The sequence below is a fragment of the Panthera leo genome, chromosome B2 (assembly GCF_018350215.1).
Source record: "Panthera leo isolate Ple1 chromosome B2, P.leo_Ple1_pat1.1, whole genome shotgun sequence".
Classification (NCBI taxonomy): domain Eukaryota; kingdom Metazoa; phylum Chordata; class Mammalia; order Carnivora; family Felidae; genus Panthera; species Panthera leo.
Window position 1 is genome coordinate 9,712,627 of NC_056683.1, and position 72,089 is coordinate 9,784,715.

Here is a 72,089-nt window from a genome sequence, read left to right on the forward strand (position 1 = left end):
TGTCATCAACAAAAGACTTTTACTCAGCATGTGTGAGGACCTGTCAATATGTAGTACGTTTTTATAGGATGGGGTGGGGGTGGGATGGAGGTGACGCATGTCTCTCTCACGCTTATCCTCTATTCCTTTAGCTTCTCTCCAGTGTACGAATAAAGATGCCCATTAGTTAGTGGTGCTAGAATTTGCCAGATAGTTCTGAAACTATTTAGATAAATGACTACATGTTTGACGTGCAATCCTAGCTCCTGAAAGCCATGGAGAAGTGTCAGGCCATGAAGCAATCCCATGAAAAGTAGGCTGAACCTTTTTCAACAGAAGCAAGATCCAGATTCTGATAATCATTGCTACAACCAGAAGTCAAAGGATTCTTTCTTGCTCATGAGTAGAAAGCACCTCCGTTCTTGCGGTCACAGCTCCGACATTCTTACACGCTCGTTATCAGCCTTGAATATGTATGGCAGTGGTACAGTGTCCCGGCCTTTATGGCAGCAGCTGTGATCACTGTCTTCCTTAAACTGACCCCTTTGTTCCTCATTACAGTCATGTCTTGCCAGAACTTAGACCTATTTTGTTTTAGTCCGTCTTCCTCTGTGCTCTCTTGTTGGATTTTTTTCTCCGGCAGGTAGAAGCTATCAGTTTATTGAGATTTTATCCTGTGCGCTGTTTAGAATGCCTGTTTTCTAGCGTATGTCATACTTGCGGATCAGACATTGACATTCGAAGAAAGCACTTAAGTTATTATATTCTGATTCTCAAAATTCAAGCCCTTGAAGTAGGATAGCTGAGCTAATGCGTTCCACATTCTGGCATCTCATTTGGTACCCATGTATTAATCAGAATCAGGGATAAGAGCGTGCTGTATCTAGCCTTGTCAAAATAAACATTAAAATACATTTGTTCTAAATAAAATCTTGTGTTGATTTGTCAATTTGTTTTATTAATAGAAAACTTTACACCTCCTGTCAAATCTTCTACTCAAAAAAAATACCTGTTTCTGAGACAGACTGAAGCTCGATGATTAGTACAATCCCTCTGGGTGTTGGGGGAGAAGATACCACCTTATCATTATGCACCACTGGCCTGCCTTCACTTTCGGAAAAACAAAGGGGAAAACAGCTATGGAAAGCAATTGATATTCCTGCACAGGTTGGGGGTGATATGCAAATGGATAAACACAGTATTTCCATTCTGAGTAAGCTATATAGGATCACACCAGCAGGGGTTTGCTACTGTATTCCCTTCTGTTTTTAGCTCTGTTGTCCTTTCAGAAGCTGTGAAACTAAGAATTTCTAAGGGATGCATTAAGGGATTCAAAGCCCCGGCAGAGAACTATGTAACAATTAGCAATCACACAAAAAGTAAACAATACAGCCTGCAACAATACAAGGAGGGCATTACGAAATGGGTTTTCAAATTTGGGGTGATACTGGTATAGTATGACTTTGTTACTCGCTATTATTCACATCGTGCGTATGGATCTTTTTTGATGGTGTATAAAATGAACTGGTCTAGAGCTAATTAAGTAATTGTTTTTGTTCTTTAATTAAACTCTGTTTGACTCAGTGTCTCCCCAGGGGTCTGATACATGTTGGAATCTACTTTTTGGTGGGGGGGGGGGGTGGTGGTAAGGCTACTTCTAAGGGTCCCTCATTAAATTTAAATACAGAAAATCCCTATTTTGTGTAGCTCTGCATTTCGGTAAATCTCTGCATTGGATCTTAGACTAGTTGAAGGACAATCAAGAAAGAGTAAACTGAGAGATCCAAGGTCTTCATTTTACCAAATAAAACAGGCCTATTGGGTCCTGTCTGCTTCCTGGTGAGAGGCCATCCTTTCCACACAGCTGTACCACCTGTCCCCCAGGAGGAGGCACTCAGCCCCTCTGCCTTTAAGGCCAATCTCAGCTTTAGGAAAGCAGGGTTCCATTACTTTAGATTTAACAAACTCAAACGTCACACTTCCTGTTAGCATTACTCTGACTGGAACCCAGTTGTGGCAAGTATTTCTGGTTAGCTCTTGGTGCCCAGGTACTGCCTTGCTGATAATCCTTACTGTCCCTGGCTGTTAAAGAGATGGGTGATGGTGGCTCTGTGACCTAGAAGCAGAAGGCTACCATCTAGAAAGGAGGGCATAAAATACAGCAGGACAGTCTCTTACGGTTTTATCTTATTTTTCCTTCCCTTCCCCAATGTTCATCTGTTGTGTTTCTTAAATTCCATAAGAGACTCTTAAATACAGAGAACAAACTGGGGGTTGCTAGAGGGGAGGTGGGTGGGGGATGGGCTAAATGGGGGATGGGCACTAAGGAGGACACTTGTTGGGATGAGCACTGGGTGTTGTATGTAAGTGATGAATCACTGGGTTCTACTCCTGAAATCAATACTACACTGTATGTTAATTAACTTGAATTTAAATAAATACATCATATAACTAAAAAATAATATAAAATAAAGCAGGAGAAGAACACAGTAGTTGTTCTAAACTTCTCCTGGACACTTATTCATGGGTTTCTTTGTGCCCACACCCTGGGTTGTGTCTTCAACCCCAGGGAATGAATCTGGTTCCAGGTCATGACTTCCAATTGGTGTCCTCATTTCGTGGTTAATCTAACTGCCTCATCTAATTAAAGACAAAGCATGTACCAGAATCTGCCTTTCTGCCTGGTGCTCATGCCATTAGATGATATTGTATGGCCATCTGAAGGCAAACCCATCAGGGTTTCACTCTAGCCACCGTGTATCTGCCTTTCAGCTGTTTGGGTTTTCTAACTTGGTTGAACCTGATGATGTAGGAAAATGAAATTTTGTTTACTTACCTTAGGAAATAAATTGTAATCAAATGGCCAGTGATGGTCTGCTCACTGAAAGAGACACTTCAAGCGGGAATGATTTATTTGATGAGATTGATCTCGGTTTAGGAAACAGTGCCCTGTCCTTTCTGCCACGGTCTTAAATTGGCTCTTGAAGATTCACAAGGTTGCGAGGCCCTTTCAAAGGCAGAGAACAGGTAGTGGTAGGAGAGTGAGGGGAAGCTTGGTTGGTTAGTCTTTCTTTTAATTAGGGGTGAAAAATCTTTGAATAAGTAGCTAGCACAATTTGCTGGTGTGTGTGTATCTAGAGAAGCCCCAGGAGACATTGACTTAAGCTCATTGGCCTGAGCATTATCACCAGTCACGTGACCAGACCTCTGAAGGGAGGCCAGTCTCCTGATTTTTGTCTTTGTGGTTGGAGGCAAGCAAGCTAAGGGGAGTTACGAATGGTTGTTTTGTCTGCCATGGTGGTCTTGTCAGTTCTCTGGTTATCTGGCCTGCAAGATGGGTCCTCTGAAGGTTTAGCTTCTAACCGTTATTCATGTTCATTTACTCCTTTATGCTCTTGGTTATATTTTTCTGCACATGCATTTTGTTCAAGTTCCAGATCACAGCATCCGGGACCCTTTATGCCCACCCTCTCTCCTTTCTAGCTGGCCTCAACTTCCATTTCCTTAAAGACTTCACTATTCCACCATGTGGATTCTTTTACTGTTTGCTAGAAGTGGCATAATGTCTCATGCACAGGTTGCCTCAAATATGTAGCTTTTACTCATTAATGAAGAGCTTGTCAATCAAGATCCCTTCTGGGAAGCCTTCCCAAAGGCCATCCTTCTGGTTTGTAAAGCTGATGATGCAGCATCATATTGGTTTTCTTACATGGTCATCTGTTCCTACACTCAAAGATTCCTTGGTCTAGTGGGACAGAGACTTGGGAACAATGGCTCGCACATGGTAGGCATTCAGCAAATGTGCAGTGAAGGAGACTGTAGGAAACTGAAGGAAAAGAACTAGTTTTTAATATTTCCTGGTTTCCCTCCATAAGAGCCTAACACTGGTAATAATTAATAATCTACAGTCATTTATTAGAACAAACTAGTTTGATTAGTTGATTAATCAAACCAGCAAAAAAAAAAAAAAATTAGTCTTATAACATCTATTGAGACTGATACTGCTGTTGGCCCATCATTTTGGTGGCCATTGTCACCAACTGCCCTGTGCAATCTAGGGAACAGAACATCTGTTTTCCTTTCTTTTCCTGTTCTCTCCTAAGTGTGTGCCGTATGTTTATGTGACTTTCTTGTCTTTCTTTTTCTTTCTTTCTTTCTTTCTTTCTTTCTTTCTTTCTTACTTCATCACCATCAATAATGGAAATTTCATATCCCTCATTGTTCATCTGTTCATGTCTGATTAACATTATTGCCATGACTTGTCTCTGACTCAGTGGACCAGGGGCCTTCTTTGTATCCAAAAGCTGGGATAAATCTAAATATTCGAGCACAGAAATCATTTGCTATTCACAGCACTGACCTCTGGCAAGCAGATTTTGTGCACAATACCATGAAATATGATTCATCGAGGAATGAAGAGTTATTTCTTCCCCACAGAAAATAACCTGAAGACAACTCAGTCTCTTGCAGACTTTTAATTCTATTAAAAAATGATAATACTGAATTCGCATTGCTTAATACATACTAATGCAGATCTTTGTTTTGTTTTATCCCTTCTCAAAGGATTTGAGGATCCACGGAATATCTATAGAAGTTGACAGAGAGGCTGATCATCTTGGAGTAGTAGTGAATCAGCTGGCTTGCCGAGAGGTAGGAGTATCCTTGGTAGAAGGACCACCTAGGCCATGGCAGAGATAAAAATAAAAAGTCCGATCTTCAGATACATGGTCTTTTTTACTGAGATGTAACTGACACATAACACTGTACTCATTTTTATAACATAATGTTTTGACATAGGTATATATGGTGGAATGATCACCACAATGTTTAGTTAACATGCATCACCACACATAGCTACAATTTTTGTGTGTTGTGATGAGAACTTTTAAGATCTGTTCTCCCAGAAACTCTCAAATACACAAGACAGTATTGTTAACTATGGTCACTATGCTGTGCGTTACATCCCCAGGACTTATTTCTAGAACTAGGAGTTTATACCTTGTGACCACACTTACCGGGTCTTATCTTCTTATCTCTGTTTTTGTATTCTTAACATGCATACGTTTTTATGAACTACTGATGCCTCTTGGAAATAAAAGTCTGAAATTGGGCGGCTTACTTAGGCAGGATCTAATGGGGTCTTAAAAACAAGGGGGTCTCAATAACTTTGTTATTACAAAACTGTGTGCCTGTTTGATTTATTTTGGGTCATTTATAGACCAAAATTAAGAAACAGGTGACGTTTTACTATCCTCATTCTTTCAGTAAACACTTATTTAGTGGTCACTGGGAAAAAAAAAATGTATCCTCTGGGAATTAGTCAGATGTGGGATTGAAGCCATATATTGGTGTGAGACTTTGGGGAAGTTGTTTAACTGTTTAAAACATGGGTTCCTACATCTACCAAAAAAAAAAAAAAAAAGACTAATATTCTTTATCTCCAGGGTTGTGTGGATGGGAGACTCAAAGATAAGTGCTCAAAGGAATACTGGTTGTTGCTATTAATACGATTACTACTGTTACCGGTTCTAATAACTGTTCTCAATAACCGCATGAAATAAGGCACTTTCACTTTTCTTGGGGCGGAGGGCTGTCATCGACTAATTATGCCACAAGACAGCATAATCTCAGAGGCAATAATAGAGGTAGAAACAAAACGTTATGAGATTAGAAAATGGGTAAATTTGGACTACCCGGAGACCTCAGAAAAATCCCCAGGAGCGAGCTGTGGTGAGCCTTCAGAAATGAGCAGGGTCTTAATAGAAATCCTCATTCCTCCTCCTCTCTGCACTTAGTGCCTTCCTCAGAAAAGAATGTGGTACTAACGTCTATAGAAGAAATACTCTCCATTACTGTATTTGTGTGTAACTCTTGTGTGGAAGATACATGCGAGATTATATGGTTATGAGGTTCTATGGTTTTGTGGGTCCGGAGACTTACTGGATTTGAGGGAGAACCAGTCGCCTGGAAAGGGGTGTCTCAGGCTAGACAGCCAGACACCAAAGAGTCAAATCCAGGTGCTGCTGGATGTTTCTCTTGGACTTACCCATGAAGTCGATTGTCTATTGGAGATGTGGTTTCCTTTGGAAGGTTCTGGCACTGTCCCTATAGAGATGGACTTGGTATGAGGAGTTAGGAAGTCCAGAGACTTAACAGAAAAGTTGTGGGGATCCTTCGGTACTCTAAAGGAGCAGGCCCTCCCTGGATGGGAGCCAGGTGGACTCCGGAAGGTCATGCGCATCGGGGTTAGGATTCCAGCTCTGTCGTCTACCAATGGGTGACATTGGGCAAGTTACTACATCTCTCTGGGTCTTGTACCCCTTACGACGTGTGAATAGTGAAATCTTCCTTGGATGACTGACGTGAGGGTTAAATAGCTCCTACGCATGGAAAGCTTCCAGACTGTAGTCACACAGTGCTAGTTCGCTGTCTTCCTTCCCTCCCTCGTCCTCTCCATTTCCTCTCTTTCTGCCACCATTGTATTTGAGTATTCCAGCCGGTATCTGCTTTGCTAAGAGATGCCAAGAGGCGTTAGTCAACGCATGACCCAGAGTATTAAAAGGAGAGCATGCCATCCCTGGGGGTGGCTGTGGTAACCAGCACCAAGCAAGAACCCCAAGAGGTAAAGCTCTGGTGATGGGGGGAGTGAGGGAGAACCAATACTCAAGCAGCCAACCTTCCTCCTAGGAGATCATCCTTCTAGTGCTAAATTTTAATGGTCTACATTTTACTAAAGGACACTTGCCCCCTGTAAGGATAGCCACACTTTCATGCAATACTAAGTAAACGTACGGCTTCTCCTACTGTCATATAATGTTCCTCCATGTGAAAGGAATTTTAAAAATTCTTAAGCAATTTGGGAAGATATTTTTGGGAGGATGAGGACCAGCTGGGTGGCAGGGACATTTACTCTTAGGTCACTCGACTCAGAAGTTAAACATTTACTTTACCTAATTATAAGTGGCTCTGCCATAGCGGGACGGGAGCCCAGAAATTCCGGTTTTTAAATTGCTCAGCCTCATTTGATGATCCATGATGAATGGATTTCTCTGACTTTGATAAGCCTGGCCCAATAATACCCTGGCTGACATCATTATCTATCAGTGTTCAATTCTTTACTTGGGTCAGTAAATGCAAAGCAAAAGAGAACTGAGAGGCAGAAATGCTATGGGGCACAAATCTTTGAAGCTAAAGTGTGTTTGGCTCAAATGATCCAGTGTTGTATCAGTCCCCAGTCTTTTTTAGCCCCGTGGAGAAAAGTTGTTTCCCTAATGAGCAACTGGGATTCGAGAAGGAGCAAATCCTAACTCTGAACTTGAAATGCGAAAATCATTTCGCATTTGATGGAGGGAGGGAGGGAGGGAGGTCGTGTTAAAATTCAACTTCTCCTTCACATGTGTATATCTGACAGTGTAACGTGGGAAAAGCACGTATGTTTGTGATGGTCATCTTGCAAGCAACGAGCAAGTAAGCATTCCTAAGTGACTAGACGGAGATGGTCTGCAAGTGTTTGTGAGTGAAACACGTCTAGCTCTGTAAGTGGTCCTCAGGGACATGTGACAAATCGAATGGGTTAGAGCTAAGAGGGCACCGACCTGCAGGTATGCATGCATCACTCTCAGTGTGAAAATAGTCAGGAGTGCTGAGCATACGTGAGTCTGAATGCTGTTTGTGACTCTGATGCTACCACGAGACAGATGAAAAGGATTGAGAGAGGAATGACAAGAAACACATATGTAGAAATGTTACTGCTTTTTAGCATTGATCGTGCTGTTCACAAAGCATGTATGTGACTCAACTCAGTAACAGTTTAGAATTCTAGTCTCTCAGAATTAACGTTCGGGATATTTGCCCCATGACTGAATGCTTGGGGTTAAAATTTAGGTAAGTTTTAAAAGCTGGAGATGCTGCTGAGATAGATTTTTAAAAATCTGTGGTTAAATGGCAGTCAGCGCACATCACATTCCAGGTTGGCTGAACTCAATCTTGTGAACAATGTCAACATCACCTCTGTATTCTGAGCCATGCTGATCACGTTCTGCCATGACGGGCTGGACATTTTTAATGTTCTCTCCTGAGTGCAGTATTCTCTCTGCTTCCTTTTCATTTTAGAATACACATGTATAAATTGTCAAAATCTTCCTCATTCTGTTATTTATTATATTTCATTGTTGAGTCTATTGGAGATAAAAACATGCCATTGTTATTCTGACCAAAAAAAGAAACAAAAATTCCTTGTTCCACATCTTGATAGTTACTTCCATCTCTCGTGCAGGAAGAAATGGAGGCTGAATGAGAGCCTAACCCCACGTAATGAGAAATGCGTATATGCATGCAATCTGATGCATATCTCACGACCAACAAACAAAAAAAAAATCACGTTTGAAAGAGGAAGAAATGACCCACATTTTGGTTACACTTGGAATATGGAACATCAACTATTACTCCTAACTGCATTGTTTAAACTCTCTGCAGGAGATGTCTGCCCCCAGGAAATTCTCGATCCCCAACATGGAGGAAATTGTAATGGAAAAACCCATTACACTGACCCCTGCCAAGGGGGGGTTGACTCTAGTAGCAAAAAAAAAAAAACAAAAAAAAAAAACAAAAAACAAAAAAAAAACCCAACAACAACAAAAATAAAACAAAAAAACGATAGTAAGATGTTTAATATCTACCCACCTTGTACTCATATAGTCCTTGCTTCCTATTCGGTAACAGGCAAGACAAATTTCTGGATATATCTATGAAGTTCTAGAGGGCTGTTGAGGATGTATGCAAGGTCAAAGGCAAACCCGGGGTTTGCAATAAGGAGAATGGAAAAATAAAAATGAGATGAATGAATAAACTCAACTGAGTGCTCTTTGTAGTCAAGAAAGGAGAAATCAATACAAGAGTTAACTTCATGCCAGGTTCCTTACAATCATGTCATATAATCCGCACTACAACAGGAAACTGAGGCAAGGAGGGGTTAAACAATTGTCCAAGGTCACGTAACTGCCAAGAAGCGAATCCTCCAGTCGTCTGACTTCTTCACTTAGATCAAACTGCCTCCCAGAGGTCGTTGACAGCATTTATTTACCTTATTTTATGCAACACCTAACAGTAACACAACAGGCAGATCTATATGTTCAGGTAATTTTATCTGATGGCAACAAAAAGGCAATGAAGTTTTCTGCTGCTTATATCTGCTAAAAGGTTAGCATTCAGTGACAGGGTTTACCCGTCAAAGATGTCAGTGAGCATGTAATGAGAAAATATCACCAGATGAGTAAAGCAACAAATGAAAATGATTAAGCAGCGCCTGGGTGGCTCAGTAGGTTAAGCGTCCGACTTTGGCTCGGGTCATGATCTTGCAGTTGGTGAGGTCGAGCCCCGCGTTGGGCTCTGTGCTGACAGCTCGGAGCCTGGAGCCTGTTTTGGATTCTGTGTCTCCCTCTCTCTCCCCCTCCCCCGCTCGCACTCTGTGTGTGTGTGTGTGTGTGTGTGTGTGTGTGTGTGTCTCTCTCTCAAAAATAAATAAACATGTAAAACAATTTTTAAAAAATGAAAATGGTCAAGTTGGGAAAAGCGGTTAATGTCGGAGATGTGCGATGTCAACACGCCCTTAGTGGGTTCTATCAGTGTGACCATCTTTCAGTGATATCTGTGGATCTTTGTATCTCAACTTCATTTCTTTCCGAGCCGTTAATGATGCAGTCGTTGGGACGCCCGCATTCATTCCAGGCTGGTGTACCCGTGTTTCAGAATTTTCCCTTGTCGTGTTTTGATATTTCCTTATTAAGAATATGCCATTTCTATATAGCTTTTCATATTTTCTCCCTAGAGTAGCTTAACGTGAAAACCGTATATTCAGTTAGATACTCCTCCGTGTCTACAAACACCATCAAAAAAGGAAAAATACGCCTGGCTCTGTGGCTATTTTCATCAGCCGTGGGTCTGAATGCTTCCGTGTGATTGAGATGCAGGCCCTTCTCATTTACTCCCAGGAAACAGTCCCAGTTGTCTGAAGAGTCAACACCTTCCGACAGGGACCATGCGGCCAGCCGTTCATTAACTCCCACAAGGCTCCTTGTGAATTTGCCTCTCTCCCCGTGACCAGTGACCCCGTCTCAAGAGCCGAGGTGGCTTAAAGCAATATTGTTTCCCTGTCTGGGTCCTCCAGGTATCACCAGGCGTCGGTACCCGGGTTGAAGGCCTGTGATGGAACTAAATTGAATGCTGGATGCCATTTTGGAAACTTAACATCGAGGATTACGAACAGCAAAAGAACAAAAGCGTGAAAGACTTTTGTTTGTTTGGTTGGTTGGGTCGAGACTGGAAAACAATGTAGAAAATCCTTCAGGAGCAGACTCTTTGAAAGGTGACTAACAAATACAGGGTGATGATCTAATTCGTTTACTGGTTTACATCCGCAGATCTTTGGCTTTTGCACCGTATTATTTATTTTTATCATCCAATCCGTTTCTGTTGCTTCACATCCCTATACTCAGAGGTCAGGTGGAAGAGAGAATGTGAAGGCAATGCAAGAATTTAAGAAACAACTTGTGTTATCTCTACTCACCTGGACCACCGCTTCTGAATATTTTTTAACATCGGTTTTGTCATTTGACAGCAAAGCTAAAAATCCCAAACTGGCTCCACCAGTCTCACGTAGTTTCCAAAAGGCAGTTTCTGGGAATATCAAATAAGATAAAATGCACGAAAAAAAGAGATACTTTTCCACTGAGCACCTATCTTGAGTTATGCCAAGTCACAGATGTGGGGGCACCAAAATACAAGACATTAAACTTGCCAGCCAGTGGAGAGACAGACACAGGAAACAGAAACTGTGACGAACCATTAAGATGCCTAAAACCAAGGTCTAAGGAGCCATGATAATACCAGGGAGCCCAAGAGAGGAGGACAGGGCACTCTGGGCAGAGGGGCCCGCGTGTGGAAAAACAGAGGGGAGAGATGATATTGTCACTGAAACCTTTAAGTAATTAAAACGGGGTAAACATTTTGGCAGAGAAAATGGCAAGGCCTGATGTATAGGAGCCTGGTTCATAAACAGTTTTGTTCGCCACGGAAAGCCATTGGCTCTTACCCCGTGGGCAACGGGAAAGCGCTGGTGAGTTTGCAACAGGGGAAGCGATGAGTGGAAGAGCCTTGCAAGGCTGTCAGGGGTGGTTGGAGGAAGGAGAGTAGGAGCCAAGTGCAGACGTCAGGAGCTCACCGACGACGAGGCAGGAGCTCGCACAGCAGCAGTGAGCTTTGAAGGTGAAGAGTGGAGACGCCAGAGACACCGAGGGCGAAACAGCAAGGTGTCTGGTCCTAGAATCACCTTAATCCAGAAGACCCCGTGCACGGTCAGCGGCCCATCCTGTCTCAGGCTCACCATCCCCGGGCTCATTTCTCCCCTTCTAGCTTTCCTGGAGGGGAGGTTTTCCTTTCCATTTCGTAAGAGTTACGGGGCCCGCCGTGAGTCTCGGAAGGATTCTTCTGCGATTTTCAGATGCCAAGAATGTTGCCAATGACATCACATTTCTAGGGTAATTCTTCTCCCCAACTTTGTGAGGACAGGAAGCAGACCTGTCTGACCCCCCTGCTGGGTCCCCCGCACAGTGTCCTCCAGAGACTGGATGCTCCGTAAGGACTTGTTGGATGTGCCCGTGATAAACGGTGCAGGGCCTTGCCAGCAAGATATCCTGAGAGGTCAGAGGGGCAGACGGAGCTACGCGATGAAGTCACAAAGTTGTAAGCAGGCTCCGTGATGGACTTGGTAATGATAGAAACCATGTGTTGAGGTCTCGTACGTCCATGCACCAACATAAACGTGTTTTGTGTGCAGTATCTGAATTCTCACAGCAACCCTTTGTGGGTGCTGTGTTTATCCCCACTTTGCAAACGAGGAAACCAAACCTAAGAAGTTACAGTCTCATGACTGGCAAAGCCTTGGCTCTCATCCTGGGTGAGTCAGGGGTGAAAACCTGCCTAAACCACGGTGCTGGATTTCACGGCGCCTTGAATGATGTGAATTCGGTCAAAAACGACTATTTAAATGGGTCAGTCCTTTCTTTCTGCCTTACATTTCCGTGTCTTTTCGTTTGTGGATTGTTTCACGTCATTTCTCAATACACATGCCTGGATTTGACAGACGTGGATGCTGTCTGCCTCCTCCCTTTCCATTCATCCTCTCTGTCCCCCCTAAATGAAGATACGCAGTCATTTGTTGGGGTGAATGTGCTGAGCAGTTAGATCCATAGGTCTCCACGCCGTGTTTTCCACTCCAGCCTCTCTCTTGTGGGGGCTTGAGTCTCCCTGGCTCTCTCCCTTTAATCTCCCCTCCCCCATCCCTACAAGTTGGGAGGTAAAGCTATGGGAGGAGTAGCACTTGGAGGTAAAGGTACTAGTAAAACAGCAGGTACTGCTAGTGAGAACAGCGTCCTTGCAGCCTTCAAGGAAGATCAGCCACTGGAGGGCAGGGACTGCGTGTTCTTTATCTCCCTGTGCATCACCTCATCCACCGGCTGGCACCGAGAGGCACCTGAGAATTGTTTGCTGATCTACCGAAGTATGGACGTGTGTGGGCCATTTGGGAGGAAGAAAACTCACCACTCCTTTTATTTTCTGTGCAACATACTCTTCTTTTTTTATATGTTTTGGACACATTCACACAGTACCTTCAACATAGACCTAGGAGCATCTTTTCCTTTCTCCCTCTGTGATTTATCTCATCGCTAATAACTGTATTCATTATATACGGGGTACCATTACAAGAACAGACCTCTTACTTACCACCATGCACATACACATGTCTGCTCGCCTTCTTGGTCTCAGATGAGTAGCTATCCGTATCACGAAGCTTCCACAGTAAACCGTCCTTGGCTTTCAATACGTCTCTTCCTTGAAAGGCTAATACTGCGATATGCATTAATTTAATGGCAGATTTGGGTAATGTGCTCCCATTTTACAAATACTGTGGCTAGTCTTAAAAAAAAAAAAGAAAAAAGAAAAACTTTTGACCATAAATTGTTCTCTGAATTCAAGAATGTCTCTTATTTGTGATATCAATTCCCCTTGTGCCTCGGACTTTGTTTTTTTCCCCACTTCACCTCCAAAATTCCATTGAAAACATCTGCTAAGGACTTATTTAAACAGCTAGTTAATGCTTTATAAAGCTCAGAGGCGCGCCCATCTGTTCCAGGAGCATTCTCTTTTCTCAAGAGCTGGATCATATCTTCTACCCGTCTGACAGCTGGGGTTGCATCAAAACTCTTAATTTCTCTATCAGTAGTATGGCACCTTGCATTAAAGTTTATACCTGATTTTTTTCTCTCTTGACTTGCTCTGAACAAATATAAGAACAATCAAGTTATTTCCTTCTTTTTTTTTGGTTTTACTTAGATCTTTCAATTTTGTTTTCATTTTTAGAGCCAAGAGGCCTTCTTTTTCTAATCTTTGTAACAAAATAGAAGTCAGGGTGTGGTTCCGATGGGTTACATTTCTGGCATCTTGCTCCTTGGACCCTGTCTGCAAACCCCTTGAGCTTACATGAGGTCCACAGGGATAATTTGCATACCCCTTACTAGAGAATGAAGACCAGTCCCAATATCCCCTCCATCCATTCTCCTTGGAATGTTTCTGCTTTCTCGCGGATGAGGCAGAAGCAAATCCTCCGTATCTCCCGACAGGGGAAAATTCTTTTCCAGCTCTTCAGATGGTCCCAAAGAAGCGCACTGAGATGACAGAGGAAGCTCCCTCTTCCCCTCCACTCCTTTCCGGGTGCTCAGACTCAAAGCACAATTATTACTGTTCTCCACACAATCTGTTTCTCCTTCCTGTGTCCATCATTTTATATTTTCAAGCTAAGCGAGAAGGTTCGGGAGTTACAGGACCAATTCTCAGAAATTTCTTTTGTTAGGGGCCCCTGGGTGGCTCAGTCGGTTAAGCGTCCGACTTCGGCTCAGGTCACGATCTTGCAGTTCGTGGGTTCTAGCCCCGTGTTGGGCTCTGTGCTGACAGCTCAGAGCCTGGAGCCTGCTTCCCATTCTGTGTCTCCCTCCCCCACTCACGCTCTGTCTCTCCTTCTAAGATAAATAAAGATTTAAAAACTTAAATAAAAAAAAGAAATTTCTTTTATGAAGTCTGCGTGTGGGGATCTGTTTCATCTTCTTTAGGGTATCTGGTACCTAATATATTAGCGCATCGGTTGACAGAGATTTAACTTCTGGCTCCACTTTGCTCACCGCATAATGTATTACAGGGACAGCAATTCAGAGGTCCTCATTTGCTCTGCTCCTCATTGCTTATCAGAGGAAATCGGATGGCCTCTTGCAGGCATTTATCCCCGACATACTCAAATGTTGATTCACCCCATTGGCTGCCTTTTTCTGATGTAAGAATCCCAGTTCCCTCAACCTTCGTCCTCGTCCATCTTCCTTTCTTCTCCTGATTTTCAGGAATACCCTCTGCGAGGCGGCTACACACTTAGTCTCCTTTCTTTTGCTCCATCAAGTACAGGGATGCCGGAAGGAAGAGGTACCTCACACATGTCATGCTGACTTAAAAACTTAGGGTTTATTTTTGGCTAAAATTGAGGATTTAAGAAAGGGCTTATCTGACTGAGGTTTGCCCGAGAACACTGTCATTCCCGTAGGTGTCTGATTCCTTCTCAAAACAGAGCTCCTGTGTCTCAGAGAGCAAGCATAGGTCTCCATTTGGTCCCCAACCAAGGAAAATACTGTCCGTTCCAGCGAGTCAAATACAAGGTCATCTGTGCCAGTCCATTAAAAAAAAAAATCACCCAACTGCCATTGGTAGATGACGGTGTCTAAGCACAAATCCACAGACTGGAAAAAATGTGTGCAGTTACTTTGTGTTGATGTAGGCATGCCTGTTTTTGTTTACCACGAAGAAAAAAAATAAAAAGACTACTTCCTGTACTTTTCTTTACACACGACGAGAGCCATGTTTCTCTGTAAAACCAGTGTGCCAAGAAGGCTAGTAACAGAGCTGGAAAGTTATCCCATACCCCGTCCCCCTTCCCATACTCTGGGGACTTGCTGGCTCATCGGGTTGGAATTGTGCGGCTGTTCTGGGATCTGAGGATCTCCACACTTTTGGGCAGGTGTTTCTCCGTGGCCAGTTTTTTCCTGCTGTGGAGAGAGTGGTAACAACAGGATTTGTGCATAGTTTGTTACCCAAACGGAGTCATTGTTGAACAAGATATCTTAAGGAAAGACTGGCAGGTAAGTCTATCTGCTAGAAGTGAAGCAAGTCTGTTTTTGTGTTTGTTCCTCCGTTTGTTTTTTTAAGAGGCGGTCCATGGACAGCCATCTCTAGGGAACATAGCCAAGAAGGAAATGCATGGTTATCTTGATCGTTCTCCCTTGTTTCCTTTGGGGCCTTTTGTTCATCTGGTTCTCAGTCAACTTTGAGACTCGTTTTAATTTATGCTCTCATTTGAAGAACGAGTGGAGTGCAAGCTCTTTGAATGTTCGCTGATACCAACATTAGATGGCCCTCTAAAGAGCATTAAAGTTTTATTGTGGGCTCTTACAGATTAAAACAAATCTAAATCCAAAGATCGGAGTTTCTAACGATAGAACTACAGGTGCAGGTGGTAGGGGAGACGTTTCCAGTACTCTCAGACTCATAGCTGGTCACTTCATCTATCTTTAAGGCCAGGACCTCTGGAAAGATGGTCATGTTTTACAGGCGATCATGGGCAAACTCTAAAATGTCCTTGTCGTCAAAAGTGAAACATAGAGATTCTAATTTGCATCATGGTTTTCTGGGTCTTTCTGGTTGGACTCTTTCCTGGAGATCTTTTAGATTTTCTTACATCTTGTTTCCCAGGCAAGGCATGATATACATTTCCTTACTGCCTTCTGAGGCTCTGGGGGCCTCTGGAAAGTTTTCCTCTCCCTTTCCCAAATTCTTTTGAAGAAGCTTCGTAGCAGTTCCAAGGGCATTTATTTTCCTGCAGAGCAGATGGAGGAAGACAAGAGCGGAGTGAACTTTCTCATGTTTTCCACCGAGAGTCAAGTGTTTTCATCCGACTTCCTCTTTGCACTTGAAGCCATCATCTCTAAGAAACTGTTGTAATCTCGAAAGCAAAGCATAGAACCAAAATTCATTGTCATAAAGAATATATATATTACGGGATTACTTTCAACTTTGCGAATCATTAAGACTTTTCCTGTGAGATAATTGTCTCTTGACTAGGCAATGGCTTCTTCTTTACCTGGCCAAATCCCAGCCTTCCCCTCCGAACGCTACCATCCAGAGTGATCATTCTCACGTCAGTTACTCCATCAAATAGCTGGCATTTAATCGTGTACTGGCTTAAGTTTGCGTTGTTACCGTCCTTAACACTTTACATTGTGTTCAGTATGTGTTATATCTTCGTGACATCCCTATAGGGCTTTATTCTTCTGATCAAACGGGAAGTATGACAAGTATGGGGCTTCAGAACCCTATTTAATTCTAAATCTTGGGCTGGACACAAAGACACACATGGGTTCTCGAGTAGTTACTTTAACATCCTGGCAATCATTAATGTGAAAAAAGCAAAAAACACAACTGCTGAAGGGGGGATCTGTGATGCACCCAGGACGCCAGCACAGAAGACATGCTTGCAGTTACCGAGTGTGGACATGGTCGTGAATGGACCACAACATAACCCCATGATGGCCATTGTTTGGTGATGTAATGGGGATAACTGTGAACAGCAGCATCAAAGCCACCTGAAGCACACCTTACAGTATGAAAATATGTAACTATTGGTTGCTAGGAAAAAAAAAAAATTAGAAACACCCAATTAGAAACAGAAGCAATATCTTTAAAAATAAGCTCATAGGGGTGCCTGGCTGGGTCAGTCGGTTGAGCGTCCGACTTCGGCTCAAGTCATGATCTCACAGCTCGCGAGTTCGAGCCCTGCGTCGGGCTCTGTGCTGACAGCTCAGAGCCTGGAGCCTGCTTGGGATTCTGTGTGTCCCTCTCTCTCTGCCCCTAACCCACTCGCATTCTGTCTCTGTCTCTCTCAAAAATAAATAAGCATTTACAAAAATAAGCTCATAAAAAAACTCCAAAAATAAATCTCTTCTACTTGCTCAAATCCGATCAAATTTACATGTGTGCGACGTTCAAATGAAAGCCAGTTATCCATTATCATTTAAGCCCACACATAAATGCAAAGTCATTAGTCTGATAAGGAAAACTGTGTTTATATATCAACCATTATTTGTTGTCCACGGGGGATAAGAAATCCGTCTTGGTCCTCTATCATTCCCAAGTTAATATTTGGTTCACTGACATATCTTCGAAAGAGATTTGTATATACTATCAAAAGTGAGGCAGAAAACTAATATTCATTGTGCATCAAGAATACGTGAGGCGCTGTGTTATAATTTCAACCTTTATTTTATCTTTGCATCTGTGATCTGAGACTAGATATTGTTACCTCCATTATTTACAGAAGAGAAAAGCAAAGCTCTGAGAGGTTAAATAATACATCTATAGCTACATTTGGGGAGTGCCAGGACCAGGATACAATGCCAGGTCTGTAAACTCCAGAATGCGTTATTTTCCAAACAAAAACACTTTGGGGAAATCACAAATGTTCACAGCGCCAGACTTAACAAAGACATTTTTAAAGTGCAAAATGTCATTTATGGGAAGCAATAACCTTCAATTAAATAAACCGATGTGTCATTTACAGTTACTTTTCCAAGCCCAGATGGACGTTAACTGGTCTGGTGTTTCATATCCCCTTCTGCCCAGTCTCCTACCTACCCCACTTTGCCCCACTCAGGCTACAGGAACTTGCCCAACTTTCTATTGGTGTTTGTGGCACTGAGACCTTCGTCAACGGGGACCGGCTTCCCACATGCCTCGCGGATCCGTTTGATGTCCCAGGTATAGTTCTTGACCACAGAAGAGCTTTGTTCTCTGAACAAACTGAACAGGAGAGGTTGCAGGCTCGGAGACACCAGGCACCATCATAGGCAAGGGGGAGGCCAGGAGTTGGGAAAAAACGGTTTTGAGTCAGAGTCTGAATGATGATGCATGGGACACGGGGCTGGCATCACAGGGCCCAGTGCTCAGAAGGGTCCTGTGCTTGGCTTGACAGTGCTTCCATTCTGGAAGTCTTCATCATTTTATCTTCGAGCCTGTGTTTTGCAAGTGAGGCCCGATGGGATGAGGAAGCATGAATGTGAGCAGAGGAGAAGCACATGAGGTGCACGTCCATTGTCTCCTGCAGTCCCGTTTGAGCACAGTGTTTGTGATGTCCATGGGCACAGAAGTTCAGTGGACCCAGACACGTGGAAGTATAGCAAGACTGAGAGTGAGCGCAGGGTGAGCACTGCTGGCCCCAAGGGACCGTGCTTTCTGCTCAAATCAGAACTTTCAATGCAGACAAAGGGGAGTCGCACTGTAAGAAACATGACTACCAAGGAACCTTACCATGTCCTTTCTTATCCCTGTGCCTTCCCGTATTTGTCAAACCACCTACAATGAAAACAGATCACTGAAGCAGAGAGACAGATAAGACGACCCAGAGTGCCTGTCTTTTCTGTCCTAACTTAGTCATCCTCAGGGTGGAGAATTTGGTAGAATATGAGCATATCAACAAGTGAAATGAAAACAATTTTTATTTTTATTTTTATTTTTTTGTGAAGCATTTCCATTGTTTTGGTTGAGAATGAAATCTATATATACACAGATGCAAATACAAGCGTAGGAAACAAAAATTGTGTAATTTCAGTGATTCTGCTTCAGAGCTAAATGCACTTATATTTGCATTTAAAACTGGCATTGCATGATATAAAGATGAGCAGTAAAAATACTAATAATTTAAAATTTTAATTTTTTTAAAATTTGGAGCAACTTTAAATAGCAACCGAAAACTGCCATGACAAATTGAGAGATTGCAGAAGGAAGCTTTATATTTTAGGAACTTTAATGGCATTTTTCCTGCTTTTGGAACAAGGGGGCTCACATTTTCATCTTGCACTGGGCCCCACAATTCATGAAGCTGGCCGTGGTAGGGTGCCTCGCTTCTTTTCCTGAAGGCCAGCAGCTGGGTTTATGCCCCAGTGAGGGAGATCGGTGGGGTTCTACTCTGGAGACACTGAACAGCTGCAGAGAAACAAAAACAAAAACAAACGAAAACAAAAACAAAAACAAAAAACCCAACTTCCATTAACTTAGGAGTTCACCAATAAACACTGGACTTCCCCCCCACCGCCTGCCCCACTCACACTAGAGAAACACCTACAAGGGTCCGGGCCCTCCCATGCACCCTGGATTTCCCATCCGTTTTAGGGCTTTGCTCTATGAACAGACAGCCAAAGACCTGCAAATATCAGAGGAAAGCTTCCAACTGGCCAAAGAGCAGCCAGATAAACATCAGATCCCTCGGGGCGGGAGGGGAGGGGGGAGGGCATGAGGAGACTATCTGATGTGATAATGCATTGGGGGAAAAAAACAAAAACAAAAAAAACCTCCTGGGATTCCTGTAAATCAAGCATTTGAAACGGTATCGATGACTGATATATAGAAAACCATGAAGTCTCAAAAAGTGTGACAAAAATTGATGGCACGAGAGAAAGAAGGACATCAGAAAGCACTACATGGCCTTTCTCTTATAATGTGACCACTCTGCGGTGGGTTAAATAAAATTCTTCTATGACTTTACTTGGAGGGTCTAGTGAGGACAAGTAGAAAAGAGTGCAGGAAGCCACTGCTCATCTAGCTGCAGAAGAAGTCAGGCTAATTACCGAGGATTATGGGGATACCCTCCAAAGGAAACAGACAAGGAGGTTGGAAGCGATGCCTCCCGGGAGCACGGCCGAGCAGTGAGAGGCAGAGAGAGCAAGTGGGGCTGGTTGTTTTTCTTCAAACATCCTTCACTTCCCTTTAATTTTTAAACTCTGCACCTGCATTGCGTGGACGGATCTTCGCGGTAAAGGAAAAGAAATCCCATAAAATGAAAAGAAAAGGATGTCGGTCGCCTTCCAGAGTTTCCAGGGAGGCTGGAGAGGTATGGTTGGGAGAGGGGCACGGGCCAGAGAAGCGTCGTGGGGAGGACGCGGCGGCCACCTCTGCCGGGCAGCGCGGGCCCTGGCCGGCACCGCCTTCCCCGCCGTGGCGTCCGGGGACCTACCGGGGAGCACGTGCTCTCCGCCCTCCCTGCGTCTTTTTGTGGTGGCCCCCGGGTCCCGTGTCTTGGGTGGTGGGGTCTGATTGGCTGACGAGGTCACGAGTCCACGAACGGCAGCCAGTTTGGTGGGGGTAGCAGACAAGAGGCCTTTCTGTAGAGGGGATGAACTCTGCTTCCGGGAAAGGTTCGTATGGCAGAAGGTGTCTAATTTCCAGGAAGGAGATTCGGATGTTGGGCAGCTGAAAAGAAGAATATCAGAGGCATATTATGGTCACTTTCTGATGAAAGTACAGACCACTTTAAGCATTTTTGTCTTCTTCCCTCTGTCAGGCAGATTTTTAGGGAATCATAAGCTTTTGAGGGCTTAACTCTAGGGGAGGATTCATAGTATCTATCATCTATCTATCTATCTATCTATCTATCATCTTTCTCTTCTTTTTATCAATTTATCGTTTTCCTATTAGTAAATCTACTTACCTTACACTATGCCCAAGTGTTGTCATTAGTTAGACAATGGTATAACACAGCAGATACTCTGGAAAAGTGTGTGTGTGTGTGTGTGTGTGTGTGTGTGTGTGTGTGTATGTGTGAACAGTAGAAGGATGCTCCAGGGTGGCTCAGTCAGTTAAGCAGCTGACTCTTGATTTCAGCTCAGGTCATGATCTCACAGTTTGTGAGATCAAGCCCCACATCTCGATGGATTCTCTCTCTCTCCCTTTCTCTCTGCCCCTCCTTGGTTCTCTCTCTCTCTCTCTCTCTCTCTCTCTCTCTCAATAAATAAATAAATAAATAAACATTAAAAAATTTTTAAAAAGAAACACACATTCCAAGGGAAACCGGGGGACTCTACAAATCAAAAACTTAAAATAGGAATGAGATAAAGACGACCACTCTACTACAGCAAAAAATAGAGCATCCCCCAAAATTAAAAAAAAAAAATGCCTGTCTTAACCTTCTCCTTCATTAAAACTGAGGAGTAAGCAGTGCCTTTTCAAATAACTCTCCAGGAGCCGAGCGCAAAGTTTGGGACAAACCATGGACTTGCCTGTCATTTCTGTAAGGACTGTGCGTGATGTTCACCACGAGCCCCTGGGGTGAGGAAGAGGGCTCTACATCAAGGAACAGACGGATGGTGAAGGCAGCACCGGAAAGCCCATCACTTCTTCAGCCCATACACACCCGGGAGTCGGGTGTGCCATTTGTTCAGTTGGCCTACGAGAATAGGTTCCTATTAACTAACTTTGATCTTAGTGATCTAGAGCCGTCCATAGGAAACCAAGAGGGTTGACAGACACATTTGTTGCATATTTCAGGTACTCCCCAAAGGTTTGGTGCTGTGAGGGGTGATGGGGTGGGGGGGAGGGAGGAGACGGATACGCCAGCAAAATCGGTATTCCAGGAAAACAGTCTGAGGGCCATGCTGCAGGGGGTTAGCTCTGATTGTTCTAGATAATGAGCGTGTGCTACGTCCTCATATGTATTTACATTATAAATGTATAAAGGCACGCGCACACACAGCAATATCTTTAACTTGAGCAAGTAAGACATTTCGGCTCCCTACCTTTGGCTAATTCTCTAAGCTGCGAGGTTTATTGTGCTGTAGAATATACTCCTCCACCTGGATGTAAAGCAATTTGCATTTCCTCTAGTGTGAAACCAATTCGCCGCAGGTATAGACCCAAGTAATTACAAATATCAGATGCAATTTTAGTAATTGTATGTCTTGTCTGAAAGTGGTATTCATAGAAAATATAACTTTAGGGGAGCATATCACGAGTTTGTTTGCTTGAAGAACAAAGCCCTCGCAGATAGCTAGCTGGTGAGCTGCGATCAGGTTGAAAAGTCAGTCTAATCTCTACGTTTAACGAGGTTGATGAAGAAAACTCATTAATTCCAATTTTTGGAGAAATATGTTCACGCCGGGCATGGAGGAAAGGAGGACTTAAACAGGTGGCCTGAGATTCGGGAAAAAGCCCGATTGGTTTTAAACTGCAACTCGGAACGAAGACAGAATGTTGATACTATCAGCGTCTGGCAGGCAGCTCGGTGGAATATTTAGCCTTGCTAGATCGGGCTTCATACCAACCAGACGAGGTTTATTTCGGAAACTGGAAATCTGATGGAGATATGACGGAGATATGAGGGCAATAACCCTAAGCTGGCCCAAAAGAGTGCTGTGTGCAGGTGATTTGGGGGTGTGGTGGGGGTGATATGGGGGAAGAAAGGCAGAGAGGTTTATGATTGATTTTTTAAAAATTTTTTTTAACGTTTATTTATTTTTGAGACAGAGAGAGACAGAGCATGAGTGGGGGAGGGGCAGAGAGAGAGTGAGACAGAATACGAAGCAGGCTCCAGGCTCAGAGCTGTCAGCACAGAGCCCGACACGGGGCTCGAACCCATGAACTATTAGATCATGACCCGAGCCGAAGTCAGACGCTCAACTGACTGAGCCACCCAGGTGCCCCAGGTTTATGATTAATTTGAAAGAAGTAAAACATATCTCTTACCTTTAAATAATTTAAATAGAAGATTTCTGGGAAAGAAAGGCATCTTAATAAAGTCAAATAATCCAATTGGCTCTTCTGCCATTTCGGGTCTTTTTGGTCTCTGTCGTGTCCACTGATGTAAGTTCTATTCACTGGGTCTCCTCTGCAGAAAAAACTCAATCCTTCCTTCCCATGACCAGTGACACTGTTGAAGGCAGCTGTGGTATGTTCTGTAATTGTCTCTTTTGAGGATCGGATACGCCTGTTTCCTTCAAACCTTTCTCTTCATATATTCAGCCATTTCCTCAGCCTGTTTCTTTTCCCAGAATTCATTCGTCAGACATTTATTGTGCACTAACGGTATGCCAGGCGTGCCCAAAGCTAGGGTTCTGAAACAAAAAGGATCTATTCCCTTCCATAAAGGAGGGCTGAGGCTAGTCGTGAGACAAATGCAAAATCTGTGCCAGAATAGGTGCTATACTAGGGATATGCATAGAGTCTTACGGAGGAAGCGTTTGTCTGTTTTGTGCAGAAAAGCAAAATGTGTCGGGTAGGGTTTGATACAGAGCAGAGAGGGTCTCTCGTGTCTCAGGATTTAAAATCTCTCATCTGCAACTATACTTATGTGCCCCTTTTCATACCTAATGCCATTTATGTATGACTTTGATCTCTGTTTCTTTGTCATACTTGTCAAAAATTGTTTATTTTATTATTATTTTTATTTAATTTTTTTAATGTTTATTTGAGAGAGAGAGAATATGAGCAGGGGAGGGGCAGAGAGAGAGGAAGAGAGACAGTCCTAAGCAGGCTCTGCAAGTCAGTGCAGAGCCTGATGCAGGGCTTGAACTCAAACTGTGAGATCATGACCTGACCTGAGATCAAGAGTTGGTGGCTTAACTGACTGAGCCACCCAGGCACCCCAATTCTTATTTTTATCTTTAATAAAATAAATTTTATTTCATTTTTATTATTTTAATAATTTTATTATTTAATAGTATTTTATTATTAATATCTTCTTTTATTGCACCAACTCCTTCTACATTAAAAAAATGATTTTTGTGTCGCTTATAGCTTTCTGAGTTTATTTTCAGCCTTCTTGATCTCTAGTATATTCTTTTAATTCTATATATTTCCTCTGGGTACTGCTTTAGCCACATTCCAAAGATTTTTTTTTAATGTTTATTTATTTTTTGATAGAGAGAGAGGGAGACAGAACATGAGTGGGGGGAGGGCCAGAGAGAGAGGGAGACACAGAATCCGAAGCAGGCTCCAGGCTCCGAGCTGTCAGCAAGAGCCCGACGTGGGGCTCGGACCCATGAACCGTGAGATCACGACCTGAGCCGAAGTCGAACACTTAACCGACTGAGCCACCCAGGTGCCCCAACTCCAAAGGTTTTGGTGTATGAGGTTCTTGTGGTTGCTCAGTTATAAACAACTTGTAAAGTTGGCTTTGTCCCACCCCAAAGTTCTCGCAGTGACTCTCCTCAGATCCTGACGTCCCTGCCAAGAGGACGCTTGGAGCATTCACCCCTGCAGAGGGCCACCCTCCTTACAGCGTCCCTTTGCCCTCCACAGCCATTTTGAAGGGAGCAGCAGCATTGGCTCTAATTAGGGTGGACGGTGAGGGGAGCTGGCAAATGGGTATGTTTTTCTTAGCCGTGTTGCCAACGTGAGAAATTGAGCTTGGAGGAAGACCCCTTGCCAGAACAACTAGTTAAAACAAGAATGTTGATTGCGTCCGGATTTCATCAGAATGTGATGAGGTGCATCATTCAGCAAGGTGGGAGGCGGTGGACTTGTGAACATCTATTCTCCTCATTCAAAGCGGCAGGGTTCAGCGTGAGCACAGGTGATCCTCGTAAAGCTCTGTTTCAGGTGGGTGCCTGCTGGGCTGGCGCTTAAGGCGATGATGTCGCCCATTGGGTCCTTGCTCTGTTCCCTCCCTTCTTAAAATCACTTTGCCTTCTGAACGCAGTGGTCTCATGTTCCTCTTACCCCTTTTCCTATGAAAAGCCGCCCTTAAGAAAGGATCCGGAAAGTCTGAGATACAAATGATGGATACTTGATGTACTGCCTCATCCAGACGGACACTCGTTTTAAAGGGAACACAGAGCCTGAAGTTGAAGGAAATCAGCGTGATTTGTAGACCTTCCATCCTTGGTCGTACGGGGGACTATTTGTAGGCGGCAGGAGATCCAGACTCTCGTGTGGGTGGGGGCTTGGCTAGGATCTTAAGTGGATGAAGAAGTTTAGGTGGTTCTCCCTCAGAGGCCATCCCCCCCGCCCCCCGGGGACCTTCAGCTGTATCTGGAGACGTTTTTGGTTGTGCTAACTGCTGTGGAGGATACTTACTACTGGCATCTAGTGAGTAGAGGCCAGGGATGCTGTTAAACAGCTTACAATGTGTAGGACAGCATCCCCCCGCCTCACCAAGAATTATCTGAACCCAAATGCCAAGAGTTCCGAGGTTGAGAAAGCTTGGCTTAGAGAGACATTTGGTATTGGTAGTGACATTGGACCCCGTATTGAAGATAGAGCAGGGAGAGCTTCAGTGTGCTGACTGGAGAGCACCTTCCTTGAATAAAAGGGCTCTCACTCTTTAGCAGTCAACTTATGGTCCCATGACCCAGTGTAGACAGATCTTCTGACTTCTTCGGAGAATTAAAACAAAACAAAACAAAACAAAAACATCTTTTTACATGAAATTTCTATATTTAAAAATAGCAAGCATTAGTCCAAATGAACAATGGTTAAGGGAGCCACACTAGACTCGGCTTCTCAGTGGCTACTTACAAGCCCTGACCCAGACAGTCTTGCCCCAGCCACGTAGTTGTGGGCTCTAAATCCAGGGCTTCAAGGTAGCTGGAAACTTGTGGTCATCTGTCCTGTCCCCAAAGACCACGACCGTACTACTGAGGCAGGAGCCAAGGAGAGGTCTGCTTCAGCTGTGTGGGGGGGGGGGGAAAGTATGAATGTTCTAAAACTGTTCTAGGAGCATTTGACATAGTTTCCCAAAGCAATTTTACCTGTGCCGCTTGTAAAAATCTCTTGGGTTCTGGATTCAGATTCTGGACATTTCAGATTCTGGACCTTTCTCTCACTAATCCAAGTATCTACTTGACAGAGTTGTTGCAAGGATTAAGGAAGAGAATATACATGAAAGTCTGTAGCGTAGAGTTGTGTGACACTGAAAGAATTGTCAGCGGACCCAGATGCAAAGATAATACGACATTGTTTGAGACTGTAGGTTTTTGTTTTGGGTGTTTTTGTTTTGTTTTGGGTGTTTTTTTTTTTTTTTTTAACTGGGTAGAATTAGTGACCAGCTCCTGGGATAATGAGGTGAGTTCACTCAGCTTGAATTTGGAGGGTAAACACATGTCCTTTGTGTCTGGGAGGTATGCTTGAGATTTCCTTTGTCTCTCCCTGCTTTGGGGAAAAGCAAATTTGGCATGGCCTTTGAATGTCTGACTCCCCCACACTTTTTTTTTTTCTCTAGTGTGGAAGCTTTGTAAATTTGCCTTGTTAAAAACAAGCCCCATCTTCGTACCTGCCGAAACCTAGTTCTCGTCCAGAGGCTATGCGATGAACAAAGGGGGCTAGTAATACCGACCGCACGGGGTGCAGACAGCCCGGCCCACGCAGGTACACCGCTCCAGCCGGGGAGGGCGGCTGTGTGTAAAGGACGCCTTTTATTGTGACTCTTTCACCTCCCCCAGCCCAGCCCTGAGCCATGAGAAGAGGAGCGTTGTCAAAGAGACAGGCCAATTTTACCCATCTCACACAATAGCGCATTACAGACTTTCCAAGAAGACGCCGTTCAGGGTGAATCACCAAATTCAGGATGAAAAGGTTTTGATTTGCAAAAGCGCTCAAGCATTTCTCCTTAGAGCCGGAGATGGCAAGGAAGGAACCGACGTGCGTGCAGCTGCCTCACCTTTGGGCCAGGTGCACTGGCACGCGCTCCGAGGTGGTGCGGGGCTCGTGCAGCCGGCATTCACAGGCGCCTTTGTCACACCCTGGGTGCCCGGGCCGTGAGTGCCTTACTTAAAGGCAGAAAAGAGTGAGAGGGTGCTGGTGATGGCGGGGTATTGAAATGTGTGGAACGGAGTCGAAACACGAATTGCAGGTTCACGTCGACTGGAATTACTGTTAAAATTTTCCGGACCTCAATTGGGTTTCGTGAACACAGGTAAGAGGTGATGAGCAAGGATGCTAGATTGAGGATTGTATCATTTGGGATGATTTCAGCTACAAATAGCAGAGAAATCTCTCTGAGATGACACAAGCCCTTCTACTCAAAGTTTGGGCTTAGAACTAGCAACATCACCCCCACCCGGGAGCTCGGGATTGTGGGATCCTCAGCTCCAGCCCACCCCTTCTGGATCCGAATCTGCATTTTAACAAGAGACATGGGTTATTTGCACACATTGTAGTTTGGGAAGCACAGCATTAAACAAGGACCTTTCTTTTTTTTTTTTTTAAATGCATTTCAGATAGCAAGCCGGCTAGGGGTCAGCAGTGCGGGGATCCTTAACTCAGCAAGTCAACGATGTCAAGGAGGACCTGGGTGTTTTCCATTTTTCTGCTCTGCTGTGCTGTGTGTGCTTCCTTTTCCACTCAGATTTATCTTTCTGTGGTCACAAGATGGCTGTAGAAGCTGCAGGCTTTACCTCCCAGCACAGCGGAGGGAGGGGGTAGGAAAAGGAAGCTTCCCCCTCCTATACGCGTTTTTGACAGCAGGGAAACATTTGCCAGAAGCCACTCAAATAGATTTCTCCTCGTGTTACACGTCTCATATCTGATTGTCTAGAACTGCAGCATGTTGCCCATTCCTAAATCGGGTGCTGGCAGAGGGACCGGAATAAGGATGGTTGGCTAAGGCCAATGCACATTTACCCTCTGGGACGAGGTAGGAGCCTGGCCTCCTTGGAAGCACATGGTGTAAACATATAAACACTGTGTTTCTGTAACTGGGCAGAAACAAAGGTGGGTAGGGGAGAGAGCTGGTGGGAAAAGCAACGGTGTGTGTGCTGCAAGAGCTTTCTGGAGGCTGGTCACTTTTGTCTTGGGACATGAAGAATTTCCTCTTGAATGTTTGAGAGTTGAAAAAGAACTCATTCTGAGAACCCCTCCTATGACTGATCCAAGAGAGACTGTCCCAGGGACATATATAGCCTTGGATAGTTTGTGCCACAGGAAATTGTTAATGATAGAACAATGCAATTTTGCAATTTTAGACCTAGACAGCTAGAAAGGATTCTTTTAAAAAAATTTTTTTATTAAAAAAATTTTTTTAATGTTTACTTATTTTTGAGAGGGAGAGAGACAGAGAGTGAATGGGAGAGGGGCGGAGAGAGAGGGAGACACAGAATCTGAAGCAGGCTCTAGGCTCTGCAATGCTTCCCAGGCTAATGCGAGCACTTTCTCCTTTCTGGCTCCCTCCCTACTCCCTTTCTTTCTCCTGCACAGAGCCCAACGCGGGGCCTGAACCTGTGAACCACAAGATCGTGACCTGAGCCAAAGTTGTACGCTCAACCGACTGAGCCACCCAGGTGCCCCAAAAGGATTCTGTTTTTTTTTTTTTTTTTTATGTTTATTTATTTTTTTAGAGGAAGGGAGACAGAGTGTGAGTGGGGGAGGGGCAGAGAGAGGAGACACAGAATTCATCCGAAGCAGGCTCCAGGCTCTGAGCTGTCAGTCCAGAGCCCGACACGGGGCTCAAACCCACAAATCGTGAGATCATGACCTGAGCCAAAGTCAGACACTCAATTGACTGAGCCACCCGGGTGCCCCTTTACTGACTTACTTTGAAAGACTGGGATAGATCCAGTGGATCCCTGAGCCTGTATTTTCCCTCTTATACTCTTATTTCTGAGGGGCCGAAAGAGAAGAGGCAAATACAGCATTAGACTGCTACAGTAATAAACGTATCATGTTTAGGTCAGAGGAGACTTTCTGCACACTATTCTTGGCCCTGTTTCTGACCGCTTTGGGAATATTGCATTAGTTCCTAGCACTGTGTTTTAAGGAGGACATTAAAAAGACCATGGGTAACGATGATGATGAAAAAATTACGGGCAGACATTATACTAAACACTTAAAGGTTTTTTTTCACTAAATCATTACGAAATCCCTTTGAGGCAGACATGCCAAAGCTGGAAAAACTGAAGCTCAGGGAAATGCATGAGCCTATGGACAGCTACTTAACAGTGGTGCTGGGATCTGAACTCAGGACCAGCTGACTCCAAAGTCTATGCCTTTCACACCACGATAATCATTAATTTACCTAAGCATTTATTATATGCTAGGCATTGTTCTAGGTGATTTATCTTAACAATCCTCACTAAACACCTAGGAAGCGGGGAATATTTGTTACTCCGTTTCACAGGTAAGGAAATTGAAGCTTAGACTCTTTGAGTAACCTACCTGTATCCACACACCTGTCCCTGGGTGCGGGTATGAACCTATGCCCGTCTGACTCCGGAGCTCCAGGGCTCACTGCTACCCTATTGCTTGCAGATGTCAGAGCAAAATGTCGTATCCTCTCTTGCTCAAGAGAGCAGAATTAGGATTTGGAAGAACTTTCTAAGAATCCGTCTGTGCCAACAAGACTATCTCAGCTACAGGAGAGCTGGCTGGAAGTAATGAGCGTCGCAGTCAGGGACGGTTGGCTGAACTCACCGTATGTAAGCAGATGTCGAATCGGGTCATTTCCAGAGTCTTCGTCAAGAATAGGGGTCTGTAAGTGGTCTGCCTTTTTAGGTGCCGGGTCATTTGGCGATTGGAAGGGTGCACTTGGCAAGAGGAAGAGGTAGGTGGAGAAAGATTCCATTATCTTCAGGTTCTTTGCTCCCCCACACTCCGACCCCACCGCTAGCTCTCACACTCGGGCTGCCCACACTTGCAACTTACTGTCAGTGATGCTCTTTTCCACATCTGGACCAGTCTGTTTCCACATTTTTCCTTTGAAACAAGAATTGGACCCGTCTTTAGATATATTCGCCACTTCCCCAAACACCCACGCTTGATGATCTAAAAGCCTGTGTCTTCGCGTGGTGAGCGACGGGTTAGCGCTTCCCTGAATGCAAAGCTGGGGTCACACTCGACTGCGGAAAGTGCTTGCCCAATTTCTGTGGACTTAAGATTAGTCTGTGGCAGCCCTGATTTGTTCTGAGAAACGTATACAAATAGAACGTTTGCCCAGAGAAGCGTTTCCAAATGTCTCAGTCCGGTTTAGCTCCATTCTGGGGAGAAACAGAATGATGGCTCAGCGACTTGAAACTCAAAAAAGCGAAGGAATCCTGTCTTTGAAACAGGGGGCTGGGGCTCGAAAGGCGGCTTCCCAGGCTAATGCGAGCACTTTCTCTTCTCCGGCTCCCTCCCTACTCCCTTTCTTTCTCCTGAGCTCTGCTCCCTTCTGGTGTCTGCCTTTTCACTTTGAAAACCATTGGTTTCAAAAAGGCATCTTTGGCTGTTAGTTTTGTGTGTGTCTGATTTTATGGGTTTGTGGACCTCCTGAAATTAAATTAATTTTAAATGGGTTTTAATTACTAACGCTTTGGGCCATTGCCTTTAGCAAAGTCAACAAAACAATCAGGGTTACCTTAGTTTGTCTCTTTGAGGACTGTACACATTCATTTGGGCTCCTGGTAAACAGAAGAGCTTTCGAACTAAAAAAGTAAACACATAAAATAAAACCACTGCTATATTTGAACATCTGAATTTATTTTTCTCTCAAAAAAAAAAAAAAAAAACCAGCCACCTTTGACTTAGGAAAGAGGATTTTACATGTGCACGAAAGGATTTTTGTTTGTCAATAATATCTCATTATTTTTCAAAGGTGGGGCGAGTCTCCGTCATAATATTATGCTATGTAAATGCCAAAGCAGAAGGTGAATTACGACCCGTAGGTTTGAATTCTCTTCTCGGCCCCACACAGAATACTTTGTATGTGACATTGGAGAAATGGGATTGCTTCTCAATATAGTGTCCCCTCGTAAATTAAGGGTAATCAACTCCTAGCTCAAGACTGAAGGGATAATGAGATGATGTTCAAAATGGCTTTTAAGTTTCTACCTATAGAGGTTGAAGGTGAAAAAGGAATAATGCAATGCCTGTGAGTACCCCCTCCCAGGAGGGAAGGCTACTCACGCTGCTCCCAGTGGAATGTTCTGTTCAATCAGGGGCCATCACTTGAGTGGTTTGATAATAAGCTCAGATTGACTGCAGATAAAAATGAGAAAGGTTGATTAAGTCATTTAGTCCCTTGACAATTTTGCAAACCAAGTGATTTCTGTAAGGATCAGTCTTAAAAGCATGGATGGCTGCCCAAAATAACCCAAGTTCTGGGTTCTACCTACTGCCCCTTCTCCCAGAAAATATTGCAAGATTTTGGCTGTTTTCTCTGAAAATTAACATCAAACTTCCTTTCTCTAAATGTAGGCTATTATTATTAACGATTCCCAAGTGGTCTGTAATACCTCTTTCATCCGTCTTAGTTGAAAATGTGCTAAAATACACCCAGGTATGGTTGCCAGCTGGTTAATTCATTAATCAGTTACATTCATTGTATAGTGTGGCCAATATAAGAATTTGTCTAAGCAGAATATAACTCTATATCTCAGTGTCCAACTATATTAATACAGAAGATCATCAGAAGGAAGGAGTGATTTAAAATAAACGCTCTAAATTTGAGCTACTTGGGACAAATGCGGAAAGACAAGTAACTTTTTTTCCCTTTTAGTTTCTCCCTAGAACTGACTTCCCAGCAATCCTACTTAAGTCACAGAATACTGCAGGTGCAAAGCCAAATTAAAATACAGGTAATTATTTATCAGTAACACCAACATATTGCGTTTGTCTAATGCTTTACAGTTTCTTGCTTGCTTGCTTGCTTTACAGTTTCTAAAGTGGTTAAGCTCATCCTCCTTACCATACCAGCTTATTTTTCTTCAGACGTTTTTAAAATAATCTATGCAATTGTCCTGCCTTTATAATAGAAGTCATCTTCATTTATTTAGTCCTTGTTGGGGTCGTGTCTGTTTGAAAATTTAAGAAGCAGATGATGTCTGAGAATATTCCTGAAGCTCAGATTCCAAGGTGAGGCATAAACACAGGCAGACATGTGTTCCACCACACCCCCCCCCACACCACACAGATACACACCACACACGCACACACACACACACACACACACACAGAGCTTCTTTCCCTTTTTCTTGGCTGATATTCCCAGTCAGAAATGACTTTTCTTTCAAATCCCCCTTGACAACTCATAGTACATGTTATTGCTTTCAATGGCTGCCCACCACTGGAGTTTTCTTTAAAGGCAAAGAGTCTGGATAGGAGAAAATGAATCCGAGGAAGGAAAAAAAGAGTTTGAAGAAGAAAACACAATTAGGTAAAAAAGAGAAAAGCAAATGACGGGGCTTTTAGTTACGTGATCCTTCCCAAACTGTGCTTTTCTCTGTGACATGTAATTTAGGCTCCATGCGGATTCTTAGTAGTTTGGAATACATTTGGAATAAATTGTCTTGTTTTGATGACTCTTAAATATAGACCACTATTTGAAAAAATCATAACTGATAAATTGTTTTCTCAATCAAACAGGACCAGCGGAATTGACCAGAAGGAACCTCAGAAAGGAAACAGGAGGGGAGGTATGTGGTGAAATGCTGGGGTTTGATAGGGTCACAGACAGGCGTGCTGCTGGGTGGGCTCTGTTTGTACTCAGTTTTCCTTCAAACCCAAAACTGCTCTTGAAAATAGTCCAGTCAAAAAGAAGAAGCATTGGTGGGGGCACCTGGGTGACTCAGTGGGTTGACTGTCCGACTTTGGCTCAGGTCGTGACCTCTGCTGCCAGCACAGAGCTTGGAGCTGCTTCAGATTCTGTGTCTCCCTCTCTCTCTCTGCCCCTCCCCCCACCCTCTCTCTCAAAAATCAATAAACATTTATAAAAAAAAAAAAACAGAAGAAGAAGAAACGAAGCCACTCTCACCGTGGGCATTTGGCTGCCTCCTCCCTGCACCACCAGGCCTGGTCAGAGCCTCTGTTCCCTGCGCCCATGGAGCCCTTCAGGACCCCCAGACAGGCCTCGGCTAACAGCTGTCCTGTGTCCCTCTCAGTAAAGGGACTGGGGACAAGCTGCTCACGACAGAGTCCCCGGTGGTAGACAAGGAGGCCCTGAGCGGGGTCTGCCCGAGAGACACCAGAGTGTGAGATATGGTTTAATGAAGTAAAAGGTGGTAAACTGAGCCCAAAGAAGGACCACCTCCCCAGAGGCCCACTTCTCAAAGATGACTCATGGACTGGGGACCCTCCCCGAGGCCATCTTGGGAGGCACGGGCTCAAGATGGAGGGCCACATGAGGGAAGGAACCCGGTCACTCTGTCACCTCTGGAGCAGAGTCACCCCTTCCAGGAACGCTGGGTCGAACAGGGGCTACTGGCTCCACAGAAAGTCCGGGAAATCATACGACCTGCCAGTTGTGATTGATTTCTCCTGAGTTGTTAGGGTTGGAATCCAGGTCTCTTAGTTAATACCTTTGGGGACATCCGTCCGCCCGGGGCCCCTGCCTGCCCACACTGGCCACATACAGAGGAGAGAAGAAGACTCAGAAGGGTGGGATCCCCGGGATCTCGTGGGCAGCACCAGGCTTCCTGCAGCAGAAGGAAACCTTAAATCAGGAAAATGAGCCTCACCCAGGGACAGGGAGAGGGGCCCCACCACTCTGTCCTAACTTGCTCTGGTGTGAGAAAAGGGACATGGCCTGGACCTGCTTTGAGCCCCCTAGGTCTGCTGTAGGGCCAGGTGGGCCTGGAATAGCGGGGGCTCCAAGTTGCCATCAGCCCTTTGCACTTGAGCCCGTGCCTGTGTAAGTGACATCCCTTTCTGTTTCAGGGCCAAGTTAGGGAGAACTCCTTTCTGGCCCCTGGCTGGCCTCCCCTTCCCCCGGCCCGACTACTCTGCCCTGGTTGTCGGGCAGTTGTTTATCTTAGAGGCAGAACATTCCCCGGGGTTCTGAGCCATCGGTAGAGACCCACAGGACGCTGGCACTTGGAGACAGCGCTGTGGAGCGCGATGCAGCCATGGAGGGCCTGCCGCCCGTCACCAGATCCACGTTCCAGCTGGCCTTGGAGCACCTGGGTGGTGGCGGGGTGGGGGGGGGGTGCGCCCTGTGGGTGATTTCTGAAAGCTGGAGCCATGTCCCGGGCCTCTGTGTGTTTCCCTGGGAGATCCTGGTCTGTACCGCGGTGCTGGTTCGGGTGTAAAGAGACTACAAACTTGAAGAAGTGTGAAGGCTCTAGGCAAACCGTGTTCTGCCTGCAACAAAGTCTGTGGCGAACGTGGTGAGAATTTCGCACCAGTGACACAGGCCGATGAGGCCCTCAGGCACCTGGGGCGGAGGCCGGTCCTCTCACGTACAGACCTTGTGCTTGTCGGCGATGAAAACAAACCTGAGCAGGACGTCACTCCAAGACGTCACCGTCAACTCCCTGAAAAAGGCACAGAGGAGCCAGCCCCCTAAATTTTCCCAAGCAACTGATGAAAAACCCATCTTCAAGGCATCAGAGAAGGACAGAGGACAACTTCAGGAGGAAATAATGGGTGGTTTGAAGGAAAGTCCAGAACCGTCCAAACAAGAAGTTGCAAGACGGAGGCAGAGAGTCCAGGAAAAGGAGGAGGAGAGAGAAGGGCTGGAGCAGCCGAACGCAGGGATGCGGCAGGTCTCGAGGGAGAAACTCAGCCAGTTGATATCAAGGACAGAAAACCTGCTGACGACCTTCCCCTTCTCTGATCTCCTTAGAGAGAGGGGCAGTCAAGCAAAAGAGAAGATGGCAATGGCCCCATCCACCAGTCAGTAGTTGATCTGAAGAGTGTCGACCATGCTGACTTCAGGGTGTCCCTTCAAAGTACGAAGAAGAAAATCAAGAAATAGCCAGACAACTGTGGGAAGGAAAACAAACGAATGAACAGCTCGCAGGACAAATAACAAGACTCCAAACCGAAGAAGCACCTTTGTAGCGTGAACATTCACAGCCTGAAAGTGAGATTCTGCGGTTGAAGCTGAAGCTTCCAATTCTGCCTGGATTACATCAAGAACACATCGTGCAACGTCACAGACAGTTGTTTGAGGAGGAAACAGGCTGCTTGGGAGTCGAGAAGAAACTTCCCAGCGTGCGTAGAAGCACGAACTGCACAAATCAGATTCCCAGCCTCTAGAGGAAGACGGCCGAAGACATGGGCAAAGAATGGAGAGAAGCACTGCCTCCAATCGAAAGAGAGTCGTGGGGCGCCTGGGTGGCTCAGTTGGTTGAGCGTCTGACCCTTGGTTCCGGCTCGGGTCGTGACCTCCTGGTTCAGGAGACTGAGCCCCGCCTCAGGCTCTGCACCGACAGTGAGGAGCCTGCCTGGGAATCTCTCTCTCCCTCTCTCTCTGCCCCTCCCCCACTCTCCTCTCTCCCCAAACAAATAAATCCTCTTCCCTGAGGACAGAGCTGGAGAAAGCTGGACGGCAGCTGTGTTGACTGGAGGAACCTCGAGGAGCTGAGAGAAGGAAAGGATCGCCACAGGCAAATGCCGGCCAACGCCACGTCCGACTCCCAGCCTTTCCCAAGTGGCCCGTTGGCTCCCGGTGCTCCACTCACAGCCCACAGAGGCCGCAAGTGTCCGGGGGTCCCCTGGGCCACCAGCCCCCCAGGGAAGAGGAAGGTCATGTGCTGAGCTCAGGGATCGAGGCTCCCCTGCAGGTGTGGCCCGGCCCACGGCAGCCGGGTCCTGGTCACCCACAGCCTCGGCGCATCTGCAAGTGTTTTCTGTCTTCACAGTCGTTTTCACTGATCTCTTCTTGGTTTGGTTGCTGTCATTTAATTGCCGCTACGGTCGTTCTTATTCAAGTAGATATAATTTTGGGATAGTGTTTTTCAAATAAAGATTCATTTGATATAATTTTTGTGAATACATTATTTTCACATCATTGGACACTGCAGAATTAGATAATGTAAGTATTGTATTTTGATTTAAATAAAAAGTCCACTATTACTTTATCCATCATTAAAATTTGGCACGCATACTGAGATTTAAAACAATGAAGACCATTTTTGTATGGCATCAGCATTTTTGTGTGTCATTTTCAGATACATGAACATGTATTAGAACTCTGTACAAGAATTTAATATTTTCCTGAATGACTTTTGATTTTTTTTTTAATTGGGAAAAAACCCTAAATAATAAGATCACTCCAGTAGAAGGTCATAATATTTCACATAGATTAGCTCTAAGTTCATAGATTAATTTAGGGGAGTTTAAATTTTGCAACTCATTTTTTTCATTGAAAATTTTTTTTGTTTTATTTAAGATATTGTTTGTTGTTTGAATGTTTTCAACTCCCATACAGTTAAACATTTTTGTTTTTTTTTTTTTTAAGATTTTTATTTTTAAGGAATCTCTACATCCAACATGGGGCTTGAATTCAGAAATCCAAGATCAAGAGTCACATGCTCCACTGACTGAGCCAGCCAGACACCCTAAAATAAAAGTTTTCCCTTGATGACAAACACACACACACATACACACACACGCACAAACACACACCACAATATAGATATGAGTTACTTTAAGTTAGTATGTCAGCAATGGAGAATAATCTAAAAATAAAGAAAGCGGCAAAGTTAAAGAAATTTAAAGAAAAGAGAATGGACAGTTATGCTCACACAATTTGTATATACACAAAAAAATATCTAACTCACATACGCACAAGAGGAGATAAGGGACAAGATTCCAGCTGGAGACACTTCATCCCAAGTGATGCAGGTGAAGAGGCTGTACTCGGTTTGCCAGCTGTGGCACCGACAGGGGAGGAGAGGGACGCGGAGACTTCCAGAAGCTGGCAGTAGGGGAAGCTGTGCCCGTTCCTGGGCCTGGAGGGAGGAGGGGTCGCCTGGGCCCAGTAAGGAGCTGTCCTCCTGATGGCAACGCAGGAGGGAACAAGGCAAACGGGCCCCACTTTCCCTCCTCACGTCCTCCCATTTACAGCTGGTGCCGGAATGGGCGGTGAGGCCGGGAGTCATCCTCGGGCACAGAGCCGGCCAGGAAAGGGCGCAGAACTGATTCGGAGAATGACCAGCAGCACGCTTGAGTCTGTTCCATCAACAGTATGCACGCGTTTTATTGCATTCATTCTCGTCTATTTATTTTAGTGCAGACAACCTCAGAGATATTGTGGGTTCAGTTCCAGACCGCCGCAATAAAGTAAATATTGCAATAAAGCGAATCGAATGAATTTTATAAAAGTTACACGTACATTGTACTAATTGTGTAATAGCATCATGTTGAAAAAAGGTACACCCTTAATTTAAAACGCTTTATTGCTAAAAAAAATGCTAACCGTCATCTGAGCTTTCAGCCGTTCAGAATTTTTGTGCAGGGGGAGGGCCTTGCCTCCATGTCAATGGCTGCCAGTGGATCAGCATGGTGGCTGCTGAAGGCTGAGGCCATTTCTTAAGATAAGACAACAATGAAGGTTGTCACATCCATGGGAATCTTCCGTTTAGGAACATTTTTTCCATAGCATGTGGTGCTGTTTGACAGCGTTTTACCCGTAGAACGTCTTTCAGAATTGGAATTCATCCTCTCACACTCTGCCACTGCTTCATCAACTAAGTTCATGTAATGTTCTAAATCTTCTGTTGCCATCCCAATAATCTTCACGGCGTCTTCACCAGGAGTAGTTTCCATCTCAAGAAACCATTGTCTTCGCTCCTCCCTTGGAAGCAACTCCTCATCTGTTCAAGTTCGATCATGAGGTTGCACAAGTCAGTCACATCTTCAGGCTCCCCTTCTAGTTCTTTCGCTGTTTCCACCACACCTACAGTGACTTCGTCTATGGAAGTCTTGAGCCCCTCAGAGTCATCCATGAGGGTTGGAATTCACCTCTTCCAAATTCCTGTTCATGTTGATATTTTGGCCCCTTCCCATGAATCACGAATGTTCTTAATGGAATCTAGAATGGTGAGTCCTTTTTAGGTTTTCGATTTACTTTGCCCACATACATAAGAGGAATCACTGTCTATGGAAGCTATAGCACTATGAAATGTATTTCGTAAATAAGGCTTGAAAGTCAAAATTATCCCTTGACCCATGAGCTCCAGAATGGATGTTACATCAGTAGGCATGAAAACAACATTTATCTCGTCCATCTCCCTCAGAGCTCTTGGGTGAGCAGGTACATTGTCAAAGAGCAGTAATATTTTGAAAGGGGTTTTTTTTCCCTCCTCAGAGCAGTAGGTCTCAACAGTGGGCTTAAAATATTCAGTAAACCAGGGGAAGGAAAAAAAAAAGAGGTTAGAGTGGGAGAGAGCCAAAGCATAAGAGACTCTTAAAAACTGAGAACAAACAGGGTTGATGGGGGGGTGGGAGAGAGGGGAGGGTGGGTGATGGGTATTGAGGAAGGCACCTTTTGGGATGAGCACTGGGTGTGGTATGGAAACGAATTTGACAATAAATTTCACATATTGAAAAGAAATATTCAGTAAACCATGTTGTAAACAAATGTCCTGTCATCTAGGCTTTATTGTTCCATTTATGGAGAGAGCACTGGCAGAGTAGATCCAGCATCATTCCTAAGGGCCTTCGGAGTTTTGGAATGGTGAACGAGCGTTGGCTTCAGCTTAAAGTCAACAGTTGCATTAGCCCCTTACAAAACAGTCAGCCTGTCCTATGAAGCTTTGAAGCCAGGCATTGACTTCTCTCTAGCTATGAAAGTCCTACATGTAATCTTCTTCCAGTAGATGGCTATTTCATCTACATTAAAAACTTGTGGGGCACCTGGGTGGCTCAGTCGGTTGTGCATCCGGCTTCGGCTCAGATCATGATCTCATAGTTTGTGAGTTCGAGCCCCGCATCAGGCTTGGTGCTGACAGCTCAGAGCCTGGAGCCTGCTTTGGATTCTGTGTCTCCCTCTCTCTCTGCCCCTCTCCTCAACCTCTCAAAATAAACATTAAAAAAAATTAACCAAATTTTTGTTGTTTAGTGTAGCCACCGTCATTAACTACCTCAGCTAGATCTGCTGGAGAATTTGCTGCAGCTTCTACATCAGCACCTGCTGCTTCACCGTGAACTTTGATGTCATGGAGACAGCTTCTTTCTTAAACCTCATGAACCAACCTCTGCTGGCTTCAAACGTTCCTTCCGCAGCTTCCTCACCTCTCTCACCCAACCTGAAGAGATCCAGGGCCTTGCTCTGCATGAGGCTTTGGCTTAAGGGAATGTTGTGGCTGGTTTGATCTTCTATCCAGACCACTCAGACTTTCTCCTTATCAGCAAAAAGGCTGTTTCCCTTTCTTATCATTCGTGTGTTCACGGGAGCAGCACTTTTCATTTCCTTCAAGAACTTCTCCTTTGCATTCACAAGTTCTCTGTTTGGCACAAGAGGCCTTGTTTTCAGCCTGTCTTGGCTTTCACCATGCCTTCCTCACTGAGCTTAACCATTTCTAGCTTTTGACTTAAAGTGAGAGACAAGTGACTCTTCCCTTCACTTGAACACTTAGAGCCCACGTAGGGTCCTTAACTGGCCTCATTTCGACATCATGGTGTCTCAGGGAATAGAGAGGCCTGAAGAGAGGGAGGGAGAAAGATGGGGGGATGACTGGTCAGTGTAACAGCTGGAACACAGAGTATTTATTGGTTAAGTTCTCTGTCTTCTATGGGTACAGTTCACAGAATCCCAGAACAATTGCAATAGTAAAGTCAAAGATCACCGATCACAGATCACCATCACAGATAGAATAATAATGAAAAAATTTGAAATATTTCAAAAATTACCAAAATGTGACACAGAGACATGCAGTGAGCAAATACTGTTAGAAAAGTGGCAGCTTAGTCTCACTCAACCCAGGGCTGCCTCAAACCTCCAAGTCGTAAAGAAACACACATCCGTGGAGCGCAATACAGCGAGCTGTGCCTTATTTAGACACAGTGCTTGTGATTAGTAAATCACAGAACTTTAGGCATGAAGGGGACCTCAGTTCATCTTTAATTTCTCTGTCCACATGTCTTAGAAAATTAGATGTAGTTATATGTCCATAAAGGGGCTTCCAGTGAAAATTTCTTCACCACCATATTTTATCAGCGTTACACCCTTCGGTCTCCTTATTCCAGCATACAGCCCGTCCCCCCACCGCCGCCCACTTTCCCAAATATTTAAGGCTTCTTCCTCCCTCAAGATCTCTGCCAATGTCATACTTTGTAGATGCATTCAGCAGCAACGGCATTGACTTAGAACATGTTTGGGTTCTCAGAATGCCCCATGATACAACTGGTTCTACAGATGTGTGGTGCCACACACAGAATCTTATCAGGGTCACTCGAGTGGGACACTGGAACATGCTGTCAAGGAGGGAGCAGAACAAGGAGATGGCTCTCGTTTGAGGAGGGAATGGCCCAGCAGGAGGGAGGAGGCATCAAAGCAGACAGAGAAATGACCATGGAAATAGTAGAATCAGCCTAGGGCAATGTCTTAGAAGACAACGATAGGAAAGAATTTTAAGAAAAAATCTCCAGTATCAGACACTGCACTAAGCACAGTGCTGGCAGGTGGAAAGCACTCGAAGGTCTGGGGTTTTCCCCCCACTATTCATGCATTCATTCACTCATTCATTCACACATCCATTATTTCATTCAGTCACCCATTCTACAAATATGCATGTGTCGCTAAGTGCCGGGTGCTAATCACATCGAAGTGAACAAAACAAGCACTGTCCCTCCTCTGTCCTCAAGTTTATATTCTTTGGGGAAAAGGAATGGGGTGAAGAGACACAAGGTACAAACTCAAGTATACATTCATATAGTATCAGGTAGTAATAAAAAAAACAAAGCAAGTTAAGGAGAAAGGAAAATCCCATAACGCTACTTTGAGTTGAGCAGGCAGGGAAGGCTCTTTGCGGGGAGGATATTTAAATGGAGAATGGAATGAAGCGAGGCATGAGGTGTCAGTGGTCGCGACGATTGAGGAGATGTTGTTGATGATGATGATGCTGAAGAGGAATAATGATTAAGACTTGTAGACCATTTTTGTCAATGGTGCCAAGGAATGAGAGAGTTATACAATGGCAAAAGTGGTCAGCAAGCAAAGTGCAACAGTGATGTCCCAATAAAGGACAGGAAGTGTTCATTGCCTTGTGAGGTCGAGCATGCAAGGAGGTTAGTGACCCCGAAGAGAACGGTTGCCGTGACTTGTAGAGAAGGAAAATAAATTGCAGATGACTAAGGAGTAAGGGGGTAATAGGGAATGGGTAGAGGGGAGAGGTTTTGAGACAGGTTAGCAAAGAGGAAAGGATTGGGAGTGGAGTAGCTAGGCACAAAATAACATAAAGCTAGATCTCAGGTTTTTTCCTCCTCTAGACTAGGGTTTCTCAACCTGGGTACAATGGACATTTGGGGCTGGATAATTCTTTGTGTGGGGTGGGCAAGGGGACTGCCCTATGCACGGTAGGATGTTCAACAGCATCCCCGGTCTGTACCTACTCGATGCCAATGGCAATGGAGTTTTGACAACCAAAATAGTCTCTAGACGTTGCTAAATATTTCCCAGAGGCAAAATCACTCTTTAGTGAAGAAGTACCACCCCAAACTGAGATGGTCCGAGTATGTTTGAAATGATAGAGAAAGAGACTGTGGAGAAGGAAAGAAAAGGGATACTGGAAAGGGAGGGTCTAAATGTTGAGGAGTAGCAGTCAGGAAGTTCAACATGTTTTCCCTGAAAGTGAAAAAACAAAGGCACAACTATACGAAGTACTAGTACATACTTTGTGTTATGAGTTTAGGAACAAATGTTGTCATTCTGAATTAAGAAGGAAGCATTCAAGCTGAAAATTAAAAAAAAAAGTATTTGTTGTAACCATTTCGAAACCAGTATGCAAACTTACAAGGAAAAACAGTATTATTAAAAAAAGATAAATCAGGGGCGCCTGGGTGGCGCAGTCGGTTAAGCGTCCGACTTCAGCCAGGTCACGATCTCGCGGTCCGTGAGTTCGAGCCCCACGTCAGGCTCTGGGCTGATGGCTCGGAGCCTGGAGCCTGTTTCCGATTCTGTGTCTCCCTCTCTCTCTGCCCCTCCCCCGTTCATGCTCTGTCTCTCTCTGTCCCAAAAATAAAAAAAAAAAAAAAAAAAAAAAAAAAGATAAATCATTAGTTATCCTTTTACGTATCAGTAGAATTAAGACCAATGCTGATGTTTGAATTGGAGAGTCGATCGTATGATTCACAAATTGCCCCTTAGCCTGGGAAGTCCTTAACTTGGGATTGAAGACAGATGTTTCTGATGTGACTCATGTATTTTTACCACTTTCTCATGGCCATGGACTCAGTTTATTCCTCTCTGTGTCTTGATGATGTCAGTATCTTGTTTACACAGAATGAGCCTGCCTAAGTCAAAACTAGCCCTGTCACGTGATGCATGATAAAAATACATAGGCGAGTTTCTTTTTAGATGGGATACGGTTGCAAGCTCCAGGGTAACAGACTTGATTTCTGGGTTGAGCACAGGAACTTTAGACATTCGAGAACATTCGAGAATAACGGAATTTCAGAGTTGAGAAGGATTGTCCCAATTACCTCCGCAAACATTTCACAATTTCTCAAGTTGCCATTTCAGGTGTTGCGCATTAAAAATAAAAGTTGTGTCTCTCCTCAGGAGAGAACAAATGTGAATATGCTGCTTGGCAATTATGTACTTTTTTCTCCCGAAATTAAAAATATATTTTTTTTAACATTTGTTCATTTTTGAGAGACAGCGTGAGAGTGGGGGAGGGGCAGATGGCGAGAGGGAGACACGGGATCTGAAGCAGGTTCCAGGCTCTGAGCTCTCAGCATGCAGGGCTCAAACTCACGAAGTGTGATATCATGACCTGAGCCAAAGTCGGACGCTTAACCCATTGAGCCACCCAGGCGCCCCATCTCCTAAGTGAAAATCAAGTGTTAATCGACACCTGAAAAGGTACCTTTTTTGGCATTTATTGAGAGCCTACACTATGGAGAGCTAATGTAGTTATTTTATGATGTGATTTCCTTAAAGCCTCATGACGATTCAGTGAGCCAGGTATTTTTCCCGTCTGCCAGAGAGAAAAACTTGCAGTCACATTCAAAATTAGACTGCAAAACCCATCAATATGGAAACGGCTGTTTTATGTCCAAAGCTGATTCTGGACATTCTCCCCCCCAGTGATTTTTACCAGTCTCTGATGAGATCTCAACTTCTTTTGAACAGTAAATGCACAAATTGAACTACTTTGGGACTGATATTCAGGCAGGGTGTTTCACCCAGCCGGTCTCTGTCCAGTGGAGTGGAGTTAACAGACGTGATTTTGACTCCTCACGTCATGTCTAGCAGGGTCCCCTTCTTCAGTCCCTTCTGGCAGACCTCTCTAGCAACACACTGTGGCCACGATCTACTGCGGGTCATACGAGACGTCAGTAAGAGGTAATCGTCTTTGAGATTTAAAACGAGAACTTGGGTTTGCCCATTGCCTTCCCTACGAGGAGAGATTTTTGAGTTTTTAATTTAGTAACTAAGTTTTCGCAAGCAAGCTTATGATGTTGCAAGTTTTGTTGGAATTTATTACATCCAAAAGACTTAAAAAGCCCTGAGAAAATCATCAATTTCTTGTAAGTAACTGATTTGCATCATGAGGACCCTTTCCTTGAATGGGTGGTTCTGGTCTAATCTATACATTTTCTTAACTTTCATGGTAACTGGTATTAATGTACTTGGTATATGTTTTCTATCTATCTATCTATCTAGTCGGCTGCTCCAAATGTTTTGTTTCTTTGTTGGCTGTCTTCTCATTTGGCCCTTAAGAGCTCAAAAACAATACAAAGAGCACAATAACTCGTGGAGTATATTTAACCACAGGAAAAAGAGCATCTCTGATAAGCTTCACTTCTCCCAAACATTGTAAAGGGACACACCGAAGAGATTTAAAAAAAGAAATCTGTGGATGTAAGTGTTAGGCTATTCAGGGTAAAAGCTTCCTGTGAGCCTCCAATCGGGCATCTCACTCAACCGAACAAGGGATCTCTCCCCAACGTGCCTGTCGATGAAATGATTTGGAAAGCAGAGTTGGGTGGGCCGGTGGGGAAAGATAGATGAGTGGCCTCTGTGTCTGCGAGGTGGTCAGTGAGAGAGGCGAAGCCCTTCCCCCCACTCCCATGGCTGATGTGCCACTCTTTCTCTATACAAAGACAATTTGCTTTTCATGTAGTAATGAAGAACAATGTTTAACAGACAAAGGAGCTTCTAGTTTATTATTGTGCTGTCTTTGACTAGAGCTAGATGCTGGGAAAAATGGTAATTCACAGTGTGAATGCTTCTTTTCCAGCCGTACGGGTTATGGCTGAGCATGTACATTGTATATTGCAGATGGTATAATAGCAAACACTGTGAGAACAAGGAAAGAATGAATTAAGGCTTTTTTTTTCCTTGCTAGCCAAGAAACCAGGAATTTCTTCACAATAATTTTTATGCACGTCTCTGTGTGCATAGGTTATTCCTTGGCAATATGCACTGTAGATGCTGCTAAATGCTTTTAGGGTTTTTAAATTAATGTAGGAAGTCTACCGTGATGCTCTTGGAACACCTGTGTTCTCCTGCTTTTTCCCCCATAAACTGATACAAGGCACAGGTGGTGCCTCATTAACTTATTTGATGCAAATAAAAACATATTGCATGATTTCTTCTCCTTAACTGTATAATCACTGAAACATAATTTTGCCGATTAATGCAACAAACTTTGGGAGAAAGAATTCAGCAATTTTTGTCAGTTCCCTGATGCTGAAGGCATTTGTAGCCCATGGGAATCTGATTTAAATGAACAAGTAGTGGGAATGTCTCTTTCCTATGTAAGAAGTCTCTTCCCCCCTGTTTAGTCTTTTCTGTGTGTCACAGGACACTCCGTCATAAAGAACTGGAAAAAAAGGAAGAGCAAATTTCCCATGGAGGTAGAGGCAGTGGAAACCCGGACGAAGAATCATCTTAAATCAGCAGGCTTATGAGTTCTGATTCAGTGTTCAGATACTGTTATCAATGATTTCCAAAAAGTGACATTGATTTGCTTTGGAAACAATGATGGAAAAATAGCGAATGTGTACCCAGAATGCTTTTAGAGTTCTAAAATCATACTGGAAAATGTCCGAGCATTCCAACACAACTATAAACAGTACCAGTCTGTATTTAGGGGGTGATGGCAAGTCTGTTTTTAAAAGTCTTTTGCGATATTATTTCTGTTTTTAATTTATTGAATTAAAGCCAGATTTATTCAATTAAGATAATACACTTCAAGGTTAACTGCCATTTGCTGTTCATTTAGGCAAGCTATTGTACAGTTATGTAAATTTCATGAACAGAGACACTGCTTGAGTGTCTTAATTACAAGCAAAAAGTGTCATTTAAATATGAATTAAGCGAATAGTTGCCAGTATTTCCTGTTCCTGTATTTTCTATCTTCTTAAAATCTAAAGGCTACCCAAGGATCTGTACTGTGCCCCAAGATTTTTCTTTTTCCTATAAAATAAAAACACCCCTACTACTAAATATTATTTCTAAAAGTAGGAAAAACACGTAAAAACGCCATTATCTCATTGATTATTAATCAGAGTAATACCTGAAGAAGAGGGTGCCAATTTTTCCCAGTTGGCCGCCGACCATCCTTTTTACCTTGTTGCGGAATTTAAAAATTATCTCACTTATGCAAGGGGAGTAATTTGCTGCATGGGTCATTTGCTCAAATTCACTATGTTTGCGAATTCATATTTTTAAAAATGACTCTCCTTTCATCTACCCATTTATCATGCATCCAAACATTCAGTTTGCAGACTCAAACCCTGGGATGCACGGAGTATTACCACTGCTTCATCTGTGTTGAAAGAAACCCTTCTTTGAATTTCGAACCTTCGCAACTGAAATCGTGTTTAGCAAAAGTGACCCCATGACCTGATTCTCTGCCGGTTTCTGTGAAATAATTCCCCGCGCATCTCGGATTGACTGACAAGCACCGTTTTTGTTTGTGTCTCTGTTTCTGGATGGTGCTTGTACAGAAAAATGACCTAGAGACAATCTGGCATTCATCATGAAGGAAGGGAAGGATTCACAATTAGTTAATGAAAACCACACCTCCGTGCCGGGCAGTCCGTTCCCAGATCCCGTCCCAAGCCATAAGGCGGCCTTGCAGCCTGGGGAGAGATTCCCAGCCGCCCCCCAAGGTAGCACCCGCTCGCTCCCCCAGGAGCGAGGAGCTCACTATTCACTGAGTGTTTGCGTCATCCTTTCCAACATGTTCCCACTGATACATTAAAGGAATTAATTGCTCATAATGATCTCACCATCTGTTAACAGAGGTTCATACCTACAGGCTGGTGGCCCGCGGTGGTTCTATTCAGGGATCAATGGGCAATGCCGGGCCAACGCTTTCCCACATTGCCTGCCTCTGCGCGCTGAAAGGGGGGAGGAGAGCCGGGCCGGCCATCTGCTCCCTGTCTTTCTGTGCGAGACCTTGATGCGGTCCAGCACAGCTCCGAGCTGACTCCAGTCCGATTGGAATGTGGCTGATCTGAGAGCCTCTCAAAGCTGTGAAAGTGAGTCAAAAGGAGATGCCCATTGTCCGGCATGGCTGAAAGAAAATGATCACTTTAAAATTCATAACTCCCAGGTGCCTGCCATCTATTCATGGGAAAAACCCTCTGAACTTCTCTTCATTAAAGAGAGAGAGGGGAGTCTTGCTAAAAAGAGAGAAAAGGAAGTAGTTTGTGGGAATGTGCAGGGGATTTTCAGGCTAAACAAATGAGGAATTTGGAATTTTTTCACTTGTATTAAAAGGGCTGTGCAGGGAAGGGCAAGCTCTTATTTTAAAAAGGGGTGGGGAGGGGGGGATGCCTGCCCGGGGCCCTGGAGCAACTCATAGAGAACATTTTAATTTTTTTTTATTTTTTGTCTCCAGGAGAATTCAAAGAGCGCTCTGCCTTTTTACTTTCATTTACCTGAGGCTGAGAAAATTTTCCCATTCGATTCTGAACGGCGGGCGCTCCGCACTCGTAGCTGATTTCCACTCCTATTCCCTTAGCGTGTAGTTTGGGTGGGAATGTATGAAAGAACGAGTCCAGGAAATTCCCAAGTGTTACAGGACGTGGGTGGGCACAATGAAACTCAAAGCTATCGGGTGTTTCTGAGGAGTTCATTCAAGCAAGGTTACCTGTAGCCACCAAGGTACCTGTCAGGAGTAGAGTCCTCTCTGTGCCTTGAAGACCGACGGGCAGTAAGGGAATGGAAAGAATCTCTCTGCCTGGCAAATGGAGATTCAGCCACGTTCCAGAGCCCTGGGAATCACAGGGCTGATGGATCAACCACTCTTGGCTCTTAGTCATTGTGGAAAATTGGTGTTGCACATAAGAATTCAAAGGGATTTATGGATTCATGAATTGAGAGCCAAAACAAAAATAGAAATAGAGAGACCTACATTCTCGGTCTTGAAAATCTTTTGTCCTATAGATGATGGCTTATGTCCCATAGAGGTTAAGTGACATGCTCAAAGTCACAGAGTGAGTCACAAAACCTGGGCTACAACCTTATCTTACTGGTGATTTCTTTTTTCCTGCTTCAGGCTGCCTCCCTGAATAGTGTGGGGTTTAAAATAATTTTTGCTCGACTTTCTCTAATTAAAATATAGATCGGTATCACCAACCTAAATAATAGAATGGTCCCTTTTAAAAGAAATTCTGAGCTCTTAGAAAGATTATGAATACCAGTACTCATCACTAGCACATACAAAATAGAAAATTGATCAAGGAAGTTACTATGATAAGAAAATATGGCAGTAAGTGGCAGAAACTATTGATGAAATGGTGGTAAGGTCCAGTCTCTTGGACATAAATAACCACATAAAAGGAACAAGCAGGAAAGGTAAAAATTGGCAATGATCAATGCAGAGTCAAAAAAACACAAAAAACACAAGCAGGGAGTCTAAAGGGGTGGATGGTGGAAAGGCGATGGAAGAATCTAGAAACAACCCACATTTCTGGAAGCGAGAGAAGGTAAGTCGGATAGAATCAGTGTTGCTGGTCTTTCCTAACAAATAAAAGGTCACCACCTTCACCATATTCTTTTCCAGAAATTTAGACTCAGTCTATGGAGACTCTTTGTTTTGCTTGACTTTTCCTCCATGGGAGCGTATCTTTAATTTTGTTATGGTGGATGGGAACAGAAAATTCTCCGAACAGAATTGTGACATGTTTTCATGGTAGATTTAAGTGGGGCAAAAATCATTAGTCCAAATTGATTCTTAAATTATTAAGTTGTTTGACTCTACAGCTTATATGGACAAAGTCAGAATTGGTGAAATATGGGTGACAACACCATCCCCACCCCCTACTCCCCCCACCCCACCTCCCCGCCATGAATAGTACAAACGGATTGAGCATTGGGATAGAGGTTGACAAGAGCCCAAAGGGTGTGGCTAACATTTTCTCAAGTATTTCAGCTTTGGCCGGCCTGGACCTCCTGGGGGGATCCCAGAGATTTTTCCAGAAAAAGTGAAAAATAAAGGTAAGCCAAAAGAAGAAATGAAGTAAAAGTTACCCCTAATCTCTGTTTCAGGGAAAACTTATGGTAGATTTTCAGAGTATATATAAAACAACGACAAAATCAGATCATATTATTCATATTATCTTACCCAGTATTTAAGCCAAGATATGACATTGTAGATACTTGACCACTTTTGACCTTACCAAAAAATATGGCAATTCATAGATGGGTGAGCTGAAAAGCTTTTTCACTCAGGGATATATCATGAACCTCTTTCCTTTCCAATAAATAGGCAACCACATCCATTTTTGGTGGTTTCAAATATGGTTTAGGAACTGTATGAACAAGTGTTCTCTGAAGGTTCTGAGTGTCTCAGCTCTTCTCAGGATTGGATTTAGAACCACACACAGATTTCACAGTAGAGTTAATCTATGTTGGAGAAAGACAGTTTGTTAAACGTGGACTTAAAAATGTCAGTCATTATTTTTTCCTCCTGCACCGAAATGGTTGCTTTCTTCCTACTGATGCATACACCCCTTCACACATCATGACTGAAAGCCTGCAAGCTTTAGACCAGCTTCTCCACTTCTGGCAAAGGAGGAGTATAATGAGTGAGAATGTGCCTTAAGAATGAGGCATGCAAAGATACCCAAATGACCTAAGTGCTACCTACTCAAACAATGACAGTGACCACAAGCAATGCACTTAAAAACAACAGGAACAAAACCCCAAGCCAACAAGTCACAAAACATCAAACAGCAATAAAGCGATAAAGCCTGTGGTATGGAATTCAGAGACAGGCCATTTCTTTAGGGGCTTTGGGTGAAGAATGTAGTTGGTGGAACAGCCAGGTTGTGGGCTCTGTTACGATTTGTGGGGCTAGGATCCCCAACGTTGTATCTTTAAGACCCAAATTCTTAGGGTGTCTGAGCTCCCAGAGGAATGTGTAACTGTTCATTTATTTACATCTACTTTATTTCCAATACTTCTTTTTCCTGTCAAATGCCAGGTGAGGCCTCATAGCTGCTTCTTCTAAACCTCCCTTGTTTTGCAGGGTTTTTTGGGTTTTTTTTTTGCTCTGTTTTGTTTTGTTTTGTTTCCCCACGGACTGTTATGAGGACCAGAAATGCCCATCTTCTCTATAGATGAATACATTTTCTTTTCCCTTTCAAGAATCCTAGAGGAAAATTTCCTCCTCTTTTAATTATTCAGTTTTTGAGAACAGTTTTTGAAACTTGCTTTGCCATTGTAATCACTTTACATTTGCTCGCTCATGTGACTCAACTTTGTTCTCCTTTCTTGCGTTCAAAATTAATACACAGAGATTTTAAAAGCACACCAACAAAAGCAAATACACTTTAATGCCATGCTCCCCCCCACCCTCCAGTTCTTACAAACACAGGTCTTGTAGGGTTAGCTGATCTCTGGGTTTTATTATTTTCCCTCCCTTTTCTTTCTTTAAAAAAAAATGCATGGAAAGTAAAAGTTTATTGGGGGCAAAGAGGTTCAATGACGATTTTTCCCTCCAACAAATTAATCTTGTATAACCTGCATTAGAAAGGCCATTTTTAAAAAGAGGAGGAAATACTCATTGGAGCCTTATTTGGAACTCTTGCGGGTTTGAGTTCACATTTGCACCAGCCAGAGATTTTCAATTAGCAGTGCCTTAGAAAACAGGGACCCCTGCCTTTGTCAGTGTCCTGTGCAAGAAGAAGAGCAAATAGATTGGAAATGGTCTTATGGCTCAAGCTCCTGGGAAAATGTAACAGGTGTTACAGCTCAGCTGGGTGTGAGATTTATGAAAAAAGCCCACTCAGACTTTGCCCATAGAATTCTGCTTTCTAGCCAGGGCTTCAAGTAGGAAGAAACTAATGACTTCATTACCATCTCAATTCTGGGAAATGCCTGGTCCAGACCTGAATCGTGAAAGGAAAGGTATAGCACTCTGGGTGACCTTGCGAGATCAAAATGTTATATAGAGCAATTCCATTAGTCAGAGCCATAAACCCGAAAGAACACACCCTTTAACCATAACGCTTTGGCCCTAACGTGAGAAAACAAAAACACAAACAAAAACAAAACGAATCCATACGGCAAAGGAGGGGGAAAGAAGAACAAAACCCCACCAGATTCTGTAATCATCATGCGACACTATTTCCCCCACTCTCTTTGAAAAGCCTTCACTTCCAGCCCTTCTTCCCCCTCACTCTTGTTGTGACACATTAAATGGCTCTTGTCGCTTTCCCATTTCCAGTGGATTATAATTGGGGGGTGAGATGGAAGCCAGGAATGATGTCAAATTTCCAAGCAGAGGAAGGTGAAATAAATCTCTTCAGTCCAAATAGTACTTAATAGCTCTAACAGTAGTACTGCTTAACTGGGGGCAATTAACAGTACATTTTTTTATTAGATAATTGCCTCTTTTATTCATCTGCAGTGGGAAAAACGTGGCACATGTGAGTCTGTCTCCTGTCCTGTTTATCCCTGCAAACAATCCTTCCTGGTCCTTGTGTTGCGTTTTTATTTGACGTTGCTATTCCGCGGAGAAAGGACTTGGCCAGTGGAAATGCAATTTGGGTAACCTTCTCACAGTGTCTTTATCTCTAAATGCCAGGCCCCTCCTGGGGGGTCCTCCACCCCCATATGACTCATTTGTATTATGTTCTCACACGCTCTGCTTTCCAGAACACCTTTGGGGGGGTGGGGAAAGAAAAGCAAGTCCAAAGACAGATTGTTTATAAGGCCCAAGCTTTAAGGCCGCAAACTTGTTTCAGAAAAGCGAGGAGCTCTTTCCTACAACCCCATTCCTGAGAAAATCAACTTCACATTTAAGCCTCTAATTCACAGTCTCTCTTACGAAGTATGTGGTGGTGCCTCCCTGGTAGATCTGAGACCCTCAGTGGCCTGGGGGACATGCGGACTTGAACTGGAGCGCGTCACCTCCAAGAAAGCATTAGGCTGGATTGTTCCGAGTCTGTAGGCGTTAAAGCCAAATGGGATGACGGGCGTTTGAGCAAAGTCATTTGGATGGCGAGGGCCACAAATACCGCTGAGTATGGCGAAATTACCACTTAAGGGTTGGAATTCTCGGTCAACATACGCCAACCTAGGGTCTGCCCACCACTTCCAGGATTAATTAGGGCTTGAATATAATTGGGGGTGTACTATAGGGACCGTGAAGGGGCCTCTTTAGTAGTCAAAACAAATTGGTTATGATGTTTGGGACGTTATTTCACGACAAGGGCTTTAGGTTAGAGACTGGAATTTTCCTGAAGGAAGTAAAATATATTGCCGAAGAACTATGTCAAAAGAAATCTTGCAGAGACTTCTTAGCATACCTGCAATATTCCTCCACGTCCCTTTTCAAATCTTCTATTTTCTTTTTCATTTTTAGTGTTCATTATTTTATATTTGTGAGAGAGGGGGTGAGCTGTGAGCGGGGCAGGGGCGGAGAAAGAGGGAGACGCAGGATCTGAAGCAGGCCCCCCACCGTCAGCAAGGAGGCTGACCTGGGGCTCAAACTCCAGAACTGGGAGATCCAGACCCGAGCCGAAGTCGCACGCTTAGCCGACTGGGCCACCCGGGCACCCCTATTTCTCTTTTTCAGTGTAAACATGTATGCATAAGAAGGTTGAAGAATCTTACATGAGTGTTACCGTTTATAAACGCATTTCTCTGCATTATTTCACCCAGCTTTGACACCAGTCGCTGGAGGCAGAAAGGTGAGGAAACCAGACTTCGGGAATGTGTTACGCCTAAAACCAGATCTCCTGGCAATTGGTCCCATGCCCTTGCATGGACCTGATTCCTGGGGACAGTCTGGTCTTTGGTCACGTTAGCCATCTATGGTTTTGACACTATCTTAAAATACTGATTAGTGCAATTTCACACAGCAATGTTTAATAATTTCTTTATGATGATGGGAAGAAAAAAATGCCTAAAAAATAGATTTACTTACTAATCCTCCCTTAGACTCAGAAGCAGGGTTTTAAGCTAGAAGATGGTTAAAGACTATTATTAAGGGCACCTGAGCATGAGTAATTCATAAAAAAGCCTAAAAGATTCAAGGCAGTATATGAACAATAGGTAATTCAATGGATAAGGAACTAAGGGTGGGGGAGTGGTTAGCTGGAGGAAAATGTTGTAGTTGTAAAAGGAAAGTCCTGAAATACACCCTGAAAATGACCAGTATCATTCTGTCTTCCCTACTTCTGGCTGTGGAAATGTAAATATCCTCGGTGAACAATCAGGAAATTTGATCTAAAGTCTTTGCTGAGTTAGCAGAAAGCAGTCACAGGGTGAAATGCCCTTGCCTGGGCTGTGAAATCCCCAGTGAAGAAAAAACAAAACAAAACAAAACAAAAAAACAAAAAGAGAAACTGCAGGAGTCTGGACAACTTTTGAAGGTGCTGAGAGAATCATGTAGCTATGGATAAGCTACAGATGGAAAAAAAAGCCAAAATACAAAAAAAAAAAAAAAAAAAGAAAAAGAAAAAGAAAAAAAGAAAAAAGAAAAGGAAAGAAAGAAAAAGAACAAAAAAGGAAAGAAAAACGAAAAAGGACAACTTGAGCTAGAAAAGTAGTTATGCAAAGCTGAGGTAAAATCTGGTTTATAAGATGAACGAATTAGGGTCCCAACTAAATAACATTAATATTTGCTATTTTTTGAATATGTGCAACATTCCTGGCACTGCATTAGCACAAGGGAAATAGAGCACAAGGAAGACAGAGACCCTGCTTTGAAGGAGGTAAATGAGAGAAAGTTTGTAAAGCATTAAAAATTTCACAGCACTATGGGGTGCCTGGGTGGCTTAGTCGGTTGAGTGTCCTACTCTTGGTATCGGCTCAGATGGTGATCTCATGGTTCATGAGTTCAAGTCCTGTGTTGGGCTCTGCCCTGACAGCTCAGAGCCCTGCTTGGGATTCTCTCTCTCTCTCTCTCTCTCCCTCTCCTCCCCTACTCATGCTGCTCTCTTTCTCTCAAAATGAATAAACAAAAGAATTGCACAACACTATTTATACCAACACAAAGGATTAGTTCGTCGTTGTGTACTGGGATGAGCTTCAGATTGGATTTTGCAGATCAGCTTGCTAATGCTCCCATTCTCATCCTCGGAAGAAGAGGCTCGAGTCTGGCTCACACTGAATGTGCAAGGGTTACATCATTAATAACTGGTCATGAGATGTGGGTGCCATTCCTGCTCTGCCTGATGTTTTGGGCCAGTCATGGAACCTTCCATGGAACCATACAGACCATGTATCTGAGTTACAGAAGAAGCTATCCTTGCATGAGAATCACCTGACCGCTTCATAAAAGTGCAAACAACATTGGGGCACCCGTGTGGTTCAGTCAGTTAGGCGTCCAACTCTTGATTTTCGCTCAGGTTATGATCCCAGGGTCATGGGATTGAGCCCCCCACTGGGGCTCCTTGCAGGGTGTGGCGCCTGCTTCAGATTCTTTCTCTCTCTACCTCTGCCCCTCTCCGCCACGCTCTCTCCCAAAACAAAACAAAACAAAAAGCAGTGAGAACAACATCAAAATGACATTCCGGACGTTTATACTTTTCCTAACGATGTGCTATTAAGTAGTGGAAAGCGATGCTACTGGCCAATTATCAGGATGCCAGTCTGATATTTATATGTGAGTTTGAGCCTTTTTTTTTTAAAAGGTATTACTTTATATCTAGCTGGCATGCTCAGTTCGAGTTGGTTTTTATTTTAGAAGTTGGTAGAACCAGGAACCGTGCTGTTATTATTAGATATTATTTCTAAGCCGGAATTTTGGTGACATAATATAATGAATGTTTGTCATCTATTTCTCCCTTGTGCTTACTTTATGCTCACTTGCCAATAGAAATGATAAAACAACAAAATCAAACTGCAATTTTCTTCCAATATCCATTTTATGTTAGTCGACATAGCTTTTCTACAGTTAATGTTAGCTCAGATAATGAGGCGCAACGATAAGATCACTTTGTATTTACACAGTGCCTTTTCCTCTGAGGATTACAAAGTGGAGGTTTAAGATGCTGATTAAATTTATATTCCTCTGCAGGTGCACTGCAACATTGTTAATCCCATTTTAAGGATAGGTAAACTGAGGTACAGAAGTTAGAAAGTTGCATCTGATATTTGGGGTCTTCTTGATTATATTTTTAGTTTCTTAAACCAACAAGTCTTTTTCAAAGTTTTACTTCCCCCCACGAATTAGAGGAAAAAGCAAGTTACGTTTACATGTCTGGTTTGAGATTTTTCCATTTCTTAAAAATCGGGACAAGATGTTAGGAGGAGTGACAAGTCACAGATTCTTAGAGGAAATGGTTAGATCTTTATTTATTAAAAAGCCACCCAACGTTGGATGAGTTTGAACAACCCAATACATTCATTGGTATTTCCCAGGTGTTAAATGTGTCCTGGGAGGTCACTCTTGGGGGAGGCACTGATGATTCACCTTTTGCCTCAGAATTCTGTCCATACTCGTTTCCTGGAAATATCGCCGTAATTTGGATATGCCCTCATGAATCGAGCTGGGTGTTATTTGCTATCTGGGAGGCTGTTTGTAGGTAAACAGATGGCACTGTGCCTGATGAATAGGTTGTGCTAAATACGGTGTTCATGTTTCTTGTTAATCACAGTCTCAGGGGCGTCTGGGTGACTCCATTTGTTAAGCGCCCGACTCATGATCTCACAATCCTGAGTTCGAGCCCTGCATTAGGATCCGCACTGATGGTGTGGAGCCTACTTGGGATTTTCTCTTTCTCCCTCCCTCTCTCTCTCTCTCTCTCAAAACAAATAAAACTGAAAATAAAATTAACAATCTCAGTTTCTCTCTCCATTTGAATCTGCGAAGGCCCAGGATTCAATAACTGAGAGCCGAGTTCTAGTGGCCTTTGTAGAATCCTGTAGCCAAAGAGATACGGATTGAAAAGGCCATTTCTTTGAGTTTCTTTCCCCCTAATTCCATTCCCCTTTTCTGCAGCTTTGTGTAAACTTGGCCATTTTAACTGCCTCTCTAGACTGCCTCCAACTGGTAAGTTCTTGGCCTGGTAAGACATTACTAAACCCAATATACATCATCACAAGACGTGAATATATAAATGCCTGATATCTTGAGAAGATAAATGCTTTTCCAGAGCATGGCATGATGTGGGGGTCAGGGGTGAGAAGTCCATAAAATGTCCATGTAGATTTCATGTACTCTCATCACACACACAGAAATGGTAACTATGTGAGAAGGTATGTTAATTAGCTTGACTGTAGTAAAAGCTTTACTATGTGTATCAAATCATCATGCTGTATGTCTTAGATAAATACGATTTTCATTTAAAAACTGGCCATGTACAAGAAATCTTTTAAAGCTATGAGATTTTCTGTATCCGGTTGTCCTTATTTGAAGATGCAAATATATATACATGGTCTTTATCTGTCCATTTGCTTCTTCTGGGAGCTGTGGGGATACTAGTATCTCAGATATTTGTTTGGAAAACTCACTGCTTAATTTGTGTTTTACCCAAGTAAATTAAGCTTTGCTTAAGTGATGTTTTTGGATCAACTTTCTAAGATTACTCCTGAAATAATAACACATTCCTGGGTCTAGATGTGGATCCAAATCTTCCACTCACTTGTGTCATTTCCTGTGTATGAACGTCTGGTGTAGCCAGAAGGAAAAGACTGAAAATGAAAAATTCAGAATCACAGATACTAGAAAACAATGAGAAGTCATAATAGTGGGAATGTAGTAATACAGATAGAGTCCCGTAAAATGGAAGGCTTCCACGTTGGAAGAAGAGATGCCGAGATATATGTGAAGTAACGGGAGTTTTGCTGAGACGGCAAAACTGGCAAAGGATATGATCTTTTAGAGTGTCACTTTTGATGATAGTGAAGAGAATTTCATTCCTGCTGCAAAACTACATCATGTGTAGAAGGAGCACGCAGCTTGCAACGTGGTGTTCTGGGCTACAGTTCTAGCTTAGAGAACTCCCTGGCTCTGTAATCCTGGAAAGATACTTTTTGACCCTTGGAAATATACTTTATCTGAGCCATTTTTCTCATCTCTACTCTAGGGGAAATAATTCCTACTTATCTCAGAAGGATTGGGGGAATACGTGTACCGTATTGTCCCGTCATGTACCGTATAAAATGTGTTTTCATTACTATATTATTTTGGATTTAGGCATGAGAAGGAGGTACCAAAAGGTGAACGGTACTTAAAGTTTGCTCCCAAATGTCAGGGCGCCTGGGGGGCTCAGTCGGTTGAGCGTCCAACTTCGGCTCAGGTCATGATCTCACGGTTCGTGGGTTCGAGCCCCGCGTCGGGTTCTGTGCTGACAGCTCAGAGCCTGGAGCCTGCTTCGGATTCTGTGTCTCTCTCTCCCACTCACGCTCTGCCTCTCTCTCTCTCTCTCTCTCTCTCTCAAAACTAAATAAACATTAAAAATTTTTTAAAGAAGTTTGCTACCAAATGTGGAAAAATGATTTTATTTCTGTACACTTCCACATATCTTTTTCACCTAGCCAGTAAGTTGTTCCATACCTGGTTACCAATATTTGCTTCATCTACGATGGAAAATAGGTATCATTCAGATTTATAGATACTACTTTCCAGAAGGGGAAAACAGAATTGGCTTTTGACAACAGAAGACCATCTGAGGGTAAGGAGGGTTCTTATTGGCCTGGCCCTGTTGAGCCCCAGCTGATCTCCTGAGCAGGGCATTTTGAGAAACTGATCACCAAGTTTTGAGAAACTGTCACCAATGTGTGACAGTATCCATGCATAGAAAGTGAACAGTCTTATCCCCAAGCTTCTGGGTTTTTTTCATGTTTATTTCGGAGAGAAAGCCAGAGCGTGAAGGGGGAGGCGCAGAGAGAAAGGGAGACACAGAATCGGAAGCAGGCCCCAGGCCCTGAGCTCTCAGCCCAGAGCCTGATCCGGGCTTGAACCCTTGACCTGCGCGGTCACGACCTGAGCCGAAATGGGTCACTTCACCGACTGAGCCACCCAGGTGCAGCTCCAAACTTTTAACCTAAGTAACTGCAACACTGTGTTCCAATGTATTTCTAAGTTGTTCTGCTTCATGCCAAGCTGGTGGGTAGGAAGGGACTCATTTGTGTGGGGGGTCAAGGGGAAGGGAGGATCAAGTTCTTATCTCTTTCCTCAAAACTCATATGGCAATTGAAAATGTTCTCATCCTGTTATACTTATCACCTTGAATTCTAGTTGTCCAAGGAACTGTCTTTTCATCCACATTAAGATCGCTGTATATTCTGGAGTCAGAAGGTTCTATCTCTACTGCTTGAGCGAGGGAGAGAAATTCACTGAGCCTCTGTTTCTTCATCTGTGAAACAGGAATAATATTCCCCAGCTCAAAAAGCTGTTGTAAGGATTAGCGGGGATAATGTATGTAAAATATGGCACCTGTTAGTCGTTTCATAATATCAGATTTTTTCTTAAAAAGTGTCATATCGACTTCTTCCCTGTTGCCTCAGTCATGGAGATTCCCAATAAATGTTTGTTAAATTGAAGAATGGTGGTGACTTCCAGAGATCCCCATCTGGGCAGTGGTAGTCTTCCTTTCTCAGTTAAGAAAGGACGATCATTACGAGATGGCTGCTGTGGGTGTTTCTTCGACTGCCACGGTTTCCCCCTTTAATGATTCCACGGACTCTCTAGAGTGAAGCAGACAGGGCGGAAAGCCGCTGTGACTCTTGGGGCTGGAAACATGCAACGCAGCCCTGAGAACTCTCTGAAGATGCCACGTAAGTGTGGGCAGTGAGTAAAACAAAACACAGTCACTCAATGGCACTGAATGCGGCAGCGCCTGAAAGAAAGATCTGACACAGGCTAGGCTCAAGTTTGCTCACATAATCCCAGCCGTGGACTCACCACCCACCAGGAAATATGCTCCAAATCCTTCCCGGAAGCACGGCCATCTAACACCATTCAAGAGAGCGGGTGTGGATTTGAAGAGTCCATAAATTTCCAAAGGCTTGGGACAATCTCAAGAGTGGTCTCCTAGAACAGGAGTCCCTGTCTGAGGGTTCAAGAGAGCTCAATCTCAAAACTCATGGAAGCAAACGGAAGTAAATCTGTCAAAGTGTGTTGCAAAGCAATCAACACGTTTTCTCCAGATTTTCCCGTGAAGCATAAAGAGACAGGATGGAGTCACAGTGGGAGAGGTCACTCTGTGGGGAGAAAGTGTGGGATGGGAAGTGAGGTGTGGAGGTGATCTGACTTCACAAAGCCTTCTCTGACCTTTGGCTTCTGTTTTCCCTTCTCCAAACAAAACACTCCTAACGTCTCAGGAATTCTTTCAATAGAGAGCCGCAGTGGTCCTTAATAAAACTGTCAGTAGTGGGGCTCCTGGGTGGCTCAGTTGGTTATGACTGGACTTCGGCTCAGGTCACGATCTCACGGTTCATGAGTTCGAGCCCCGTGTCAAACTCTGTGCTCACAGCTGAGAGCCTGGATCCTGCTTCGGATTCTGTATCTCCCTCTCTCTCTCTCTGCCCCTCCCCCACTCATTCTCTCTCTTCCCCCCTCTCTCTCTCAAAAATGAATAAACATTAAAAAAAATTAAGGAAATAAAATAAAAATTACAGTAGAAGAATCATGAAGCCTGCTGTGATCTGACACCGTAGCCAGGAGACTGATTTTTGGATACATCATTAAGGTCCTCAGAATGGTGAAGGCAAGGAGAGCACTCAGTATCGAGCATCTGACGCCAAGTGGAATGTTCTAGCTTTATGATACAGCAATTGTTCTCACTATCTTTGCAAAGACCCCAGACTTACTCTCAGTGAATGGTTAGGACCCTTGGTGGAATGATCGATGATGTATGATTAAAACTGGTGCAGACCATTGGTTCCATACTCACTTAGGGAAGAACAGAGCACCTGAAAGGCAACTCAGAGCACCTGCAGGGCAAGGTGCCCCACATTTGAAGACAGGATCCAGGTACTAACTGTCCCTACCTGGCCCCTTTTTAAAACTAGCTTAACTACCCAGTAAATGCCCCTGTCGGTTTATCTTTTCATCAAAGCGAGTGTCAGCCGTAGAATCTGTTCCACTGAAGTGTCTCACGTCTAACAACATCTTTTTTTGTGTGCCTACTCCAAGTTCTGCACAAGGTCCCCTCCAATTTCTCTCCCGCCTGCTGTGTAGGGCTCATCTCCCAAGGTCAGGCCCTGCTGAGGGCCTCTGACTCCAGGACGCCTCCCACCTGTGTTCTCTTCTCATGGCTATCTCCTCTTCCCCCCGGGGGAAGTCTGTCTACACTCGTGCAGCAAAGTGCATGGTCTTCCTCCTAGACTCGGGGGCGCAGGGAAATACACTTTGTTTTGAAAAGCGAGGTGCTGGTATTTCCTCTACCCCAGAAGCCCGCGCCTCTCAGAAACCCCAGTGACTGAAATTCCTGGGTCTAGGTATGACATGAGCCTGCTGACAAGATTTTTATAATGTAACAGACACAAGAGAGACGATGGGAAATCATCACAGCAGTTGGTGATTCTGTAAAGCTGTTCGGCATCCTGAGGCTTATGCCTGGCAGTTACCCATCTTTTTGTTTCCTTAAGATGATTATGCAAAACATATCTTTTTGGATAACCGAAACAAAAAAACCCCCACAAAACTGCTACATATTTTAAATATTTTTTTTTTTTAACATTTATTCATTTTTGAGAGTGAGAGAGAAAGCATGAGTGGAGGAGGGGCAGAGAGAGGGGGAGACACAGAATCCGAAGCAGGCTCCAGGCTCTGAGCTGTCAGCACAGAGCCCGACGCGGGGCTCGAACTCACTGACCGCGAGATCATGACCTGAGCCGAAGTCGGATGCTCAACTAACTGAGCCACCCAGGCGCCCCTAAAACTGCTACATATTTTGGAGATAATACTAAAATTTAAACAAAGTGTGGATTTAATAACATATTTATTCTTAATATCAATGAACTAATGATAGGACTCATTATTAACCAGCAATACACTGTTTAATTTCTCATAATAATCAACATTTGCTACTTATTTGCCTTACAATGTAGCAAGCACATCACACACATTAGCTCACTTAATATTCAGAACAAGCCCAGATGGCTATTATGGTTACTATCTTCCTTTTCCAGATTAGGAAACTGAAGTGTATAGGGTTTAAATAAAATGGCCAAGATCTTGCCCCTTGAAAGTTCGCGAGTGGGGTACCTCATTGAGGTATTACAATCGCAGAGCCTGCATCTCTGATCAGCAGGTGGCAGTTGTTCTAAAAGGGTGATTTCTGTACTGAAGACAGTTACAGCATATAACAGTAGAGGAAGACGGGAACAAGGAAGTCTATGCCTTGTGACTTATCTTCCTGGAATCTTTTTCTCCCCCAGTTTTACTGAGATACAGTTGACCTATAACATTGTATTAGTTTAAGGTGAGCAGCGTAATGATTTGCTACCTGGGAAATGATTATGGTAAAATAGTATACGCTGCAAAATGGCTGCCACAGTAAGTCTGATTAACACCCATCACCTCACATTGTTACATCTTTTTCTTGTGATAAACACTTTTTTAAGTCCTACTTTTATTTTTAGAAATGTTCACATGGACTCCACAGCGTTGTTACCTATGGTCACCATGCTGTACGTTACATTTCCAGATCTTGTTTGTTGCGTAACTGGAAGTTGGCACCTTTGGAGTCCCTTCACCCATGTCCCCCCACCCCTGAACCCCCACCTCTGGCAACCACCAATTCACCCTCTGTTTCTGTGAATTTGGTTTCCTTAGATTTCACCTGTATGCAAGATAATACAGTATTTATCTTTCTCAGACTTCTCTCACTCAGCATAATGCCCTCAAGGTCTACCCATGTTGTCCCAAATGGCAGCATATTCAGGCTTTCCTTCTTTTTTATAGCTGAATGATATTCATACATATATGGATATGTGAGTTATATGCATATGGATGCATATACATATATGTGTGTGTGTGTGTGTGTGTATGTATATACACATCTCACATTTTCCTTATCCATTCATCCATCAGTGGCCACTTTATTTCTATGTCTTGACAATTGTAAATAATGTTGAAATGAACAAGGTGATATAGATACTTCTTTGAGAGAGTGATTTCATTTCCTTTGGGTGTATTCCTAGAAGAGGAATCGGTGGTTCATATGGTATTTCTATTTTTAGTTGTTTGAGGACATTCCATGGTGTTTCTTAGAATGGCTGCACCCATTACATTCCAACAGTGCACAACTGTTCCTTTTTCTCCACAGCTTTGCCAATACGTGTTATCGCTTATCTTTTTGATAATAGCCACTCACTCCAACAGGTGCGAGATGATGTCGCACTGTGGTTTTGACTTGTATTCCTCTGATGATTAGTGATGTTGAGCACCTTTTTATGTACCTGTCGAGCATTAGGATGTCTTCTTTGGAAAAAAAAAAGGTCTATTCAGATTCTCAGTCTGTTTTAATATAATCTTTTTTTTTTTTTACTATTGAATTATATGAGTTCTTTATATACTTTGAATCTTAACTCCCTACACCTTATCAGCTATATGATTTACAAATATTTGCCTTGCATCTGGTAGGTTGCATTTTCATTTTGTTGATGGTTTCCTTGGCTGTGTGGAAGCTTTTTACTTTGAGGTAGGCCCACTTGTTTATTTTGGCTTTTGTCACCTTTTGCTTTTGGTCTCATATCCAAAGGGTCATGGCCAAGGAGCTTACCACCTATGTTTTCTTATAGGAGTCTTACGGTTTTCAGTTTGCTTTTACTCATACAGGTATTTAAAAACTCTGGGGTTGAGAAGTCAGTATTCCGAAAGAGGGAGTGATTCATTACAAATCTCTACTCTTCATCAAATTGGGACATTTAAGTACAGTATCACTTGTGTGAGAACATAATGTCACTTGCATGAACTGTTCTATGACCTCTCCCCTCCCCACTGGGCCACAGCGCTCTGAGAAACAGCGGATGAGATGTATAGGTAGCGGAGGGTAGTGTGTCCAAACCTGGACAGAAGTACATTTAGGTAACGAAAGCAATGCTATTTAGTGGCAGAGGGAAAGAAGCTGAGTAGCAGATTGTTGGAACCCTTCACGGAACCCTGAACTTCCTACCTGCGAGGATGAAGGGATCGTTCTGAAGGACAGAAAACTGGCTTTCTATTTTTTTAGGTTTACTTATTTATTTTGAGAGAGAGAGAGAGCAGGGGAGGGGCAGAGAGAGGGGGAGAGAGAGAATCCCAAGCAGTCTCTGCACTGTCAGTGCACAGCCCGATGCAGGGCTCAAACCCATGAATCATGAGATCATGACCTGAGCTGAAGTGGGACGCTTAACGGACTGGGACTGAGCCACCCAGGCGCCCTGCCTTTCTATTTCAATTCTGCAAATGGCAAATATGTCTAAGTGGTTGAAATAAGTATTTCTGGTCTCTCTTAAGTACGTTTTCATGGCAGACAGTTGCTGTCTAATTGTGGTGTGCTCCCAGGTGGTCAGAAGGAGAAGTAGCTATATTTTAGGAGAGGAGGCCATTGAACAAATAAATAAACTTCTCCTTTCTTTTCTTTTTAGGGATATTTCAATTGTCTAAGGTTATTTTTTTAAGTTCATTTATTTATTTTGAAGGAGAAAGAGACATAGAGAGTGTGAGTGGGGGAGGGACAGAGAAGAGAGGGAAAAAGAATCCCACGCACTGATATCGCAGAGCCCAGTGCAGGCTTGAACTCGTGGACTATGAGAATATGAACTGAGCCGAAGTTGGACACTTAACCAACTGAGCCATCCACGTTCCCCTAAACATCTCCCTCTCAAAACTTCCAGAATAACAGGTCACCAGGCATCTATTACGTACGTGGATGTATGTGTATAAATATAAATATAAATATAAATATAAATATAAATATAAATATAAATATAAATATAATGTAAGTGTGTGTGTGTGTGTGTGTGGCCACTTACTTACTCTTTTCCCAATCCTGGAGTAAGGAGTAATTTTTTTAGAGAAAGGAAAAGAAAATTCAAAGAAAAATTCCTTTGAATTCTAGAATTTGATTTATCATGAAGTAGAAAAGCCATTTAATATTTTTCTTTCAATTTGATAATACGACTGTCATCAAACCATTGTCTAGTAAAGGCAAAAATTGTACCTACCTAGATTTTGCATATTTGTTCATTGTCTTTCCATGGAAACACAGGTAAACGTTTGGACAGGATTTGAGCAGTGGCTATCTGATATGACGTACGATTTCTTGCTCATTAGTTCATGCATGTTGAGTAGAAAGCCTGTCACTTTCCACAACACGTGGCCACACTGATATTCTGTTGTGTGTATTACATTTATGGAAGCCTTTTTAAAACTCTCTTAGCAGTTTGGAAGTACAAGTCCCTATTTTCAAGATTTGGATGATTTCTTCTACTAAATAACCCCCTGATCACTGATCATTTTAATTTTCTTTTGATACTCAAAGAGACTCTTCATAAAAAAACATCCAAGTAAAAACAAAATGAAACAAAACAAGAAAAGATCATATAAGAGAAAAAACATATGCTGAGCATTTTTACGAGAATAATAAGCATGTCTCTGTTAAGACATTCATTATAATAAAATAGCTTTTTTTTCCTCCCTTCACCTACCGAGACACTAGCAGTTTGGGACTCCTGAATTATATTACATTTGATAACTTCCTATTGCATTAGTGAATTTCCATTCGGTTATAAAAATTTCCTGATAAAGCCCCATTATTTCTATGGCTATGAGGCAAAGTATAATCTGATTATGTAGCTACTTTTATTATAACTGTAGCTAACGTGATAATATACACCGTGTTATTACAGAAATGCTCTGTGGTGTTTTCTCTTTTGAAAAAAGGCAGACAGGCTCAGAGAAGGAATAACAGAAGAGACAAGGAAGACTTGAACAGGTCAACAAAGTATGCCCTTAAAAAGCATGTTGTTCCCACAGTTGTGTAATGCAATTTATTCCCCTGAGAAAGTGAAGAAAACAGGCGTTGTTCTTTTCCTCACAAATCGGGAAGACATACCCTGTGCCTGAAATTAGAAATCCCCTCTCCCTTGTGTCTAAGAGGATGCCTGTCCTGGATAATGAAGGGGTAGACGATGAAGATGAGCTCATTAGACCATTTAGACTGAGTTCATCACTGAGCCATTCAATTCCAATACATCGGTTGAGTACCCACTGAGTTACAAGCACTATGCTAGATAGTGCATATCTATCTAATATCTAGCATATCTTTCTAATGGTGAAAACACCATCATCCCTATCTCATGTCTTTTAGTAATTGTAACACAATATAGGGGGAGATGGGTAAATTAACAATTATAATTCAATGTAATAAGTGCATAAAAGAGATATTGACAAAGTGCCTTGAAGGTTAAATAGGAGTTCTAGGGGTAATGAGACCGGAGTGAGTTGAGCAGAAAGCAGGAGGTGGTGTTTGTTAGGTGTGTGTGCAAAGGCATTGCGGGGGGCGGGGGGTGGGTGTGACAAGTTAAGGCCGGAGGTGAAGGACATGGCATGCTCTGAAAAATAATTCTGGACTTTATTTTATGGGTTGGGTCGAGGACGTGGTCCCCAGAGATGCGGGTGGTGGTCCACCAAGGAGGAGCAGTATAATAGTTCAAATCTGTGTTTTGGAGAGATGCCCCTGTGCAAAGTGTGTGCAATGCACCAGAGCAGGGAACAGGTGGAAAGAGGAAAGCCAGAGGGGAAGTTTGCAGATCTGAACTAAGGTTATACACCAGCTTCGAGGAAAGGACAGGTTTGCTGTCTGTCCGAGCTAGAATCAATGGAGTGAGGGAAAAATGGGATTCCAGGGGACTGACCTGAGTGACCAGGTAACTAACTGGCCTGTTAAGTGATAAGGGAAAACCTTGGCCTAATGAGCTTCCTTTGGATGCGTTAACTTCTAGGTCACTTCCAGAATATGCAGGTAGACTTGCCCGGGAGGCTGCTTAGATATACACATTTGGAGCTCCGTAGAGACCCTGAACTTCTGAGTTGTCAGTGGATCCGTGGCAGCTAGAGTCTGGGAAGTGGATGAAATAACTGAGGGAAGAAATGGAGGAAAAAGACGAATGAGCTGAGGGGCACAAGGAGAAGAGTTAGTGAGGGAGACTAAGGTCTGGTCGGAACAGGAGGATGAGGGAAAAGAAGAAAAAGTAAAGTAGTAGCTTGGGGAAGAGAGTTTCCAAATGGAAGGATCCAGCTGTATCAGAGACCCCACGGAGGAGTTCAGAAAAATAAAGATGGAAAGCCCTGGAGATGAACATGTGTGCAAGTTTGCCTCTTTGTGGCCACAGACTCGTCGCCCCAGACTGATCATCTTGGGAACGTCATTTCTTGTGAATGTGAATCATCATTGTTCATAACAATTTCTGAGTGAGGACTTATGGCAGGGTCAGCACAAACCCACCAGCAATGTTGCAGCAACAACAACGAGACCCGAAATCAAAATCCTTCAATATATGCTGTATTTCTTTTAGGAGTTAACAGTATTGTATAATCTTAGTGGACAAGAGATCAAAACTGGGTGATAAAACCTGAATTAGCAGATAATCTCATTACTTGAAGTGTTTATGCTACTCAACCTTTCGCAAAAGGAGGCGAATCGTAAGTAAACATATTTCTGCAAAGTTCATGGAAATATACTTTGTAAAATTCCCTTCCCTCCGTTGGCTCTATCTATAAGTAAGTCCTGGATAGGTATTGTGAGATGGTATTGAACATAATGCCCTGAAGCACTGAAAAATACTGAGTCATTAAGAAAAAGATCAAATTATGTTTAATTTCCTACACAGTAAGGAAAGAAGATGTAGGCATTTAAGGGAGATTTTCAGTGGAGCTGGAACACAGAGTGTCCGTTTTGTTGACCTCAGGTTAAGCAGAATATAAAATTTACCAGAACCTCTCATTTCTACCCTTCCCTGAGCACTCCAGGTAATTTAATTTTTGTGCATGGAAAGAGTAATTATCCAGAGTTGTTTTCTATTCTATGTAGAGATGTCGTATGTGGTCACAGGTATGAAAGTTCTAGGCGTGAAGTGCAGATGGGTGTTCATCGTTGAACATGAATCTCTTTGTAAGTATTATCCGATTCACAGAGAATTACTGAGGCTGCTCCAGTGGAGACAGTCATTCTATACCAGCGGCACGTAAGATCGTTTTCACACGATGAGTGGGATTTTCTGTAGGAAAATAGTGTGCTTCATTCTAGAAAACTAACAGGCAAACCCCTCCATGATTGTGCCACTGTGTTTGCTCAGAGCTGTAAGATTGTCCTGGTTAAAATTTTTTGTTTGAGTGCAGACCTTGGAAGTACAATGCCAAACAAATACCTTAGAGAGGAGCTACTTGACTTACGAGTAGATATTGCTTTAGTAATTTGGATAGTAGTTTTCCTTTACATCAGCTGGCTAATTTGGGTATTTTCCCCTACAGAGGGATGATTTCCAAGCAAAAAGTTTATGATTGTGAGGCCATCTGATATATTGAAAAGACTATGAGCTTTGGCTCCAAGCAGTTACATATATGAGTAGCTAAAACTCTCAAAATTTTGCTTTCCTGATTTGTAAAACCGGTGTGATACCTATCTACTTCATGGGATTATTCCATGAATCACTATTAATATATGTAAAATACCAGACAGATAGCACACCGTATTCAATAAGTGTTAGGTATTCTTTTTATATGTTAGCTCTTAATGGACCATTAATAATCACATAAACATTCTGCTTATGAGAGGAAAAATATTTGGGGTTAAATATATTAGGATTCGGATATGTTCTTCTCTGCAGAAATGAGATTATGTAATCTCATTGGAGACCATGCAATCCTTTGTAGACCATGTTTCTGGTTCTGGCTTCCGATCTGTTGTAGGACACTGACAAATCCTTCACCTGCTTGGGCCTCAAAGTCCTTATTTATAATGTCCAAGATGAACTTCAAGGGCCCTTTCAGATTTAAAATGCTAAGCTTCTATACTCTTTGTATTTAGCCTACATTTCCCAATTTGGGGCTTTCTTTGATGGTTTCCTTCAGCTTTCAAAATCCCTCCCACCTTTAATTTTTTCTCTCTCCTCTGTGACCAGCAAGTATCCCATTTCTCATAGCAGGCATTCTTGAGAGGGTTGTCTATATTGGCTGTCTGTACTTCTTTATGTTCTGACTTAAACTGTCTACATTTGACCTTCTGTCCACACGTCTCTCACAAGCCACCCTTCTCAAGGTTAAGTGTGATCTCCATCTTGCCAAATCTTTGGTCAATTTTCCATCTTCATATTACTCACATGATCTAGTTAACTGTTCTCTCCTACTGGGCACAATTATTTCTCTCATCTTCCATGCACCATACTTGCTTGATATTTTCTCTGGCTCACTGGACACTATCCCCTGCTGGCTTTTCTTCTTCTAAGTCTCGAGAGCGATGTGTCTAACAGAAATATCACAGGAGCCACATTTATGATTTTAAACTTCCTAGTATTTAATCTTCCCATTAAAAAAAAAGTAGAAGTAAATGGGTGAAATCAATTTTAAGAACATATTTTAACTAACCCAGTATATCCAAAATATTATTTCAACAATCAGTATGAATAATTAATGAGATACTTTACATTCTTCACAGTTTGGTGGGTTATTTTTAAAAAAATGTTTATTTACTTTGAGGGAGAGAGAAGCAAGCAGGGGAGAGGCGGAGAGAAGGAAAGAGAGAATCCTAAGCGGGATCCCCACTGTCAGTGAAGAGGCTGATATAGTGCTTGAACGCCGAAATCTCGAGTCGGGCTCTTAACCGATGGAGCCACCCAGGTGCCCCTGGTGGGTATTTTATACTTAATTTGGACTAGCATATTTCAAAAGCTCAAAAACCACGTGTGGCTACCATATTGGACAGGGGAGCTCTGTGCGTCGGCGAGACCCAAGGCTCAGTCCTGGGGGCTCTTCTATTGTCTGTGTACAGTCTTTCTAGGTGATCCAGGTGGGCATATATTATCTGTCTTCTGATTCAGTTATTCCGTACTTACTGGGTACCTACTGTGTGCCAAGCTACTGTGTTCTTGATACTAGAGGACACAATAGCGAACAAAGTAGACATAAATCCCCACACTCATAAAGCCTACTTCCTAGTAAGGGAGAGCAGGCAACAAACAAGATTGCTGAGTTAATTTTGTTGCACAAAAGAAGTGAAAATGCTGCGGCAGAGACAGAGGAGGGGTGCGGGAAGGCAGGACAATTGGAGGAGCAAAGAGAGGGTCAGATGATGCAGGTTTTTTTGTGTCCTAGACAAAGGACTTGGGCTTTTACTATACTGAGATGGGGAACCGCTAGAAGGCTTTAAGCAAAGGAATCCACAATACGACTCAAACTGTAAAAAGATGGTTTTAGGGGCTGTTTTGAGAATATACGACAGAAGGTCAGGGAGAAACAAGGTGACCAGCAATCTAATGTTGCAGTAATTCAAGCCGAAGAAGACAGAGGCTTTGATCTGTTGCCGGGGAGGTGATGAGAAGGTGTCCCGTTCTGAAAAAAGAGGTTCAGGCCAGATATACGGATATGGGAATCGTCAACACGTACCTACATTTTGCCAACAGGGAAGCAGCCACTGGCCACACAGAGCTATTTCCATTAATTAATTTCAATTAATTAAAACAGAATAAAAATGCAGCGCCCCTGTCACACCAGCTTAGCCTTATTTCAAGGGTTCGACATCTGCGTGTGGTGAGTGGCTACTGCTTTGGACCGTGCAGGAAGATCTGTTGGGCGACACTGATAACATTTAGGGTTCTGACCTACTGTCTCTCAAATCAACTGTCTGCTAGATGCCTCCACAGCATAATTCGCCTGTGGTATTGATGTCAAATAAGCGTCGTATACAAAACCCGGTGAGTAATTCTTGCCTGCAGTCTTCAGCAACCCGGCTTCCCGTTCACCAGCCTGCTTCGGCTTCATTTCTGCTCCCCCGGTGAATGGAATCACCCTCCGTCCTGCTGCTGTCCCAACCTCGAGGTCACTCCTTAATCTTCCTGTCCCCGCCGACCTCTGTCACTTCCAGTTCAACAGGTTGACCCGCTCTCCCTCCAGGTCGTATCCTGACCACGACCACCTCTTGCCACTTCTAGTATATCATCCTTTGCTGGACAATCCAGACGCCTAAATTAGTGTTTTTCAAGTTTCGCTGTATATTAGAATCCCTTGGGAGTTTAAAGCCAAAACAAAGTAAGAAAAAAAAAAACCAACAAAAACGTGTGGGCGCTACTCTACGCACCCAGGTGGGGCTTGGCTTTGTAAAAGCTTCCCGGGTGCAACCAGGCCTGAAGACCGCCCTCACCCTATCATCCTCCACCCCTTTCCATGGTCTACTCTTTCACATAGGAGCCAGGGTGACCTTCCTAAATAATACACCGGATCACGTCATTCCCTCTCTTGAAACTCCGGGCGGTCTCTCATTGCCCCGGGAAGAATTTGAAACTCCTGACCCTACGAGATCTGGCATTGCTTAGTTTCTCCGGCCTGCTTCTGCCTGGCTGACCCCCATCGTTGTCACCATCTCTGAGAGGTCCTGCGTCCACCTCGTGGTAACCAGCCCTTTGCGTCCCTTGAACCTGTCCCAATCACCCCCCTTCCCGATGCCCAGGATCCTTGTCTTGATGGAACATATTGCCGGTTGCAGTGATCGTATTCCTTCCTTTCCTTGCCCGCCCATCCCCCTAGCTTGAACAAAAGCTCCATGAGAGCAAGGAACTTTGCCGTCTTTTATCCCTTTCCTCCCGACAGGAACTGGCTGTCGACAAATCAATATTTTTGAACGCTCCCTTCATTTAATACATATTTTTAAAGATTCCTTTCAGAGTCTTCAGAGAAGAGATGATGACAGCTACGATGAGGATGATAAGGATGATGATGATGCAGGAATTGCTCTGATTTATAAAGAGCTTACTCTGTGCCAGGCTGTGTTTATTCCATCATGGCAATAGCCCTCTGAGATGGAGATCATGCACCCATTTTACAGATGAGAATATTGGGATTGCAACAAGCTAAGTAATTTGAGTAAGACCACCAAGGTGGTAAGTGTGAGAAGCCAAAAGGGAACCTGGGTCTGCCTGAGAACAAGGCCCCGACTCTTCAAACACACACACACTTGCGGCCATTGAATAAATACTTATGAAATAAACAGAACACTTAGTGCTTATGTTGGAAAGTTGTCAAACACTGATGCTTTGTTTATGACTAGGAAAAACAATAACCTTCGCCTCACATCCCACCGTTGCCTCTTTCTTGCCCCGTGGGGGACTCCAGGGCTGTCCCTCATTCTTGTTGCCAGTTATTCCTGCAACACGCAGTTCTAGCCTAAAGAATTCCATCTCCTAGCAGCAACGAGGGTTACTTGCAGCCTCAATGATCTTCTTTTGAGCGAGGGAAAAAATCCCCTAACTTTGTAACACAGCCCAGCGATGCATGAGAAGGCTTTGTCAAATCCTGGGCAGGGGGAAAAGGAAAATAAAAATACCGTTCTCCTCTGGAATGTCTCCTAGGACTAGTGAAAAATGCTAATTCTGACAACAGCACCATCATTTAAAAATCAAAGCACCTTTGAATTATATTAGAAATGAGAAGAAAATGGGAAGTGGTGAAAGAAAATAATTATGTCCTCGGAATCTGGCAATATCTTAGCCCCTCCAGCTCTGCTCTCCTGCTGTATGCCGCCGCAGATACCCTCCCAGGAGGGACTTTTTTTCCCCCCTGAGTCCGGAGACCTGCTTTGTGTTCAGGTTGCACGAGGAGGGAGAGGGACGCCTGGCTTTTCTTTATTCCCCCCAGAACAGGCTGATGGGAAGTTGGAGCCTTCCTTCCTGTCTTGAAACAGCTCCCACGGTGCGGTGTTTCTATTTCTAATTACTCCGAGATGAATGTGCAGCCGTGCGCTTTGCAAGAGCAGCCTCGCCTCGACGGGCCGCATCGGCGGCTCGGCGAGCTCCAGGGCCGAGCGGGCCCGAAGATGTGAATTTCTGCTTCCGGGAGCACGCAGCTCTGCGCCCCCGGCCCGGCTCGCGTGGCCCCCAGCACGACGTGGGCGCTTTGGGGCGCGCTCCGGGCAACGGGAGCGGAGTCCGCGGCGCGCTGCCTGTCCCCGGGCACGGCCGGCTCCCACGTCCCCGGCCCCATTCAGGCCGCCGAGGCCGCGCCGCCTCGCTCGGCCCCCAGATTACGGCCCCGGCGGCGCCCCCAGCCGGGGAGCGGGGGGCGGGGGCTGCGCGCCCAGCCTGCGGCCCAGATGGCGGGCCAGCCCCGCGCGGGGACACTTTCTCAGGCTTTCAAAAAGAGCACTTTCTTTCCTGCCTAATATTTAGCTCCTTCAAATGCAAATGGAGAGGTTTCGCTCCAAGGTTAGCATAACAATTATGGGAAAGCTTTAAATCTGATGCGTTTGTTTACACGATGAAAGGCGGGCAGGATCCGCGAGCCGGAGGCCCCGGCTTCTCAGCAACTATTTTCCAACTAGTGAGCTGCAAGTCAATTTGAGATCACAAAGAAAACCAATTTATGTGACGGCGTGGGCTAATTTTGGAGGGAGTTCTCCATTGTTGTCGATGTGCGGGTTTTTTTTTTTTTTTCTTCTTCTTGTTTTTAAATGATCGCTGCTGAAATAGTGATTTCCCCCCTCCCCCCTTTTTAACGGTGAAGTCCGGGTGAGGTAATTGGTGTTGGTGACAGGCAGGAAGGTCTTCATTACCCTGGACGGTGGGAACGGGGGTGGGGTGGGCACAGGTAGAGGATTTTCCAGGCACTTGGTGGGGTGTTGGCCCAGCGTGCAGAAAAGTCTCTTTTAGTTTGCTACAGTTTAGAACATTTTCTTAAAAAAAAAAAAAAAAAAAAAAAATATATATATATATATATATATATAAT

At 43.7% G+C, this 72,089-nt stretch overlaps 1 long non-coding RNA gene and 1 pseudogene across 1 annotated transcript; one reads left to right on the plus strand and one right to left on the minus strand.

The window, feature by feature from the left end:
• The first annotated feature begins 4,551 nt into the window (after positions 1-4,551).
• On the plus strand, positions 4,552-32,276 carry LOC122218936. Its single transcript, XR_006202182.1, has 3 exons — positions 4,552-4,629; positions 31,361-31,439; positions 32,227-32,276. It is a non-coding gene; the product is annotated as an uncharacterized LOC122218936 (long non-coding RNA).
• Positions 32,277-37,025: 4,749 nt separating this feature from the next.
• On the minus strand, positions 37,026-51,572 carry LOC122219304 (annotated as a pseudogene).
• Between the last annotated feature and the right edge of the window lie 20,517 nt (positions 51,573-72,089).